Source organism: Musca domestica, unplaced genomic scaffold (assembly GCF_030504385.1).
Source record: "Musca domestica strain aabys unplaced genomic scaffold, Musca_domestica.polishedcontigs.V.1.1 130, whole genome shotgun sequence".
NCBI classification, from domain to species: Eukaryota; Metazoa; Arthropoda; class Insecta; order Diptera; family Muscidae; genus Musca; species Musca domestica.
This window is the reverse complement of record NW_026712173.1, coordinates 301,799-355,688: the sequence shown is the minus strand read 5'-3', so window position 1 is coordinate 355,688 and position 53,890 is coordinate 301,799. Positions and strand designations below refer to the sequence as shown.

General features: G+C 33.7%; 2 protein-coding genes across 8 annotated transcripts; one reads left to right on the top strand and one right to left on the bottom strand.

Moving 5' to 3' along the window:
* Positions 1 to 21,762: 21,762 nt before the first annotated feature.
* On the top strand, positions 21,763 to 50,876 carry LOC101896993 (phosphoribosyl pyrophosphate synthase-associated protein 2). 5 transcript variants are annotated; one of them, XM_011293993.3, is made up of 8 exons: positions 21,763 to 21,930; positions 41,600 to 41,836; positions 41,905 to 42,193; positions 42,263 to 42,429; positions 46,900 to 46,950; positions 47,239 to 47,347; positions 50,196 to 50,342; positions 50,409 to 50,876. In XM_011293993.3, the coding sequence occupies exons 2-8, from the start codon at positions 41,640 to 41,642 to the stop codon at positions 50,565 to 50,567; spliced, it is 1,119 nt and encodes a 372-aa protein (XP_011292295.1). In that variant the 5' UTR covers positions 21,763 to 21,930; positions 41,600 to 41,639; the 3' UTR covers positions 50,568 to 50,876. The 5 variants fall into 5 exon arrangements, with proteins under 5 accessions (XP_011292295.1, XP_011292296.1, XP_005182975.1 ...); XM_011293994.3 differs by having other exon boundaries at positions 21,763 to 21,946; XM_005182918.4 differs by lacking the exon at positions 21,763 to 21,930 and adding an exon at positions 22,335 to 22,565.
* On the bottom strand, positions 29,263 to 39,516 carry LOC131800431 (cytosolic carboxypeptidase 6-like). 3 transcript variants are annotated; one of them, XM_059118762.1, is made up of 6 exons: positions 39,123 to 39,516; positions 38,986 to 39,055; positions 31,317 to 31,885; positions 30,888 to 31,259; positions 30,041 to 30,356; positions 29,263 to 29,986 (listed from the first exon to the last, which is right to left on the bottom strand). In XM_059118762.1, the coding sequence occupies exons 2-6, from the start codon at positions 38,996 to 38,998 to the stop codon at positions 29,391 to 29,393; spliced, it is 1,866 nt and encodes a 621-aa protein (XP_058974745.1). In that variant the 5' UTR covers positions 38,999 to 39,055; positions 39,123 to 39,516; the 3' UTR covers positions 29,263 to 29,390. The 3 variants fall into 3 exon arrangements, with proteins under 3 accessions (XP_058974745.1, XP_058974746.1, XP_019892101.1); XM_059118763.1 differs by lacking the exons at positions 38,986 to 39,055; positions 39,123 to 39,516 and adding an exon at positions 33,502 to 33,761; XM_020036542.2 differs by lacking the exons at positions 38,986 to 39,055; positions 39,123 to 39,516 and adding an exon at positions 32,930 to 33,440.
* Positions 50,877 to 53,890: the final 3,014 nt, after the last annotated feature.

Sequence of the window (53,890 nt, the reverse complement as noted above, 5' to 3'; positions counted from 1 at the left end):
ATAAAAGAGCTTCTAACATAATGTAGTGTTGTAGGCTATCACATGGTCGGCCCCGCACGACTATTTGTGTTAAATAAAAGTCGAATTTCCCATTAAACCGCGAATATTTTTAATCCCGGAGAAATCACAAATAGACGAACAGGCCATTTCTGACCGTTACGTAAATGCTGATAGAAAATCTTCCAAAATGGATTTGGACATAAAAGAGCTTCTAACATATTGAGTGTTGTAGGGTATCACATGGTCGGCCCCGCACGACTATCGCTTTTGCTTACTTGTTTTTTAATTTTTTAATAAAAACAATATTGGCTCCAGAACTGACAACAACGAGATACCTAGGGCAGATTTTTTCCTAAGAACAATTCGTAATCCTTGAAGGCTGAATTTTAATCGAATTATTGAAAAATTCCCGGCGACAACAACGACTAGAAAAAATCACCCATCATTGGAATACTTCCCTCTAAAATCAAATGATATCCTTATAGTATAAATTTGCGTAGACAAACAAAAATGCGTCGAGTGATGCTCCAACTCATACATATACCAATAACTAGCGTGAGACTTACCTCCTTGACTTAGTTAGGCCTGTAATACAACTGTAACAGATTGTCAAGCAAGACCTTGGTATTGTTTTCGTAGTGTCTACGGACATTCTACGGTGGCGCAGATCACTGTGAATAATTTTGACAAAAATTCTAAAGGAAATGCTCTAACGACATGAGTTTTGAAAAAAAAAAAAAAATATTGCTACTTACTTATATCATTGCATACAATGCGAAAAAGACAAAAAAAAAATACATCGCATGGGGAGCCAGTTATTAACCTTTTTCAATGCCAACCAAAGTAGCAAATGTCACTCATTGTGGTTGCTACACAGACAAATGCATTTGAACTTAAGAATATATGTATATTACTTATACACATGTGTATGTATACATTCTTTAGATTTAAATCCACAAGAATGATGCCATGTTTAGCCAAAAGTCATTTTAGGAAAATCCCTCAAGTCATGCTGGAAATTCTCTTTTACCCCTTCTTTTCTTAATCACATTCTCAAACGGTGTATGTGGATAACAGCACATAGGAAAGAAGAAAAAACATAGAAAATTGATAAATGTTAGTAAAACAAAGTTTTCATTCTTAGGATGGGAAAATATTTATGAAATTCTATAAAAAGTGGTAATTTTTAAAACCGTCCTCACCAAAATTGATCATTTTCTCCACTGCAAGATACCAATTCACTTCAATCTTGTGGATCTATAACCAATATCTATCCATATTTTTTTTCGATTATGAGCATAACCTTTTGAAGCGTTTCTTTGCCATTTTAGCTACTCAAATTTCATGAAAAACAACATCTTTTAGAAAGTTTCTATTCACTTGCCACGGTTGCATATGCAATCCAGTGAACATTAAAACAAAATTGTAGTTAGTACAAGTCTAAATTGCATTTGGGAATATGATTATTCCAATAAAAACAAAACCAGTAAGGAAAGTCTTAAAGTCGGGCGGGGCCAACTTTATGATACCCTACACCACTTTGCTAATTTAGTAGAGCTCCGCATAACAATTAAAAGTTTTTATACACGCAATGATTATAAATATAATTTAAAGTTCAAAGGACTAAATATGCCGAAGCATTTGTATCTTTTAAATTCAGACTTGTATTACCCATTTGGTGCACAATTAATTTGAAATCGGATAAAAATATATATGGGAGCTATATCCAAATCGGAACCGATCTTGATAAAATTTTGCAAAGATATTTCTGAGCTGTATTTCATATATTTCCCTGAATATCGTTGTTACGGAGTGCATATTACGGCTGTGGGTAACAAATATGACAAATCGGATGAACAGTATATATGGGAGATATAGCTATATCTGGACCGATCTTCACCAAATTTGACATACTAGCTTCTAGACTCAATTCGGTCGTAAGTGCCAAATTCCATCCCATTTGGACAAATATTAGACGTTTGGTGCAAAATAAAAGGGAAATCGGACGAAGTTATATATGGGAGCTATATCCAAATCTGAACCGATCTCGATAAAATTTAGCAAAGGTATTTCTGAGCTGCATTTGATATATTTCCCCAAATATTGTTGTTACAGAGTGCATATTACGGCTGCACAGGACAAAAATAACAAATCGGATGAACAATATATGTGGGAGCTATAGCTATATCGGAACCGATTTCGATCAAATTTGGCATACTTATTTTCAGGTCCAATCTAATCATACGTGCAAAATTCCATACTATTCGGGCTGATATTACACGTTTGGTGCACAATAAAAGGCAAATCGGACGAAGATTTATATGTGAGCTATATCTAAATTTTGACCGATTATCTCCAATTTAGGGTTCGTCCTTGGGCCAAATAAATGATAAGTGTAAAATTTCATCTGGATAGGGCAATAAATGCGAACTGTACTTTGTTTACAAAAATACATGGACAGACGGTCGGACGGACAGACGGACGGACGGACATGCATAAATCGACTCAGAATGTGATTTTATGCAGATCATCAAAAGGAACTATGGGTCTATCTCGTTTCCTTTTGCCTGTTACAAACAAATGCACAAAGACATAATACCCTGACCACCTTGTGGTGTAGGGTATAAACAGTAAGGAAAAGTCAAAAGTCGGGCGGGGCCGACTATATGACATCCTACACCACTATGCATTTTTAGTAGAGCTCCAGTAACAAAACAATTTATTTCAAGTAGATCATACCACCTATCAACATTTGGCTTTAGAGCAGTTATACTTGCATGATATCACTTGGAGAAGGATTATATTAAAAACATATATATCGGAGCCGAGTTGTACAAAATGGAAACGTACGTCCCGAAATTCATTCCATTCGGGCTGATATTAGCCATTATTTCCGCAATAAATCTGAAATCGGATAAAGAATATATATAGGAGCTATATCCAAATATTAGCCGTTCTCGATAAAATTTGGGAAAGGTATTTCCGAGCTGTATAAGAGATCCGGTAACAAATATCACTGTTGTCGAATGCATATTACGAACGTGAGGCACTTAAACCCCAAATCGGATGAAACATTTATATGGGAGCTATAGTTATATCTGAACCGATATTCTCCAAATTTGATGTACTTGCTTTTAGACTGATTTCGGTCGAATGTACCAAATTTCATTACTTTTTGACAGGAATTAGCCATTTGGTGTACAATTAACCCGAAATCGGTTGATGATATATATGGGACCTAAATGCACTAATTTCCGATATCTGATACCAAAGATCATTGTTGTGGAATGCATATTACGCTTGTAAGGGACTTTAAACCCCAAATCGGATAAAACATATATATGGGAGCTATAGCTATATCTGAACCGATTTACACCAAATTTCAAGTACTAGTTCATATGATTAATTCAGTCGTAATTGCCGAAATTCAGTTCAAATGGGCTGATATTAGCCATTTGGTGCACAATAAACCTGATATCGGATAAAGATATATATGGGAGCTATATCCTAATCTGAACCGATCTCGATCAAATTTGACAGAGGTATTTTCGAACAGTATCTGATGTCCGGTGCCAGATATCATTCTAGTTGAATGCATATTACGCATGTGAGGGACCTTAAACCCCAAATCGGATGAAACATATGTATATATGGGATCTATAGCTATATCTAAACCATTTTGGCCGCAAACATTGGACATTCCAACAACAGACCTTGGACATTCAAACGCGCCACCTAAGAATGGTTACAAAATGAGGTTCCTCGCTTCATTTCCAGCGCACAATGGCCACCAAAATCTCCGAATACCAATCCGTTGGACTATTGTGTGTGGAGTATTTTGGAAAGCAAGGTTGGCACTAAAAAATACCAAAGTGTTGAACAGCTCAAGCAAGCGCTTCGCCGGGAATGGGCCGCAGAGCAACATTCGGGTAGCGTGTGACGGTTTCATTGGCCGTTTGAAGGCCATAATTCGTGCCAATGGTGACAAATTCGAACAAATCTAAACTTATTCTACAATATAATGCTATTTCCGACATTTTTATGCCCTCCACCATACATAGTATGGAGCGTATATTAAGTTCGTCATTCTGTTTGTAACTCATCGAAATAATCATTTTAGACCCAACAAAGTATATATATTCTTGATCAGTGTAAAATTCTAAGACGATTTAGCCCTGTCCGTCCGTATGTCCGTCTGTTGTAATCACGCTACAGTCTAAACGAATTAAGATAGGAAGCTAAAATTTTGCACAGATCTCTCTTTTGTCTGCAGGCAGGTCAAGTTCGAAGATGGGCTATATCGGTCCACGATATCGTATAGCCCCCATATAACGGTACCCCCGGTATGCGGTATTTTGATGATTTTAGCCACATTTTTCAATGGAATTGTCTTAAAATCCACACAAGTAATTCCTTGTGTGTACTTTACCCCCTGAGAGAGAATTGTCTATATAGGTCCACGATATCGTATACCCCCCATATAACGGTACTCCCCGATATTCGGTATTTTGATGATTTTACCTACATTTTTCAACGTAATTGTCTGAAAATCCACACAAGGAGTTCCTTGTGGAACTTTATGCCTCGACAGAGAAATATCTATATAGGATCGCGATATCGTATAGCCCCCATATAACGGTACCCCCGATATTCGGTATTTTGATGATTTTAGCCACATTTTTCAATCGAATTATCTCAAATTCCACACAAGGAGTCCCTTATGAGTATTTCACCCCCTGAAAGAGAATTATCTATATACGTCCGCGATATCATATATCCCCCATATAACGGTACCCCTGATTTTCGGTATTTTGATGATTTTAGCCACATTTTTCAATCGAATTGTCTGAAATTCCACACAAGGAGTCCCTTATGAGTATTCAAAGTAGTATCAAAGTTCGGCCCGGCCGAACTTACTGCTTTTTTACTTGTTTAATTTCATTCAAAAAATTAAAAAAAAAATGTAAAAATGAATTCTATATAAGTTACATAATAATAAGAAGCCCTTATTTCTGTATAATGAGAACTTTCGAGGGTCGAAACAAACCTATACACCCTACCCATCTGATAGTATAGCTAATACTTAAATTCTACTTATGCGGGTTGTTATCCAGTGTTTTACTGCAACAAAACTTGTAAGTACACATTAAATTTTCCTTTCAACTGAACATTAGTTTGCAACTGACATGTGTAATGGTAGAACAGAAAAATGCGAGATTGGGCAAACAGGAAAATATGCAACACATTTTTGCATTACAAACATTTAAAAATATCTCGGCGAAGGGGAATGAGTTCAGATGTAAGAAAGCATATGAGGTTGTAACAATTCATAAAGGTACAATTTTCATGCAAAAAAAATCTCTTCTTCGTTGGTAGATTATCTTGTGGCAAGCAAGGGTCATTAATTTCATTTGCAAGAAAGTGAGGAGACTTCTTTCTTGACATCTTGACATAGTCATAGTCGCTGGCTTCAGCGTAGTGGAATCATTTCTCAGACAGATATGCTGGAGACAATGCCACCCGGTATTTTACTTGTCATGATGACAGTTATTGAATACATTGTGCATGCAGTTGCATGCATATTCATTTTAGTATACAAAATAATGTAAATGACAGCTACATATGGCCATGAGTCCTTGAATTATGTGAATATGTAAGTCAGATTTAAACGTTATTTAAAAGAAAGTTAGAATATTAAGAGTATATATGAAAAAAAGGGAAAGCAGGAAAAGGTCTTCCCCACATTTTCAAATTGAAAATCAATATGTTTAATTTAATTGCTTCGAAATCCGCCGTAAATACAAACAATCAATTTGCAAAAAGAATCCATGCAATACCTTCCAGATTTATTTATTCTGCAAAATCAGAAAAATAAACAATTTAAAATTACAAAAGCGAAACAAACAAGCGAATCGGCTTCGCTTAATAACCCTGACATAAGTACATTTGCAAAATCAACTTTAAATCCATCATCTATCATCAGACCAACGTCGCCTGTCTTATGGAGTAACAATTTGCAAACTTCCAACCACCATTGATAATGACAATCTTATGAGTTTTACCTTCTTATTTTGCGCCCAAGGTCCCCTTTTGAGGCGCACGTCACAAACAGAGCATATCTCACGGATGCTTAACCGCAAACATTTATTATTTGTATTTTTACTTTAATTCTTTTCCAGCGTTCCTAAGGAACTCGATAAATTAATTTCAAGTTGTGTCAGTGACTGATAGCGAGTAATTTAATATCGTTAGATAGGGTGAGGAATGAAGGATGAGAATGAAATAATGAAAAAATAGAAACTATGATTAACCTTCATAATGGCTCGATGGTTAATTCCAAAAGCTATTGATGGCTTTTTCGGTATTCAGATTCTGAGGATTTTTTCTATAGAAAAGGGATTTCTCTCGGGCACTAAGGGGTCTTTTTGTAGACAAAATCATACTTAGAAACCTCCAAACTACGGAACTTTTTGAATAAAAAATTGTAATGCGTTTTTTATCAAACTATTTATGTTTAGGATGTATAAAGAGGGTTTTTGGTCCAAAAGTTTGTTAAACTTTGGAAGAGTATGGATCAGACTCAACGGTATAATAATGCCGATCATGACGATGCGAGTCGATTTTTTAATATGTGTCCAGGCCTCCGTCAATTTTAAAGAAGCACCTAAATCTTGAATTTGAAAATTATTGATGCTAATAACAACGAGTTTAAAAGCAGTAAGTTCGGCCGGGCCGAACTTTTAATACCCTCCACCATTTGCAACGAATTTGGAAATTTTCAAAAAAAAAAATCCTTAAAAAATTTTGTTAAAATTCTAAAAATACCGAATATAGCCGTGGACATACATAGGCATTGTTTGTCATAAGCCATTACCATATTCAAATTCGAAACTTGAAATAAACGGCGAATAATGTAGCTAAAATCATCAAAATATCGTTTATAAGGAGGTGCCGTTATATTGGATCTGTGCGAAGACCTGGACCAGCATAGACAATTTTCTGTCACAGGCTGTAGCATCTATTAAGAACTTCAAATACCACATCTCAAACAATTTCGGAGGGAATTGTACCTAAAATCGTCAAAATACCGAATATAGGGAGGTACTGATTATGGGGCCTATACGAAGACGTGGACCTGCACAGACAATTTTCTTTATTAGGCTGTAGTATCTATTACGAACTTCAAATGCCAAATTTGCAACAACTCCGATTAATAATGTCGCTAAAATCATCAAAATACCGAATATCGGGAGGTACCGTATGTGGGGGCTATACGAAGACGTGGATCTGCACAAACAATTTTCTGTCTTAGGCTGTAGTATCTTTTTCGAACTTCAAATACCAAATTTGAAACAATTCCGATGAATAATGTCGCTAAAATCATCAAAATACCGCATATCGGGAGGTACCGTTTTATGGGGGCTATACCAAAACGTAGACCTACATGGCCCATTTTCAATACCAAAAGTCCTACAGACATAATATACATTTGAGTAATATTTTATCAAATTACTTCATTTCGTTCGGAAGCTAGAGTATAGGAAGCTTTGTATATTTCGAGTTGTTACAAACGGAATGACAAACTTAATATACCCTCCATGCTATGATGGAGGGTATAAAAATGATTATGAATTGTAAAAAATTCGATTTCTTCGTAAATACTTTCTATAGAAAATTTCTTACAAAATATTATCTTCCCTCAAGAAGAATTTCCGTGCATTTCTTAAATATTTATTCTTTCTAAAACATATTGGTATGATATTCGTAAAACATCCACCCCTGCAAAATAGCTTACAAGTAAATCGCCCCCACTCCACCACACACAACCAACCCTGTTTATTTGCATATTACGAAAAAAAAGTAAGTCAGCCATAGAAAATATTACAAATTTGTAAATTGCTACATTTTTACAAATTTGCTTCAAATACCTTTTGATTGTTTGTATAAATTGGAGTATTATGTTTACTCGAGCTACCCCTCGATTTTCGCGAAAATATATGAATAGAAGAAAATCTGTTTAAACGGTTTCACAAACAATGGAAACCAGATTATTTGCAACAAGGTAATGGAAATATAATAGCGAAAGCAAGAAAACTTGAAATGAAAGAATGTAAATATTGGTTTAAAGAATTTAAGGAAAAAACAATTTAGAGGAGAGACGTTTCAACGTTAATAAATTCGTATGTAAGAACCAAAATCAATTGACTTTGACTTAAAAAGTACGCGGTCGAAAATTTGCCAATGGAAGAGGAAGTTATTAGGAAGATAGTTTTTGCCTCAAGAGATTATGCAATTGTTCACCAAATTTCAAATTACTACCGACACCAATATTGCGTATACCGATCGCTCTATGCCAAATAAGTATACTCCTTCGATTGACATTGCATATAATATCAGGTGCTGGTTATTAATGTAACCTTCCCATATTGTTCCCCAAAGCGTTGTGGGTGTTACGTAAATACATATGTATATACTAATGCATAACTGTAAACCATTTGCAGTCACTTTCTTCTTGGCAAGGCGCCACCGTTCAAACGTGCCTTGCACAACAAAAACAGCCCAACAAATTTCACTAAATACTACCGCCGTCTTTCTCACAGTTGTTAATGTGGAAAGTTTTGCCATTGATGCAGCTATTAAACGCCAATGAAAACAGAATTGCAAAAATTTCAACATTCCATTTTTTTTGTTGGTAGTTGTATTTTAGCAGCTGTACTCCAAAAGTGTAATTCGATATGACACCTAGACGCTTAGGCAAGAAGGAGAATGTCACGGCTTCAACTAGAGATGGTTTGCCGTTTTTAAGCATCCCACATGACTAACGATGTGTGGAAATTTATTTCCTTTCCATAAGAACTAAACCGAAGTGGTAAAACTTTTCTCTTCAAATGAAAGCCAATGAAAATTGTTTGTCAAGAAAAGAAAGAAAAAACTTGGAGCAGAGATATATATTAGCAAAAGTATAAAACAATTGGCGTTAAATTGAGGAAAAAGGTAATGGAAATTTATTTTGACAGGATATGTGATTTTTTTTTTGTGAGACATTTATATACCTTTTTTATAGGGAATAATATGATGGAAATATGATGAATACATACATCATCAAACGGGTAACACAGCTATATTCGATGGCATCACATTGCATTGCCAGTATATAACAAGTAAAACAAGTAACGAAAGTCCTAAAGTCGGGCGGGCCGATTTTATGATACCCTACACCACTTTGCTAATTTCGTTGAGCTCCACATAACAATTAAAAGTTTTTATGGGAGAACTCAATCATACACCCTATGATTAAAATTATAATTTAAAATTCAAAGGACTAATTATGCCGAAGCATTTGTATCTTTTAAATTCGGACTTGTATTGCCCATTTGGTGCAAAATTAATTTGAAATGAGATAAAGATATATGGGAGCTATATCCAAATCTGAACCGATTTCGATAAAATTTGGCAAAGATATTTCTGAGCTGTATTTGATATATTACAAATACAACAAATCGGATGATAAAAAATACAACAAATCGGATGAACAATATATATGGGAGCTATATCCAAATCTGTACCGATCTTCACCAAATTTGGCATACTACCTTCTAAAGTTAATTCGTATGTGCCAAATTCCATCCCATTTGGGCAAATATTAGACGTTTGGTGCACAATAAAAGGTAAATCGGACGAAGTTATATATGGGAGCTATATCCAAATCTGCACCGATCTGGATAAAATTTAGCAAAGGTATTTCTGAGCTGCATTTGATATATTTCCCCAAATATTGTTGTTACAAAGTGCATATTACGGCTGCGGAGTACAAAAATAACAAATCGGATGAACAATATATGGGAGCTATAGCTATATCTTAACCGATTTCGATCAAATTTGTCATAGTTATTGTCAGGCCTAATTTGGTTGTATGTGCAAAATTCCATACTATTCGGGCTGATATTACACGTTTAGTGCACAATGAAAGGCAAATCGGACGAAGATATATATGGAAGCTATATCTAAATTTTTACCGATTATCTCCAATTTCAATAGGGTTCGTCCTTGGGCCAAACAAATGTTGTTTGGAAAATTTCATCTCAATCGGATAATAAATGCGACCTGCATTTTGTTCACAAGAATACCTGGACAGACGGATTGACATGCATAAATCAACTCAGAAAGTGATTCTATGCAGATCATAAAAAGGAACTGTGGGTCTATCTCGTTTCCTTTTGCCTATTACAAACAAATGCACAAAGACATAATACACTGACCACCTTGTGGTGTAGGGTATAAAAAGCTGTAAGTTCGGCTGGGCCGATCTTTGAATACCCTCCATCATTTGGAAAGAATTTGGCAATTTTCAAACAAATATAATCTGTTAAAATCTTAAAAATTTGTTAGGGTCTATACGTTATGTTGGGGTCTATACGACGACATGGACCTGCATAAGCAACTTTTGTCATAAGCCAATACAATATTGAAATGCGAAACTTGACTAAAAAAAATTTGGTGAATAATGTAGATAAAATCATCGAAATACTGAATATAGGGAGGTACTGTTATATTGGGGCCATACGAAAACGTGAGCCTGTACAGACTATTTTCTGTCATAGGCTGTGGTATCCAAATCAAAATCAATCAATCAAACACCAAATTTGAAACAATTCCGGTGAATAATGTCGCAAAAATCATCATAATGCCGAATATCGGGGGTACCGTTATATGAGGGCTATACGAAGACGTGGACCTGCACAGACAATTTTCGGTCATATGCTGTAGTATCTATTACGAACTTCAAATACCAAATTTGAAACAATTCAATTCAAAGTACCGAAAAAGGGAGGTACCATTATATGGGGCTATACCCCCGTGGACTTTCATAATTAATTTTCAATGTCAAAAGTCCTGCAGACATAATACAAATTTGAGTAAAATTTTATCAACCCGCTTCATTCCATTCTTAAGCTAGAGAGATTTCCACAGACGGACATATCTAAATCGATAACGAATTTTATGCTGATCAAGAATATATATATACTTTGTGGGATCTAAAATGTATATTAAGAGGTGTTACAAACGGAATGAAAAACTTAATATACCCTCCATACTATGGTGGAGGGTATAACAAACGAAAAATTCTTGGAAACGGAATAGCATTTACTTATATCCTTTAGTAAAATTAAAAACCAGCCTACTTCAATGTGATATGGCTGCAGGAAAGTCGAAAAAAAATTCCCAACAGTTCTATGTAGAGCATTATTGGCTATAAATTTCATATCCTTAATCATTAATACAATATTTCCCCACCTTTAGAAAACAAAACCCAGCCGTACTGGAGCACCTTCACAGCTAATGACAACGGCATCGATTGTGAGAAACAGAAATTGTTTTATTGTTGCTCTTTGACTTTTTCTCCATGTTGAATGAATATAGCAATACCTTTCATCATCATCATCTTCGTCAGACACAACAGGCAGACAATTGCTATTCATTGAATTTTCTCATTTTCGTTTATTAATATAATTTTCCATTTTATTGATTAGAGATGGCAATGAACGATGAACCAGGACACGTCTCTCATAGAGGACAATAACGGCGACACAGATAATAAAAACATTATTGGAATATTTATTATTTCCTAAAAGAAATGAGAAACTCATATGAAAAAGGTAGTCTGTATATAGCAGGGCAAGGCAGAGAGCCTCAAAAAAATTTTGTGATTGTATGTTTTTTGAAATAACAAAATATTGCAAGTGCTTTTTTTCCTCTCTTTACAGAGTGAGAAATAATTTGATATCTTTAAATTTTCAATTTAAAATTTTCTGTTTTCAAAACAACTTTGTTGGTAAAAAATTTATATTTTGACAGACAATTCGGAGATATATTTGTAGAATTATTTCAATCCTGATTCATTTTAAAATTAAAAAATATATAAGTTGACATTTTCAGAAATTTTATATAATTTTGATGTTATTTTTGTTTAATAATTTCGGACATAACATGCTAACCATCTATGTTGACCCTTTAAAAATCCGATTCCGATTTCCACAGGCTGGCATACGCAAATAGTCGTAGAATTTTATGCTGATCAGAAACTCATATCCTGCGTTGGGTTCTAAAAGATTATTTCTATGAATTACAAATAGAATGATAAACATCGCATCTTGCTATTTTTCCTAAAATTTACTAAGAACGTACATATAATTTTAGAGAAATCAAGTGATATGAAAATGTCCACTAATTTGAAAGGACAATAAATGTATCTGACAATATGAAATGAATTTGTAACATGTGAATTCGTATGCAAATTTTGTCAAATAGAATTCAATCAGAAAAGATAAATGTCAAAAGTTGTAATTTTTACAATTTCGGAAATATTTGTTTGAAATATGTAGTAAGATATATTTATGTGCTCCAATATTTCTTACGGTGTATTCATAAAAATATCCGACAGCACCTTCCTCATCGACTGCTCGAACAATACTAAATATTCTCCCAAAACCATTTTGACAGAAAACTCAAAACAAGTTATTTTTTACAATTGTGTTGGTGAACACACAGACATCCCAAGGGATACTCTTTGCCTAGCCCTGGTATATAGGTAGGAAAATAAAGTTCGTCTATAACAATAACAAAGGTTATAATAGAATTGATATTTGTCAGTCATTGAATAATTGAAAATAAATATGGAACTTTATACTAATTTTTATACCAAAGCCTAATGGGTTCAGATGGTAATATCATGTGATACAATTAAAATGTATATGGGTGGAGTGGATATAGCCATGTCCGTCTGGGTTTCTGGGGGTCTTAGTATATGGTAATTTTTTCAACAACCTAGATCGGGTAATATCAGCCCACTATTCCTGATATTTTCAAAACTTAAAAAAAACTCTAAATGGAATAATGAATCTGATCTGATTTAGCTATGTTTTATATGATGTCTCGTGACAAATGTTTAAGCGTTCAAGTAGCTTAAAAATCAATTCAACTGTAAAATATGTATACATACAAGTTAAAGCTATACCTGAATAAAACTTAAACAAAATACGAAAAGATTACTTCCATGTAAAATTCGCTTTTATATATTAAAATTCATTTCATTTCCGTATTACACATTTGGTGCACATTGAAGTGCAAATTATGGGAGCTATCTCATTTCTTTCCTGCATGTTACAAATAAATGCACAATAACATAATACCAGGTAGCGCAATGTGGTGTAGGACAACCTGTATATATATTAAAATTCTGTGTATATATTAAAATTCATTTCATTTCCGTATTACACATTTGGTGCACATTGAAGTGCAAATTATGGGAGCTATCTCGTTTCTTTCCTGCATGTTACAAATAAATGCACAATAACATAATACCAGGTAGCGCAATGTGGTGTAGGACAACCTGTATACATATACATACGCCACTCGTCCGACATTTGTTAAAATTATTCCAGTGACAGCTCATTATATTGTTTACAAGCATACAAAAGCATTTTGGTAAGAATTTTCCAGAAAAAAAAAAACGTTATTTGTGATGGAATTCAAGTGTGATAGTGTGATTTCTTTATATTTGGCTGGAAAACCACAAGTGGCTATCGCTAGAGCATTTACTTACATTTATTTACATTTACCGTTACCGTGATACTGGTAGCGTAGTCCGACGTCAAGGAAATGGACGAAAGAAAACAGCAACATCAGAAGAAATGGTTCGAAAAGTAAAGAGCTGAGCATATCGCAATATTCCATTCGACAAATATTTAAAAATGAACTCGGGGTAAAGCCATTGAAATTTCAAAAAGTGCAAGAACTTACACCGCAACAGAAAGAAAATAGACTCAAAAGAACTATTGCTTCGCTTGGCCGAAAGTGGTAAACCGATGACATAACATTCCCGTTTACTTGCCAAAGAGGTCAGTTGAAAATGCGCAACTCAAGCGCCGGCCATGGTGATGGTGTGGGCCGCCATAACAGCCGATTATCGCTCTCCGCTCGTATTAATCGCCCGTGGCATCAGAATAAATGCCGAATATTATCGCGAAAATATTCTGGAGGGTGTATTAAAACCTTGGGTACGCAAACATTTTGGCCGCAGACCTTGGACATTCCAACAGGACTCAGCACCATCTGCAGTTTCATTGGTCGTTTGAAGGCCATAATTCGTGCCAAAGGCGACCAATTCGAATCTAAACTTATTGTAAAATTTGATTTTATATCGGACATTTTTTGCTTTCATTCAATAATAATTAAAAAAAAAAAATAAAAATAATGGCGTTTTACTTTGTTCCAGTTTTTATCACACCCTGTAACTCGTAAAAACCGATGTAGTCAAAAAATGGCATTTGGCGAAATTTGCAACATTTACTTAAGTCGGGAGCAGCTTTGGTCTTCTCCTCTTATAAACAAAAAAAATCCGTGTATCATTTTCTACAAACTTAACACATTCCAGAAACGTTATCAATGCTACAGTGGAATAAATAGTTCTTAATATAGTTCTTAATAGTTCTTAAATAGTTCTTAATATTCCATAAATTGGAATGAAACATAGGTATATAAAACATATATAAAAATGGGAATATCCATATAAAATAATATAACCTCTCATAAATTGTGAACACATTGTCCAAATAAATTTGTCATTTCTATCAAATCGTTTAACAATATATATATATATATATATATATATATATATATATATATATACAAATTCAGAATTGTCTCCTATCCGAAAAGGATAATAACCAAAAAATCGGGTAAAAATGTGATATATAATAACATTTTCATTTTGAAATGTACAATAGTAATGTTTTATTTTGCATGATTTTTTTGCATTTTGACTTACTTTTCTTCTAATGTACATATATATATATATCCCGAATACAGTTCAGTAATTTTTTAAAAAAGGAATAGGAAATATTTTTATTCTATATGCTTGTGCGAAGTACGTTGAGGAAGCATTCATATACTGAACAGAGAAAAAATATCTTCCCTACAATGCATTAATACCCTCAAAATTTCATTTAACTGTAAAGTTGAGAATACATAGAACAAGGTTTTTACTGGCTCAAGTCATCGGCTGGCTGCTTTATAGTTTCCTTTTCATTATCTTAATAGAATCACATTCTGAATCGATTAATGTATGCCCGTCCGTCGCACCGTTTATCCATGTATTTTTGTAATTCGATTGTAATGAAATTTTGCCCATATCATTTATTTGGCCCAAGGACGAAAACTATAGAAAGAAATTGGTGATAGTCGGTTCAGATTTAGATTAAGCTCCCATATATATTCTCCATATTTCAGGTTTATTGTGCACCAAATGAGTAATATATAACAAAATTCGATAAATTTTATCACTTACAATCGAATTAGCTTAAACCTCAAACTTAATGTTTTCCCCAAATTTGTTAGACAGGCAAACGAAAATATGATGTAGCACCACCTAGTGTCCAATAGATATAAACAAACTAAATTTATTTATGCGGATTGCAACTATGCTAAATTCGCGTTGCCAACCATGAGTCCGCTTTGCCAAAATTAAATATTACTTGTTATTACAAACTCCTTACATCCGGTTTAAATATTTTAAGTATATACCCAACAAACAGTAATTTGAAATTGTTTTGAAATGACAAATAAATAAAATTATTAGAAAACTCCCCCATGAAATATTATAAAAAAGAATTTCTAAATATTATTAGGAAATTTTATTATTATTTATACTACTTACTGGCTGTGTGCAAGCACGGAAACTAATATTTTGTTTTTCTTTGTATTCTACGATTTCATGGAAGACACACACACTCTCAATCATTTTTCTTTGAATTCTTGCCCAAGATTTAGATTAAGTTAAATTTGAAACTAGTGCTAGAGTTGGAAAATTTTTTAAAGACAGGAAAAAAATTAACCCCTATATAATATCTCCGACGTATTAGTATATATTTCTTCACAAAATTTACATAAACTGTCTTTTTAAATAACAAGACATATTCGTATCGTCAAAAGTGCATCACGTTCACACCATCAAATATTTTCAAATCATCTTATCATCATCTTATATGCAAAATTTATCACAAAATAACTTATTCATTCACACATTATAAAGCAGAGCATTGCCTTAGGTTACGTCCCACAAAAATGTGCATAATTAGATATAAGATATCCCTCCTATTGTTATTTTGTTATCAACTTACAGGGGATCGATTCCACTTAATATCTGTAAAAATGTCAAAAGCATAATTAAAATAAGCCCACAAATTATATAATTTTGCAGCATTTATGAAATATTAGAAAAGTTAGTAAATCTGCCTAAAATTTTCTAAATCAATAAAATATAGGAACACGAAACACCAAAATTAAAGACAATTTAATTAAAAAATGGCATTAGAACAAATATTTGGTGGGACGATAATATGAGACCGAAACCATCATCGATATAAAAAAATCAAGGTGTATTATCATAAATGTCAAATTATAGCTAATTTGGTTATTCAAATCAAATGATTATTTTTATAGCGTACATCAATAATTTTTTAAAAATTGAGATTTGTGTTATAAAAGCTATAATACACCTAAAATATGACATCATTAGGGAGTCATGCAACACGTTAATATTTTCTAGTAGAGAGATATACCAATATCACGAATGTGCCAAATATCAATATTGACAATGAATGAATTTAAGTCTTAAATTCGTCTTTGCGACATATAGATAGATTCCACATTAATAAAAAAATAGTTAATAGATTCCAAATTTTTAATATCCCATACTCTCAGAATTATCGCGAAACTCTGTAGATTTTTTATTGAATTTAAATTTAAAACAAAAAAGGTAACATACCAAGCATCTTGAGCATTTTTATTTGAAAATTATTGGTCACTTATTGACCAATACCATTTTACGTCACATAGCCTCTTTCTCACAACGTTTTAAACATTATAATGAATTATAAAAGATTATAATTATTTTTAAAATTCACTTTTATTGAAAAAATGATAACGATAAAATATATGTCAATAAGGGTTGAAAATACCAATACTCAGTTAACGTTTCGAAATGGTTAATTGTCCCATTTCCTCCTAACTCCCATACAAACGACGTATTTTGTTTTATCGGCGTTATTACAGAACTATTATTTGAATTTATATGCATGCATAATATGCATAATATATTAAGGGTATAATCTCGGAAGTACTTACTTTACTATTATTATCCACGGGTGAAATACGTAGTTTTAAAATATTATGTAGCGACGGATATGACTGATTATCTCGTACTGCCGTAACTGATCGAAACATTGAATACAAATTACGAACAAAATAGATATCGATTAGTTCTGAACACACAAACCAAATACATTAAGGTCCTGGTAACGTTTTCACTAAAAACCTTAATTTCCTCCCAATCTATATAGATAAAAATCTATATAGAATAATGCATTCCCGAATTAAACATATCACATTCGAAAATTACAAATGTACCGAACAATATTCACAAAAACCAAAAACTTATTGCAATTGAAAAAAAAAGAAACATTCTTATAATTTGTTTTTCAAATTAAGTACCGGCGTAACACACATTTCCATTACACGACGACACGTAAATGCACACACAACCGCCCGCACGCACAATGACATGAGATTTTACTACTGCAATTAACAAATGAGCACAATATATGAATAATCTCCGAGAGTATTCCTATTACTCTTCTCAATTTCAATCAAATAGGACACAACTACAACAACTCCACAAAAGAGAAGAGAACAACGGTAACTCCGCCAAATCACACCGCATTTGTTGTAAGCCGACTTGCAAATAATTTGACGCAAATAAAACACATTTTCCAACACGAATCGTTAACTTAATGTTATAATGTTTTAAGAAAAACACTAAAGAAACACTACAGATTATTTTAATGCACTTTTTCAGTGAAAAAAATTAACAATATCCCGACCAAATTAGTATAAACAACGAACACCACCACAATCGATCTTAACTCACGCACGATTAATTTCAGACTAAATGTCAAAAAGCTCAATGAAGATGGAACATGATTAAAGTGATTATTGCATACATGTGTGTATGCGTGTGGTTTTTTGGAGAAGGGGAAGGAGACCTTCACTCATTTTCAAGGTTTGTTAAACATAATAAGAGAAATGTATGCTAATAGAAAAGGAGAGGATGTTGAAATGAAATCTAAAATAATTAGGTGAAGAAAAGCCAAACAGGCCAAAAAAGGTTCATAAAAATGCTGCGGTCAAAATGCATGACATGCAGTTTTGTGGTGTTAGTGAAACGCATACATACGGTGCATAAAGCAAATCAGACGTTTTTTTTTAAAGCGAATGGGTGCATAAATATGTTGGATACTGAGAAAACAAAAATGTTTTGAGTTGTTGGAAGTTTACGGGTCGTTGGCAGCGCTTTGGGCAGTTAAATGTGAAAAATATAACAGTCGGGTTATTAAAGAAAATTAATAAGTAGAATTATCCATTCTTAAAAAAAAGTTTAATATCGTTTGCCGATGACAGTCTTAATTCAAGTAATAAATTCTCATGAGTGAATTAATTTCTTTTTTTGTATCACTCTGTCATACAGATTATTTTATTTATTATTGTGATTTTAATCACAAGTCCAAAATCGCCAAAAATGCATTGTCTATTATTCACATTGTCTGCACAGCACAACATCGAAAGCAAAATGAATACATGAAGTGTCTGCGCTGAAAGCTTTATGCACACCTACACGATTTTGATGACATGCATTTTGACCATCAACGGGGTCACTTAAGAGTTCATTGTCAAAAAGAGTTTTTTTGATTAGAACAAATGTGTGTCTGTAGTACAGCAGTATATAACATTTGCATTTCTGCAAATTAGACCATTTTATAGCAAGGGAGAAGAACAACAAAAGACCATCACTGAACATAATCTGAGTATGATAGAACAACTTATAATGATGACTAAAGTGTTAATCAATTCAAATAAATCCTTCAAATTCAATGAGATTTATGAGTATTTAAAATGTTGATCATTACGATTTGCACGTTTTCTGGCTTTCGAATTGTGCGTATAGTCGGGGACTGATTACATATTATATGCTTGTTATAATTCTTTTATATATTCTCCCTTTGTGGGCGAGGTAACAAAAAAGAATATCCTCTTTTTCCCCTCTAAAGTTTAATAATAATATTACAATGTGTAATTTTTCGCTAAAATATGCGAAGCTTCAACCAGTTGGGAATTCTCAGTAATTTTTGATAGATATTTTATTTTTTGTTTTTATATTTTGATCTTTTCAAATTTTAATTCTAAAAGACTAATGCCCTGTACATCAGGGCATTAAAAAATTGCAATTGCATAGCCCTAATGCTCAATACATTCTATTTCAATTCAGCAAGTTGAATTTTGAGTTTTCGAAAAAATTTTGGAATTCAGTTAGCTGAATACTACAAGATGTCAAAATTTAAACATTTTAATTGTAAAACCTTATTCCACAGTACATTCCATTTCAATTCAGCAAGTTGAATTTTGAGTTTTCGAAAAAATTTTGAAATTCAGCTAGCTGAATACAACATGATGTCAAAATTTAAAAATTTTTAATTGTAAAGCCCTAGTGCCCAGTACATTCTATTTCAATTCAGCATGTTGAATTTTGAGTTTTCGAAAAAATTTTGGAATTCACCTAGCTGAATACGACAATATGTCAAAATTTAAAAATTTTAATTTTTAAACCCTAATGCCCAGTACATTCTACTTCAATTCAGCAAGTTGAATTTTGAGTTTTTGAAAAAATTTTGGAATTCAGCTAGCTGAATACAACAAGATGTGAAATTTTAAAAATTTTAATTGTAAAACCCTAGCAGCAAGTTGAATTTTGAGTTTTCGAAAAAATTTTGGAATTCAGCTAGCTGAATACTACAAGATGTCAAAATGTAAAAATTTTAATTGTAAACCCCTAATGCCCAGTACATTTTATTTCAATTCAGCAAGTTGAATTTAGAGTTTTCGAAAATAAATTGGAGTTCAGCTAGCTGAATACGATAAGATGTCAAAATTTAAAAAGGTTAATTGTAAAACCCTAATGCCCAGTACATTCCATTTCAATTCAGCAAGTTGAATTTTGAGTTTTCGAAAAAAATTTGGAATTCAGCTAGCTGAATACCATGTACGTTCTTTTTCAGTTCGGCAAGTTAAATTTCGAGTTTTCGAAAAAAAATCTGAATGTTAAACCCTAATACCCAGTACCCATGTTAGAATAATACAGGTAACAGGAAGTTTTGTTGTACAACAATCGTAACAACAACCACATACAAATTTGTTTTTGTACGTAATACAAGAGTCAGAGTTATGTGTCCAAAAATGTAAACAAAAAGGAAAAATCGGTTATTGTAGTAAGAAGTTTTACATTCGTGCATTTCTGGAACAAAAAAAGTTTCAATATAAATACAAATATTACCTAAATACATAAGGCGTACAAAATTCCAATGTTAATAAAATCCAACTTTGATAGGACGAATATTTCTTTGCCTTTTGATCTGTAGATCATAAAATCAAATCATAGAGATAGATTTTACGCTTGGATTGGAATACAATGCAACTTCTTCAATAAGTTTCGGCCGTGTAAGCTATTTTACCAAGAAGTCTGTTTTTGTGCTGACCGTCGAAATTTAAGGGTGCTGTAATTCCAAGAATTTTAATTTATAATTTTAAAATGACATTAAAAAAATTTCCGACTGTGCAGCCGTTATTAAATTTTCGTTACGTAAAATTCGTACTCAGTCGACGTTTTTCACCACACAATTTAAACACATGTATTCATATGAGAGTTACAAAAAAAAACGTCGGGCGTTCAAAATTTAAAAATTTAACATTTTCAATATAGACAATTGAAAAAAAATTAATTTGTGTTTTTTATTTGGTAAACCTGTAATGTTCTGACGCCAGCGCTATGATTGTGTCGTGCAGAAATTATACGCCGTTCTTTAACAGTAGCTCGACGTTGAAGTCTAAGCTCAGCGCCAAGAAATGTCAGTACGTGAATAAAATAAACGATTTAAGTTATTCATTTTTTCTTTGAATACATTTTATTATATTCTGTAAAATTTATGTTAAAAGATATAAAAAGGTGGTATTATCTTTGCTTATCGGATTGTTCATATTTCAACGATCGGCTGGCTTTTTTGGAAAAGAACAAAGGAGTGTAGGCCTTTGTTTATTTCCGAAGAAGCCAGCCGATGGCTTAAGCCAGCCAGAAAAGAGCTTTATGTATTTCACCCTTAAGTCAGTTAGAGAGGCATATTTACTTTAGGTCATGGTACAATAAGGAGGTAGAACAGCTTCGTAAAACTGCAGAAATACAGCCCTGAGGCTATGCCCGCTTCCTGTCAGAATTATTATTTGATACTTTTGTTCATTTCTAAATTTAGTCAAATAACGCGAAAGATGAATAAAATGCCTTGATGTTCTCTCAAAAATATGATCCTAAGTGTTCAATCTTTCAATTCACTGGTTAATCTCGTTAATATTATTAATGCGCGCCTCGCAATTTAAGTTTCTTCCAATCATATGGGAGGTTTATCCATATTTTAACCGATCTCGAAAAAATACAAAGTTATTTTTAGGATATTTGTATGTTTAATTATCCACCATTGAGTCGCACAATCGATTACAAATAATCGATTAATCGGTTTTCACCACAGTCCATAGTCGACTACGACTTTCAGAACTTTGAGTACCAAAAGTCGATTAATCGAAAGTCGAGTTACATATCCCTAACGTGGAGTATAACGAACGAAACAGAAAAAACTCGTGAACGCGGCGGATTAGTAGCATAGCAATAAAAAAATTACAACAAAGTTTTTTTTTGCACGAATTTAAAGAAGATCTATTAAGAGTTATATAAAAACCAATTGGCACACTTTCTCTCTACGGAAATTGTAAAAAGTAATTCAAATTTCTGGTAATTTTTACAAAAAAAAAAAAAAAACGTTGCATCTGGTGTGGTGGTGACAATGTCAAAATAATAAAAACAAACAATGCACAGCGGATAAACAAGAAACGAAGAAGAAGGATAATAATTGGCAAACCATGAAAGAGCAACAATTACACATTTTTGACATTTTGTTGGTTTTCGCTGTTTTTGAGCATATTTTGCCCATTCTATGATGTGTGTGTTTTGTTTGATAGCCGCTGTGGGGGACGACATCGCCGTCTTTACTGTGCAATAAGATAAAAACCGTACTCTTCTTTTTGGTGTTGTTTTATTATCTGCGTGTATGTTCTTGTTGTGTATACACCTTTGTTGCAAAAAAAATATTTGCATTAAAAAAGGTGATAATAAATTAACGGAGAATTGAGAAGAGTGTTTTTCATAAAGGCAAAATTGAAAATAATCTGGCAGTTGGTCTAAAGCATTCAGTGCATGTGAATCGGAGCGAAAATTTGGTGCTACAAGAACAAAGACAAGCGGAATATTCCAGCATTTGTGTGTGACCTGTGAAGATTAAAAATACAAAAAAATTGATTTATTTGGAAATTGTAAAAAGAGCGTTCAGAGAAATGTTGCTGCAACGTAACAAGTAAATGTTGTGTTGTACTTTTATCCTGTTTCTTTGTAGGTCTTGTCTATCCTTTGTACAGCGTAAAAATTCCATTAGAACGTAACCAACCCAATTTCCCATTTGATGACCCCCCGCCTTGCAACATGCTTAAAACATTGACAAAAATGCGTACATGTAGTGTGTATTATAAGGCCTCCTTTCAAATGAGAAAATATAAAATTCCCGAAATAAGTACGAATATTCTAATTTATTTCTCATTTGTATGTACAGAAGGTGTTATAGTATACATGTTTTTTGTTTTACATATAAGTGTTAATTGAATTATTATTGATTATATCCCCCACCACATGTTTTTATATTTGTCTCGTCTCTTTTTGTCTATCCCCTTTTTTGGTCTTTCTTTCCCCATTTAGTGCCCTCCTTATACTCCAAATACTGTTCCAGAGAAGTGTAAATTATTTTCAAAATTTTTTACTTTCTTTTCGTTTTTTTGATTTATTCGGTTTGCTTTTGTTTTCGCGGCTTGTGTTTTTGTGCGTGTTTTGTTATTGCATTTAGTATGTTTGTTTTCTAATCGGAGCCAAATTCAAGTTAGAAAATAACTAACATATGTTTTAGATAAACAAGTTCTTAGTCGTTTTGTTGCGTTACCTTATGTGTTTGCCGAAGCCGGCGATTGATGCTGGCTTGGATTTACGTTTTTTGGCTTATGGCGATTATAGAGGCTGAGTTCGTTCTAAATTTTTTTTTCAAAATTATTCAAGGACCTCTCGCGAATCAAATAAAAAATTAGGCTGATAGAGGCTTATGTTGAATTTGAACTCGCCGTGAAATTTCTAACAGGTAAATATATCAACCTGATTATGGTTAAACTCAAGAACACAAAAACAGGGTAACACCTATCCGGTCGTATTAGGTCTAAAATTACAATATGAGTACCATTTGAAAGCTTATGATACAACTATCCAACAAAAGTTATGTGACTATTGTCACAAACCATAGTTTATCATCTAAACCTTGACTTTTGGTCAAGAATTTTTGAAAAGCATTAAAAATGAACCTATTTTGCGGAACATAAAGTACGTATGCTCCTTGTATTTCCAAATTGCTGCTATTTTTGTTGACATACTTTTTGAAGCTACAGAAATTAAGGTTTGGGCACATAAGCTGCAAATTATGTGTTCGTATATATTGTTTAAAAGAAAAACAAGAAAAAAGCTGTGAATTTGGTCGAACCACCACCATTTAGCAATTCTCAAAAAAATAAAATCCGTTAAAAATTCTGTTAAAATCTTAAAAATACCAAATGTACCTCACATTTGCACAGGCAAATTTTGTCATAAAAATTTTGTCAAAATGTGCATCCACACAGACATTTTTCTGTCATATGTTGTAGTGTCCATTACGAACTTCAAATACCAATTTAAAGCAATTCCGGTGAATAATGACGCTAAAATCATCAAAGTACACGATATCGGGATGTTCTGTTGTATGGAGGGTGTACAAAGACGTAGACCATTTTCAATACCAAAAGTCCTGCAGACATAATACACTTTTGAGTAAAATTTTATCAATCTGCTTCATTTCGTTCGGAAGCTTATTGACTATTTTACGCCTTATTGTACTATGAGGACGCGGCCGAGGTCTACTTTAGAAAAACTTGGTATAGCGTAAAGCATGTTGGACATGGATTTGATACCATTTTGTAAGAACCAGATAATTTGGTTAAAAAATCGGGTACATAGCTGTTTAACTCCATTTTGTACTGTATTAACCCGTTGGATAGATATTTTCATAAACTTTCATATTGTTTATTTTGATTTAGTAGAACCAGGTATAAACCCTTTTTTGTATACGGACGTTGGCTTCAAATAACCTTCTCCATGTAAAAGTATTTATAATTTCAATTTGATATGATTAACGACCCACAAAAGAAAATTTCTTATATGGACCACGTTAATGACAAAATCTGTTTACTGGGTTTTTAATATTTTTTAGTACCTGAAATAAAGTAATATTTATTTCATGTATAGCTTAAAATTTGTATTCAATATGACCCCATTCTGAACTCAAAAGAAAATGAAATCCCATTTGCATCGCTGTTGTCTGTATGTGGGCACTGTAGTCTACTTTCGATTTCATAAATTTAACGCTTCATTGAATTAAATTAAAGAATATTCTTGGGTGAATGTTGTGTAGTATTGTCGTTCTTATCAACATCATTTTATACGCATTATATATGTACGTATTTATTTATAAACATAATATTTTTATTGTTGTTGGGAAGTAATCCCGATATGTATTGGATTCGTTTATATGTTCGAAAAAAACCGTATTATACAAAGAGAAAATTGCTTTGTTCCTTAATTTATGAATTGAAAAAGTTTGCGAAAATAATAAATTGAAAACACGGCTCTTTTATTTGTGCTGCTGCAAAGTTCAAGACTCTTGTTCGTAATATACAGATTTTCTTACTGTAATTTCACAGACAAAATGAAGTCTAATATATATTCCATTATCTTCCTCGCTCTAATGAACCCAGGCAGATAGAAAATGTTTAATGAATCTATGACATCGAAATAATTGATGTATTTCCTTCGTGACCTTTTTTATTCCACATTCTTTTAGCAACAAAATACATTCTGTTAATGGTCCCTAACTGTTTTAAAATTTGATACAATCCTATAATTGTTGCAAATTATCTATCAACTATCTACTCAATATTCATTTTTAAATATATATAATTAATTGAATTTATCTTGAGTAATTAGCAAACCTATAAGATAAGATAGCACAAATAACTTCGTTAAATATAACACATTTTGATAAATTTTGTAAATAAATACGGTGTAAAATGTAGGTTTAACGAGAAGAGGAAGGCAACAAGACATATCAAAATATATTTGATTTTTATGAGAAGTCAAACAGACAGTAGCCGCAAACTAGAAAATATAACAACAACAAATCCATTGTAGTATCACATGCCCACCAAATTAAAAAGAAACAAAACTACACATGCGGTAAACTTTTTATGAAATTTATTGTTAAAAAGTTCATTGATACGTTTTTTTCTTAAGCTTCCCTTTTTCGTCGACTGGTTGATAGGCAGACACATAATACCATCGCAGACATACGACTGGCATATAGCCAATTTGTGTTTACTTGAATGATGGGAAAATAGAATTTCTCGGCCTTTTTTATATTAAGCAATATTTCTTGTTAGTATTTTTTACCCTTTGGACGGCCAGCGGGTGACACACAAATGGAAATATAAGAAAAACTTCGAAGAATTCGAATACTATGAGTTTGTTGTTAAGGTTATTTAATTTCTTTGATGATCTTTGAAAATATCTAAAGAATTTCTAAAAACTAATTGCTACAAATATTAATTGTCTACATTTAGCTATACTTGCTTCTTGTATCTGTCTAGCATTATTAATTGTTTCAAATTATGCACACTCAAATAGTTCACATTCGCAAATGTTTATTTTCGCTAAAATAATTTCGTGACAGCATTAAAGCTCCGGCGATTCATAATTAGGGGATAACTGATTCTAATTAGAAATATATTCCTGTTGCTTTTTGTAAGAGAAACCATAAATTAAACATTTGATAGAAATTATGAATAAACTACTCATATGTTGGTGTACGTACGCTAGATGAAAGGAAATGTAATGTCCCGAAATTTGGTATACACTCTCCGGGAAGAAAACAAGGTCGCTCAGCTGCGTAGAGAAACCTGAACAAAGACTTGAGGTAGGAATCATCGGAGGTGACTGTAATATAAGGGCTATGGCTTCTTAATAGAGTGGCTACTCTATTTATTCTCTAACACAAAACCATCAGTTATTCTTAGCCAGATTCTATTCTGCCTCTCTTATTTAAAAGGAACACAATAGTTAATATGAATATAAAAGCCACTCCGTCTTCATTGTTGTGTTTTGTAATACTAACTAATCTCTAAATAGTGTCTGTAAAAAAATGATATTACTTGTTGTTGTGGTGGTAACAGTAATATAATTAGGCTTCCTAATCGATAGACTCTCTTTTGTATCGTTGAAGATCTCTCTCTAGATGATGCAGGTCCTTCCTGACACGTCTAGGAGGGGGAGTTCCGTCGGCCCAAACAGGTACTGCAACGAAAGCATATGATTATGTTGACGTAAGGCAAGAACCTTCGTCCCCATATGTAAATGGTCCACTGGGCGGCATTCTGGCGGCTCTGAATATTTTCCATTGCGTTGCAATCGTATTCAAAGACCACAGTGGAGCCGCATTGTTGACCACAGACAACAAGACCTATCGCGGTAAAAGAGGTCGATAATGTTCCTTATTTGCGCCCCAAATGCTGCCGTCAGGACACGAGGACCTGGTTCCTACTTTTCAATTCGTTGTAGATAGCTGTGGCTTGCGCAGTCGACTTCAACGTGCTATCGATTGTAACCCCAAGGATTTTGGGGTAGTTAGTGGTCGGAATTATGTGCCCCTCGTCTTGCATATTCAGATGTGTTCTCATCTCCGCAGTCCATGTGGTAAATAGTGTGGCCGTTGATTGGTCAGATATTTTCGTATCCCCTGCAGTTAAAAAGGCAACAAGCTTCGCGAGTTATCATCCCACATTTGGAAACTTACTGTTTCATGCTACGAGGCTTAAACTTATTGTTCCGGAATTCTATGTCCGACTGGCGTACAACGTTTCTGCGGGAGGCCTTTGATAAGTCAGAAGTCACTATTACTGTTCTGTGGCACGGTTTGTTCCGGTTGAGTCATTGAATCAACGGCGTGCAATACTAGAGGAGTAACACCTAAAGAATCCTTGCTACTGGCAGCAAGAGCGAAATTGGCCTGTAACATTCCCCTTTGCTGGCTTCTTTGTCAGACTTCAGTAGCGCGGGTCCACACGATCCATTTTAAAACCTTGCGTATCAAGGCCAAATTCAGATTCAGGTGGTATTTATATTACTGTTAAAAAAACACACGAGAAGGACATATACAGACACCGGATTTCTATTGAGGATTTTTTTGTACTAGAAAATCATTCTACTGTCAGAAGACTTTTTAGAGCTACTCTGTTCACGTAGCGGATCTTGTTTTAAAATAGAGATTAAAGCAAATGATCGCCAATTTTCATTTATACCGAGCGAAACGGCGTTTAAAATTACAGATACTTTTTGTTACTACTATTCATATGTATGGTTGAATGCATACATTCTCTGATTTTTAAAGTTAATGTGGCTGAAAGCTTTTATTTCACATTATATTATATATATTTGTACATTGTAAAGCATTAATTAGCATTAAAGTAAATTTAGAATAGAAATACAATCGCTTTAAAATCATCCTTCAAACGTTTAATCCTCAAAACTTGCTGATTTCATTTTCAAACTTCCCCTGGTTAATTGGTTCAAATCGATTATCGACAAATATGGTTTTGGTGGCACATTAACTGGCACCTCAAATCGTGTCTGTTTCTCTGGCGATTGACTCTTAGTTTTGCCACAATAGTCATGCAACAGTGGATCATGAGCCAAATCGAAGCGTCCCGATTTAATACGCAGCAGAGCAAATTGATCGTGCGTTTGTTGATGTTGTTGACTGGATGTGGAGGGTATTGTTGTTGAACTGGCAACCCGACGATAATTTCGGTAACCGCTAAAATGACTACTGCCAGGGGCCACAGTTCTTGTTGGGGAAAATCCGCCTTCATCTGATGAACCACCCGAATCATAACAAATCGAAAGATTTGTATAAGATATTGGTGCGTAGCAACGTGTTGTTTTCGGTCGTGGTTTAACTTCGTAACGTGTTTTTGAACGTGATCTCGATTGATGAGTTCTGGGGCGACGTTTCTTTTGACGAACCTCTGTGGGTAGCGGAACTGGCAGTACATTTATGAAACGATAGTATTGTAAAAATGTTCTAGCTAAATTGCGGCCGCACCGATAGTCTGAAAACAAAAACACACATTAGGTGTATATTATTGACTTCCCTCTTTACTTACATCCTTCTTCAGTGTAGGCCGCCACAGTTTTACCATCCTTTAGATAATGACCCCCCATTGATATTTCCAATGTATAGGCATTAACCGTATCACTTAAACGTTCGCAACAGAAACGTCGAGCACAACCAGATTTCTTTTCATCAGCATTGAATATCATATTGTTCGCAGCATAATCGGGTGCATTTCCTGCAAACAGGCGAGGAAACACCAAATGCCTTTCATAGCGATAGACATCCTCGTAGGTATTGCCGTAAATAAAACAACCATGAAGACTTGTGTGAGCATGTAAATCAACGACGAAATCTATTTGATACGACTATAATGAGAAAAACAGAAGAAAGGGAGAGGGCGTGAGAAAAATGAAAATGTATTGTTTATATCTTTATCAGAGAAGATCCATTTTAAAACCTTGCGTATCAAGGCCAAATTCAGATTCAGGTGGTATTTATATTACTGTTAAAAAAACACACGAGAAGGACATATACAGACACCGGATTTCTATTGAGGATTTTTTTGTACTAGAAAATCATTCTACTGTCAGAAGACTTTTTAGAGCTACTCTGTTCACGTAGCGGATCTTGTTTTAAAATAGAGATTAAAGCAAATGATCGCCAATTTTCATTTATACCGAGCGAAACGGCGTTTAAAATTACAGATACTTTTTGTTACTACTATTCATATGTATGGTTGAATGCATACATTCTCTGATTTTTAAAGTTAATGTGGCTGAAAGCTTTTATTTCACATTATATTATATATATTTGTACATTGTAAAGCATTAATTAGCATTAAAGTAAATTTAGAATAGAAATACAATCGCTTTAAAATCATCCTTCAAACGTTTAATCCTCAAAACTTGCTGATTTCATTTTCAAACTTCCCCTGGTTAATTGGTTCAAATCGATTATCGACAAATATGGTTTTGGTGGCACATTAACTGGCACCTCAAATCGTGTCTGTTTCTCTGGCGATTGACTCTTAGTTTTGCCACAATAGTCATGCAACAGTGGATCATGAGCCAAATCGAAGCGTCCCGATTTAATACGCAGCAGAGCAAATTGATCGTGCGTTTGTTGATGTTGTTGACTGGATGTGGAGGGTATTGTTGTTGAACTGGCAACCCGACGATAATTTCGGTAACCGCTAAAATGACTACTGCCAGGGGCCACAGTTCTTGTTGGGGAAAATCCGCCTTCATCTGATGAACCACCCGAATCATAACAAATCGAAAGATTTGTATAAGATATTGGTGCGTAGCAACGTGTTGTTTTCGGTCGTGGTTTAACTTCGTAACGTGTTTTTGAACGTGATCTCGATTGATGAGTTCTGGGGCGACGTTTCTTTTGACGAACCTCTGTGGGTAGCGGAACTGGCAGTACATTTATGAAACGATAGTATTGTAAAAATGTTCTAGCTAAATTGCGGCCGCACCGATAGTCTGAAAACAAAAACACACATTAGGTGTATATTATTGACTTCCCTCTTTACTTACATCCTTCTTCAGTGTAGGCCGCCACAGTTTTACCATCCTTTAGATAATGACCCCCCATTGATATTTCCAATGTATAGGCATTAACCGTATCACTTAAACGTTCGCAACAGAAACGTCGAGCACAACCAGATTTCTTTTCATCAGCATTGAATATCATATTGTTCGCAGCATAATCGGGTGCATTTCCTGCAAACAGGCGAGGAAACACCAAATGCCTTTCATAGCGATAGACATCCTCGTAGGTATTGCCGTAAATAAAACAACCATGAAGACTTGTGTGAGCATGTAAATCAACGACGAAATCTATTTGATACGACTATAATGAGAAAAACAGAAGAAAGGGAGAGGGCGTGAGAAAAATGAAAATGTATTGTTTATATCTTTATCAGAGAAGAATATCATAATTATTTTAATGTCGGAGAGAATCAAAAAAAGTTTCTAACAAAAATCTTGGTATAACCTGCGATCTTGATGATCGCGGTGTATGACAGCATTTTGCCATTGTTGACCTTAATCCTTAGGATTACACCAGCTTGTCTTCTTCTAGTAATTGTCAATTGTTATTTACATCTGGTCGATTGGCATGACATTCATGACATCGATATCATTGACCAAAGGATATAGATCAGAGATCAATGACCTATTTAATAATATATTATTCGCATGGTAAAAGGTCATTGTTCCTGGTTAAATACCATTGATTGGTTCCCATTGGAACCATCCAATCCCATCCAATCCCACTCAAAATCCTTTTCCAAAGATCTTTAGTATCACCGAAGTGATTCTCATTTAAATGTCCAATATTTTATTTATTTTAAATAAAGAAATAAAGTAATTTTATACTTACATCCGAATTATCAATTTCTCTTAGCATATTTTTGATGGCATATATTTCCGGATGTGAAAATTCAGTAGCAACCTGCCACACACGATTCATATCCTGGCCAATGAGATTGCAACGATTATTGCCCAAAAACACACCATCCGGATTGACCATTGGCACAATTTTAAATACGAAATTTTCACGTAATATTTTCGCTATATTATGGCTACTTAACAAGAATTCCAAAAAACCTTGGCACATAAAGGATGCTGGACTGGCATTAGCATGGGAACGGCACAAAATAACAATGACACGGATAAAGCTGCGATCAATGCGATTCGTTTTCAGTTTGCCAGTAACGTGGTCAATTGTTATTAGATCGACATTGCGGTTTTGCTGAAATTTGCAAAAAATATTCACATTTTTTTTATTTCATTTCAAATCTCAACCTACCAGTGACTTAGTTAGCACACTCTTGGTGAATTTCTTTTCAGCCTGATTTTGACGATTCTCAATAACGTTCAGGTACGATTGTAAACGTGAATAGCTGTATGGCGGAGCCAAGGCAAACTGATAGACATCATCTTCTTTGTCAAAACAAAACACAAAACTCAGCACGTAGTGATTCTGATGATGCGGTGAACGATAATAGAAGACATGTTTCTTTGGCAAACGTTGCCATTTAGGACGCGAAGATGATTTCACTAGCGGTGTTAGACCCGAGTTGAACAAGTTTCGTGATTTACTTATATTCACCAAATTGAAGATCACTTTTTGATCTTGTTTCACATTGTCCACAGTGAAATTAAACCAAAATCGATAGCGGGGATTACATGTATCAGGTCGTAAGAATAAATCATATTCGAAATCTCCTATCAAGTTCGCTTTACCCAAATTACCCGTCTCGAATGCAGCATCGAAGCAAATTTGTCCACGTTTCGCTTTGCCACTTACACCGGGTGGCCGGATAATGACGCGAGAAACATTACCCATGCCACCCTCTCCATCACTACCTTCGCTATCTGTAAATAATAAACGTTAGATTGAAATTCAAATTAAAAATACCAATTAGTTATTGTCTTCGGGTATAGATCAGAATACAAAACACATCTTCTCAAGTAAAAATTGCTGAGATTGATTGCTTAAGTATAGAGTATTCCCCATTGACTTAACTTCATATTACTTTCAATTAAAGAGAGCCAGGTTTTTCAAAAGGAAACTGACAATATCATGATTTCATCCCGGCGAAGGGAATGTTCACTTGTTTTTTTTTCAGCTCTAAAAGTATCGAGCATTCTCAAGTGAATGAGAATCACACAGATTTCTTGCCTTTGCCAAAAAACATCAAAAGACGAAGAAACATCTACACAGTAATCTGTGTGTGAGTTTGTTGAAATTATGGGTAGAAACCTTTCAATAGGAAGTCCATAGAGATGTTTAAAACTAATACAAAGTTTGAAAATATCAGTCGGTTTGTCCAAAAGTTTTAATATATTTAGTTATATGACAGTAAACCTAAAAAAAGCACCGCTTTTAGACATATTTTCAGTCTCCATCCAGTCTCCATGGAATTATCTGTAACTATTTTAGTACTAAAATTTTCCAATTTGTATAACCTTTACCATATGGAGGTTATATTACTTTTATCATGCATGTAACTCATCGAACCAACCACATAATATAAAGTATCATAATGAACGTAAAATTCTAGGTCGATTTCTAGTTCGTCTATCACAATAAATCTGTGCCTACTGATTATCTGAATTTCTTGCCCCAAACGAACGACATTCCGGGAAACTCTTGCATAACATTTCCGCTTAAGTTTCGGATTCTTGATGAATTCGATCTTAATTTTTTACCAAATCATCTATTAATTGACATTTGGGTTTGATTTTTAGAATAGACCTCATGTAACAAATCCTCACAACTTTCAATCCCTTTTAAGGTTTCGTCCCCAATTTCCACTCAAATCAGCAATAATTTAGTATTTCGTGTTATTTGTGGATTTAATCTATCCAATTTCTGCAATTGACAACACTTGATTCGAAAATTCACCAAATATTTACCCTCTTCCATTCGTTCATACATGCTAGTATGCTCCAACGGATCCTTTGCAACACCCAACATTATTATTTTTCTTCAAACAGTAATTTTTATTTTTGGTTTACTTTCCACCACAACACTTGTGGTCTATTCCAAAGGTACTGCGAATCTAAATTCACTTAGCATTGCCGCAAAGGTATTCAGGCTCTAAATCCAATTCATTTTTCTTTTTACTTTATTGAATTGTAATTAAATTGTTGCGAGGATATGGGAAATCATTTTTTTTTCGTTTTCAAATTTCCGGCCCGACCATAAAATGAAGAACACTTATGGGCTATGTGATATCTCTTAACAAAAATATACACACATTCACAAATGGTATTCTCAATATTATGACCTACATACACGTGTACACATATTCTGTGAACTCCTATTATCCTTAGAGAATAAAAGACGAAGAAGAAGAATAAACCCCTCGCTATAACCTTTCTATGTAAGCTACTTTCTATATAACCTAAGACACTTACCTCACCCACCACAGTACCGATTTTATTTCTTGAGCTTAGCACCTATCAGGATTTGATAATGTACTTACCATGGGTGTCATGGTTCTCCCATTCACTCCCTGTTTGCCATTGGCAAAACTATTACTTTTTCTTTTGACACGTACGGTTTTCTATGAATGCGTGCCGCCATTTATCTCACGGCTCTAATAGCTGGTGGCGTTGTTAGTTTTGAATACCGCCAGGATTTGCATTTTAATTGCTGTGCATTTCGTTTCAAGTGTCGTGTCATGACACCACCGCACACTTTTTTGTTGTAATACGTGTTGAGCTTTAAGGTTAAATGGTGTTGTTCATTAACCTAATGAAAAGCTATGTGGGTAGTGATATGGAATGAATGGAATTGTGAATTATATATAATTTTGGAAAAATTGTGTCAGAAGGTTTATTGCGTCTCTCCTCCGAGGCAGTCTATAATGGAATTTAGAAAAAAATTACAAGTCCATGATTATGTCCGCCATTATGTGACATATTTGACCCCTATCGTAAACTTTTCGGCCCTCCCTCCTAAAACACACCTTAATTCGATAAATATTTCTCATGTGAAATTGGATTTTTTTGGAAGTGATTCATCATGGCCTATGAACAGATCACAAAGAAAGTCCATCTGATTTGTTTTCAATTAAGTGACTGACATTGTAAGGACTAGATAGCTTGATAGATACTTTTTTAAAAAAGGTTTAGAGTTCTTTTTTACTCTAGATTAGGGCCTTGTTTATACGAAATGGCGTATCTTTGCTAAATGCGTAATTTAGATATTTGAAAGACTTTTCATTTAGATTCGTTTACAGTCTTTAATTTACTACCCAATCTATCTATTATGAAGTGTCCGATGCCATCTGGACAGGATTCCCCGAAATTTTTAAATAACTACAAAGGTATCCAACATTTCCTAGTTTGTCAGGGTTTCAATCTATATATATACAGGGTGAGATAAAAAAAATGCAACAAAGCCAAACGCCATAATTTTTACATTTTCTTTTAAATTTTATAATTTTTAAAATTTTTTAGTACCATACACAATAGTCCAATGGATTTGTATCCGAAGATTTGGCCATTGTGCGCTGAAAATGAAGCGAGGAACATAATTTTGTAACCATTTTTGGGTGACGCGTGCTGAGTCCTTTTGGAATGTCTAAGGTCTGTGGCCAAAATGTTTTCGTGTCCAAGGCTTTAATACACCCTCCAGAATATTTTCGCGATTATCGGCTGTTATGGCCATGGTCGGCGCTTGAGTTTTGGTCGCCAACCGAAGGTGCACATTTTCAGCTGACCTCTTTCTCAAGTAAACACAATCGTTTTGTTTGTTTACAAACTGCTGGACAACGAATATTATCTCATCGGAGAAAACCAAATTCGGCAGTTCACCAATTTCGGCCAAGCGAAGCAACTTTTTAGCTCTTTTGAGTCTACTTTCTTCCTGATGTGGTGTAAGTTCTTTTTTTGGAATTTCAATAGCTTAAACCCGAGCTAATTTTTCAACACTTGCCGAATGGAATATTGCAATATGTTAAGCTCACGAGCCATTTTTCGGCCCCTGTGACGCTGGTTTCGATCAAGTTGCTTCTTTACTTTTCGAACCATTTCTGGTGATGTTGCTGTTTTCTTCCGTCCACTTCCTTGACGTCGGGCTACGCTACCAGTATCACGGTAACGAGCGATGGTACGAGACACAAAAGATTTATTCACATTTAAATGCTGGAGTGCTCTAACGATAGTCACTTGTGATTTTCCAGCCAAATATAAATAAAATCACACAATCACTCTTAAATTCTTTCACGAATAATTTTTCTCTTGAAAATTCTCATGAAAAAATGAATAGGATAGGATGTCAACCTGCGACTCATTCAGAAATTGTGGCAGAAACATGAAAAAAATTACGAATATTAGAAAGAAACACGGCAGCGAACGATGGAAATACAAATTCCAAATTACAGTTCATTTGAATGGAAAATATTGCTAAGATCGTTACAACACCGAAAATTGAGCTGAGTTTTCACATGGGGCTATTATAGATGTTCTATATCATACATGTTTTTAACACTCAAACTAAGACATATGGCTTAAAAATAAGATCAAAATATCTAAAACCGACGGTAGATGAACACCTATTAATCAGTTTTGACATGAATATTTATTTCTATTTAGAAATTACTATGGAGTCAATACTTATTATATAAATTGTGACTAATAGCCAGATCTGTGATATATTTTTTTGCTTCAAAAAATATGCATTAAAGACTAAGAGTACGGGCCGGGAACGCGGACCGGGGCCAGCTAGTATCTTATAAACGAGGTTCTCGCTTGAATAACTTCAGGATTGATTGATGAACTTTTATTTCTATAAAGTTCGCAGTCGCTATGCTGCTGGTAGTGTTTTGTTTCAAGAGCACAAGCTGTATCACGGTCATAATATGCAAAAACCAATGTTGTTGCTTATCTTTGCTATGACCGACTCTACACCACGTAATTTTAACTCGGCCGTGAATCTATTCTTCCTTGGATGAATACAATGGACCAAAGGTCTCTGAGTGAAGCAACTGCCGATAACCATGTAGCTGCGCGCAAGGGAAATATACCAAAAGTGCTGTGAAATTTGTAGAGCACAATATTCACATCAAAAACGAAAAATTTTGCTGTGCAATGCTGCGATCATTTCAACATCACGTGACTTTTACTGTGATGTAGCTGTAAAAACGTGTTGTGAATGATAAGATATAATGAATATATTAGATGATTAAACTACAGAGGGAATCAATTTGAAAAATTGGGATATGAAGTAGATTATTACAACTCCAAATTAATAACTAGCAAAAACAAATTGTATTTGGCCGGTACGTTATATAATTTATTACCTTATTGACCATCCTCAAAATCCCTAAAGCTAGTTCTATTTTGTGGGTGAGGGGTTGTACTTATATTGAATTTTTATGGAAAGTAATCTATCTTCCTCGAAAGAACCCATAATATCAATGTATAACTGATTTAGTAGCAATATATCGAATATCAAAAATCCGAAAGTATGGTTATGTAGGGAAAATACCTTGACTATATTTTGCGAAGAGTGAACTTAACAATAACTTCCTATTAACAAATAATGGGTTTCGTATTCATTTTTTGCAGCTATAAACTTACAAATCGACCAACAAAGTCATTATTTTTCCAAGGGCATGTCATACGAAATAAGAGCATGCCAACTTAAAACCGCTTAAAGTGAACAAATAAGGAGAAAACAAGTAAAAAAGCTATAAGTTTGACCGGGCCGAACTTTAACAAGTAAGCAAAGGCTACAGTCGAGCGGGGCCGACCGTTGAATACCCTACAACACTATAATAAACGATACAGTTTATATAGGCGAGATACTCGAAAGAATTCCACAAGATATTGTGACAAATAATAAAAGAAAACCATCAGGTTTCGTTCTCTAATTTTCGAATAATAGCAACTTTAACTAATTTGTTCATTTGCAATTTATTGGTAGATGTTGCACTTAAATGGTCTTCCTAGATCTGGAACCAATATTTCCCAAAGACCTATAATCTCTCAGAAGTGGCAAAAGATTAACATTTATTATTGGTTTTTGACTGAAACGCATCTATATGAGATACAGACATTTGACTATATTCTTCAACGAAATCAGCGTTAACGAAATAGTCAGAAGTGCGTCTTTCCTGTATTTGTGAATTCTCCAAAAAGTCACTGGAATGGACATTTTCGTATTTTGTCTATAAAAGTTGGCAATCTCCTTCACACATTGAATATTTTTGGATGGCCATCCAAAACTGCTTGGCTTTTGCAATGTCCGGTAACCCCCATAATTACGACCTGCTGACAATTTTGCAGTTTTTTGGTCCATTTCAACCCCTTAATATATGGCGATCATCTCCAAAAAGAATAGGCTTTTATTCTGACCCTCATCTTATCTCCATGCAAAATTTCGTAAGGATTGGGTCATAAATGCGATCTGTATATGATATCCTGATATTCTAACTACTTAGTTTTGTTAGCTGTAGAAATATTACCAAATGTTTAATTCAAAATGAAAATATGCCAAAAATATCACAAAATTGAAAAAATATGAGAAAATTTTACAAAATCAATATTTTCATCTTTAGAGAGATATTTTTATGCGATTTTTTTAGACGTTTTTTCTTTCCTGCCAAGAGGCCTTTCTAAATTAATGAGAACTGCCGAAATCAGTTCAGCCGTTCTCGACATATATGAGATCTTTCAAGCATATCTTCTTTGATAGACATATATATCGCACATATTTTGCTATATATCCGTTTTGTTGGATGTTAACATCAATGTAAAGATCAGGAGTAACCTTGTCATGGCTTTGTGATTTTGCCGGGATTTAAAATATTCGCGGTTTAATGAAAAATTTTGAATTTTTTCAACAAAAAAGATATGGTCTATTTTACCCGCTAAATATTATCCGATGACCACCCAAATAGGTAGACTTCTTGCCAGCCCTAAACTCTAGCTACATGCGAAATTCCGCGTCGATTGGTCTATAATTGCGGCCTGTAGAGCAAGTGCAAAATCAGGAATTTTTTCAGTTTTTGGTCCATTTCAACCCCTAAATATTATGCGATCATCACCAAAAAAATAGGGTTCTATTCTGACCCTAGCCCCACCTCCATTTTAAATTTCGTGAAGATCGGACCATAATTGCGACCTGTAGCGTGATTACAAATTAACATGGACAGACGGACAGACGGACGGACGGACATACATAGCTAGATCGACTCAGCTCGGCGAGATAGGAAGATCCATATCTACTTTCCTATGTGGGAAATCAATATTTCGTGGTGTTACATAATTTTTGGCCCAATCAAACTTATAATACCCCCAACACATAGTGTTGTAGGGTATAAAAACCCTCAAATACCAAATTTGAAAAAAAAAATCTGATGAATAATGTCGCTAAGCTCATCAAAATACCGAAAATCGGGAGGTACCGTTATGTGGGGGCTATACGAATACGTGGACCTACATTGCCCAATACCAAAAGTCCTGCAAACATAATATACATTTGAGTAAAATTTTATCAACCTACTTCATTTCGTTCGGAAGCTAAAGTGATTTCCACAGACGGACGGACATCGCTAAATCGACATAATATTTTATGCTGATCTAGAAAATATATACTTTTTGGGATCTAAAATGTATATTTCGATGTGTTACAAACGAAATGACAAACTTAATATACCCTTCATACTATGGTGGCGGGTATCAAAAACAAACCTACAAACAAGTTAAAAGAACTGTATTCTTGGGTCTAGGTAGGGGTTAGTCTGTGGTCACTGATATATGACTGTAAATCTGGAACTAGTATAGTACCCTCTGTGCAAATGTTTTCCAATTGAAACATGTGTCCATACGTATAAATTAGTCGATTTAGATGAGGTTAATACATGGAAGTACTTTTTTACATTGCCTGCGTACTAATAATAATGGCGATGAAATTGATGCGTTGTAAGGGTTAATACTTTATATAATATGTCTCTTACCTGAATCGCCCATTTTCTTTCTGGCTGTTCCCACTTATTACTTTTGCTATAAAAACGTCACATATTTTTCCTAATGGAAATAAAAAAACCTTTTGTTAAATCCTATATTAGAAATGCAGTAAGTAATAAATGTATACATTATGGTTTAAGGTGTTCCATGCTCCTCCTCATCGTACAATGACCCTTTAAGAAATCCACTTGAACTTTTTACTTGCGTGCAAAAATATTTCACTTTCGTTGATATCCTCTGGGGTTTTGTTTTCAATTTACCACGTTTTTGTGATATGTGTGAAATATTTCCAAAGAAGGCGTCAGCAATAGAAACACTATTGCATATTTTTAGGCGTGTACTTAAAAAACGTCTTGCAATAATCTCCAAGGTAAAATCTTTTGTTATTTGTTGTATTTGCTTTGATGTTGGAAATAAATTTTCTATTTTGTTTGATGATGATGATGATGATGATAAGTTTCACTTTTAACAACACTTTCTTGACGACTGCTGGTCGTTTTGACGTTTCCTTTCACCTTTGTTGCAGTAGTGGTATCTTGGAATTTCCTTTAACATTTCTTTTTCTCTCTCGATTCTATCCACATTTTGTAAATTTGTTTACATTGTTTCATCAATAAATTCCAATACAATACGTTATTTTTTCTTTCTGTTTTTCTCGGTGTAGAATAAATTACAACTGCAGGTTCAATGCTTGCGAGTTGGACTAAAGTGAACAATGGTCGCGAAGTTTAGTTACTGTTTGCTTGAGCTGCTCTATTGAAGTTTCTGCACGGCTTGTATCTATCGTAACGCGGTTGTTACTTTTAGTTTGTTTTGTGTATCATAAGTTTTATGACGATTATTATTCAAAAATTTCGCATGTGCGATAAAGTTTTCCATCTTTTACGTCAGTAGTTTGTTTAACTTCCATATCATTCCTGTTAAACAGACAATACTACCTGCTTGCACATTGCCTGAGTATAAATATCGTGTTAATTTTTTTAATTGCCATCCATATTCAGGAATAGAGTTGTATTGGTATACCTTCCCCACTACGAATAACGTTAAACATTGTTCATTGTCAGAAATTTGTGGCAAGGAATCGTATTTTCTGGAATAAAAGTTCGGGGGCTCACATGTATTAAAATATAGTTCATTGGGTTAGATATTGTGTGTTTGCTCCTGCTTCATACCAGCACATAAATTGTTGTTTAATATTTGTGAATGAAGTGAGTTGTTGTTGAGGGATTCAAAAAAATGCAATGTTGTTTCCTTTTTCTGGTTCACGAAGGCTATATGTCATTAGTTTTCATATATTTTTTTTTGTAATTAAGAATTTGTTTTATAAATGTTTGGAAGGAAGTGTGTGCATATTGTTTGTGTTACTTAGATGTTATCCATTGTGTGTGCACATTGTTTATGATTACTTAAATGTTATCCATTAAATACAAATTCGTCATTATTAAATGTATTGAAACTTAGCCTTAGAATCTAAAATGGTACAACAATGGATGAAAAATCTATATTGCAAGATTGAAATAACAACATACATTTTGTTGTATATCATCATAAGGTATTGCTACATGAGGGCTATATCACATAGTGCACCTATGTTGATGAATATCTGCGGGAAAATAACGCTGATTTGTTTGAAATTTGTGGCATAGCATTTCTTCGATTTTTTTTCTTCAGAATTTGTTTGTTCTAGATATATAACTTCCAATCACGTGGTTTGGCCTATATTTGTTGACAATCGAAATTCAATTGTAAACCCTGTTTTTGGACCTTAAGGTTCAATATATGCCTCCTCTGGCGTTTGCATCCAGTGAAAGTGGTGTTGTGAGCATTAATTGAATGAAGTGACCTTGATGGTTATTTCGTGTACCACGTAGAAGAATGTCGTAAGTTTTCCTTTAATTTTTTTTTCTACTGTAGATTCGATTTATTTAATTATTCTACCTTGAATGAAGCGTGTTCAAAATATTTTTTTGGTTCAATGGAATCAAATTTCGAAACCGTATATGAGGAAGTTTTCTTCGCCTGGAGTAGTATCTTTTGTAGAGCTTGTGGCCTTGTTAGTTAGGCGGCGACCCCATCTGGCAAAGTGTTCTACTGTCAAGAGGAATGCTTGTTGAGTTGTGTCTTACAGATAGACAGGTCTTTATCTTGAGACCGTTCGCTATAAGGGAACTATTATTTTCGAAGTTACAGACCTGTGTAGGATATTCAGTCAACGATTTTTGGAACATGTTTTAATGCTTCTGCACATAAAACAATCAACTTTCATTTTCGGTTTGTTGACGTTAGTCGTAGCATGACATCAGAATTACGTATTGCGTGGTTTAACCGTCCAATTTCATAAAGACATTTTCGCTATAGACCACTTGAAAATAAACTGATATTTCTGACAATTATTACTAGTGTATATCATTTGAAATCTCTGCTTTGAAATGGCATAGCATTTTGTGACCGCACAATTGTGTTTCGCTTATTTTTTAGGTTTTTTTTTTTTTTGTTAATTTACCCAAAACTTAACGCTGTTTTATATGTATTTTCTTGTTCCTTACCCAATTTTCTCTAAGATGGAAATATCGTAATTTCTAAATGTTTTTTTTTATTCCTTAGATTGGGAAGTGTTCGACCACCGAAACGTTGTCGCAGCGATATGGATTCCACATCAGCTTCAGATATTGTCATAATACATGGCAATTCTCATCCAGACTTGGCCAATTTGGTGGCTGAACGTATGGGTGTGAAGAGTGGTGGCTGTTCTGTGTTTCACAAAACAAATCGTGAAACAATGGTAGAAATTGGTGATTCTGTGAGAGGCAAGGATATTTATATTATACAAACGGGAACCAAGTAAGTTGTAAAATTAAATAAAATTATTCATAAAAATTAAATTAATATTGAAATTTTCTTTTATATAGAGACGCCAATAACAATATTATGGAATTGTTAATTATGGCCTATGCCTGTAAGACATCATCAGCCAGATCAATTGTGGGTGTCATTCCATATTTGCCCTATTCCAAACAGTGCAAAATGAGGAAACGTGGCTGCATTGTGTCCAAGCTCCTGGCCAAAATGATGTGTACTTCTGGGCTGACACACATTATTACAATGGACTTGCATCAGAAAGAGATACAAGGATTCTTTGATATACCAGTTGATAATTTAAGAGCTTCACCATTTCTGTTACAATACATTCAAGAGAGCGTAAGCTAAAATTATTTTTTAATTGATATGTAATCCATAATTAATTTTCAAATATCCTTTATTCATCAGATACCAGACTATCGCAATTCGGTCATAGTTGCCCGTAATCCCAATTCAGCTAAGAAAGCCACCTCCTATGCCGAACGTTTACGTTTGGGAATTGGTGTTATTCATGGTGAACACAAAGAAGCTGAAAGTGATCAAGTTGATGGTCGTTATTCACCACCACCCAACAGGTAAGTCCATTACTTTCCATGTCTCTTGTATAACTAGATGTTCGTTGGCGTCCATACTGCTAATAGCAATGATTTAGATTTCATGTAGTTGTATGTGACAAAAGTAACACACACATGGCTCTTCTTTTAGTATATATGAGTGTGTGTTTTCTTTCTTGTCTAAACTGCACAATGTCATTGGTTTTATGTCGTACCATATGCTACGCTTACTTTTTATATTAAATTATTTTTTGTTATTAAATTGGCTTTAATTTTATAATTTGCTTTTCAATATTACTCTTATTCATTTCTTCACTGTTCTTCGCATACATATATTTCTATTTTTTTACTTTTAATCTATTGTGTCTTCCGAAACTATTCATACTAAACATCTTGTCCTTTGGATTTACCATGATTTTTCACATTAAATATAAAAGTACATTTCAACTTTCGAAGTTCTTCTATACAACGTTCTCAAAACTGGGAGTTTTTTATTTTCATTTTCATTGTGTTTGATTTTGTTTTTTGGACAATTTTTTTTTTTTGTGAAAAGCACGTTTAGTTATTTATGAATTCATATAAACGTTTTTAGCATGTTCTGCGTTTTGTGTTTCCTTTAAATATTTAATTGGTCGGATTATATTGGACAAAAAAGTTTCATTTTTAGTAAATTTCGAAAGATTTTTTTCGAAAAACCTTTTTTTTTTTAGTTTTGTACATCTTGTTAAGACTTTGTATAACGATTACATTCAAGTTGAAAATGTAAGTGCTTCAACATTGGTTGAACAAAATATTAACAAACAAATTTTTGGAAATCTGTATTTGGCTTGTTTTGTATTCGGTTAACATATGATATAGGTGTTAGGTATGACAGCAAAAAAACGGTATGGTTATACCCCATTCCTAATACTTCACCTTTACGCCGATGTAAGTTACAATAAAGTAGATCGCTGAATCGTTGTGATGTTAAATTTAGATTATCGTTTTCTGCAGTTTACACCTTCTGATGTAGTCGATACAACTTCTTTGAAAAAGTGGATATTTATCTTCATAATTACATGCAAGATTTTATATTTCGTACAAAAACTTCTACAGTAAGATAAAAACAATGCTATGAGTCAAGATTAGTTTGAATAATATTGAAAACATGATTTATTTTGATCTAAACATTGTTAATGTTGCAAATTTTAGACTGATTTTGAAAACCAGCTTTGAATTCATTTGAAGACTTTTAATAAAATAAATATCATTTTCTTCTCTCTGAGTTATTCTGAGACTTTTTTTTTTGTATTTTCAAAGTCGTATGAGTAAAGAAAAGATTTGTAATAAGAGAGATAATGAAAGAAAATAATGAGATTTGTAACGTAGATGAAGTTCAAGCATTATTACGATATCGCAGACGGTTAAAGGTTGAACAGGTACAGAATGTGTAACGTAAACACTTGGTTTCAGGTGGATGACCGAGTTGGATAGCAGAAAATACGTTGGTGAAGAGGAATTACTTTTAAAAAATTAATTTAATATTAAAAACCAATAAACCGGGGCCGACTTTATGATACCCTACACCACATTGCTAATTTAGTAGAGCTCCGCATAACAATTAAAAGTTTTTATGGGAGAATTCAATCATACACCCTATTATAATTATAATTTTAAAATCGGACTTGTATTGCCCATTTGGTGCCCAATTTGGATAGAGATATGTATGGGAGCTATATCCAAATCTGAACCGATCTCGATAAAATTTGGCAAAGATATTTCTGAGCTGTATTTGATATATTTCCCTGAATATCGTTGTTACGGAGTGCATATTACGGCTGTGGGTAACAAATACAACAAATCGGATAAACAATATATATGGGAGTTATAGCTATATCAGAACCGATTTTCACCAAATTTGACATACTAGCTTCTAGACTCAATTCGGTCGTATGTGCCAAATTACAGTCCATTTTGGCGAATATTAGACGTTTGGTACACAATAAAAGGTAAATCGGACGAAGTTATATAGGGGAGCTATATCCAAATCTGAAACGATCTCGATAAAAATCTAGCAAATGTATTTCTGAGCTGCATTTGATATATTTCCCCAAATATTGTTGTTACAGAGTGCATATTACGGCTGCGGAGGACAAAAATAAGAAATCGGATGAACAATATATATGGGACCGATTTCGATCAAATTTGGCATACTTATTTTCAGACCTAATTTGGTTGTATGGGCAAAATTTCATACTATTCGGGCTGATATTACACGTTTGGTGCACAATAAAAGGTAAATCGGACGAAGATATATATGGGAGATATATCTAAATTTTGGCCGATTATCTCCAATTTCAATAGGGTTCGTCCTTGGGCCAAAGAAATGATTTGTGCAAAATTTCATCTGGATTTCATCAGCTCAGAATGTGATTCTATGCAGACCATCAAAAGGAACTATGGGTCTATTTCATTTCCTTTTGCCTGTTTACAAACAAATGCACAAAGACCCTCTCAACCTTGTGGTGTAGGGTATAATAATCTTAACATTCTAGACGAATGTTATTTCATTTTCGTCAAAAGGGCTAAAAAGTTTCTTCGCTTTGCCGAAATTGGTGAACTGCCGAATTCTCCGATGGGAAAACATTCGTTGTCTAACAGTTTGTAAAGAAACAAAAGGATCGTGTTTACTTGCCAAAGAGGTCAGCTGAAAATGTGCACCTTCGATTGGCTACTAGAACTCAAGCGCCGGCCATGGTGATGGTGTGGGCCGCCATAACAGCAGATGGTTGCTCTCCGCTCGTATTAATCGACCGTGGCATCAGAATAAATGCCGAATATTATCGCGAAGTCTTGGGCATGCAAACATTTTGGCTGCAGACCCTGGACATTCACTCATCACGCGCCACCCAAGAATGGTTACAAAATGAGGTTCCTCGCTTCATTTCCAGCGCACAATCGCCACCAAAGTCTCCGGATACCAATCCCTTGGACTATTGTGTCTGGAGTATTTTGGAAAGCAAGGTTGGCACCAAAAATACCAAAGTGTCAATAGTGGAGCAAGCGCTTCGCCGGGAATGGGCCAAATTCCACGGTTTCATTGGTCGTTTGAAGGCCGTAATTCGTACCAAAGATGACCAATTCGAACAAATCTAAACTTATTCTAAAATTTGATGCTATTTCCGACATTTTCTGCTTTCATTAAATAAAATTAAATAAAGAAAATGTAAGAATTATGGCGTTTGACTGTTTTGCAGTTTTTTATCTCACCATGTATGTGTTGGATGTTGATGAAAATGTGATCTCTGTTAGCATAAAATGCAAGAATGACCAGTAAAATTAGTTTGAAGTTGTCCCACATAAAGTAGTTATTCCACTTTATTTTTAGAAACAGTGATATAAATGATGCAAAATATGCCATACTAATTTGAATAATGGTATTGATGTTGTAAAAATGCTATATTGAAGAAAGTATTGGTTTGTAGCACCCATACACAAAGTCAGAAACATTCCGGCGAGTGAATTTTATTAACTAAAATGTAGCGCGAAATCACAAGCACTCATGATTCAACTACTTTTTGGCATTCGTCTTTTTGCTGGACAATTAAAATACTCTGCATATGTTAATAACTAATTAATAATTTTTCAAAATTTAAATTGTCTAATGTTGTTTGGTTAAAATTCCCATTTTTTATTAGAATTATTTCAATTGCAATTATAATTTATGCTAGCAAAAAAATGAGAAAATGATTTTTTTCGGTAAAACTGTTAATAGTCATTTTAAGGCTACACATTATAAGATTGTTTTGTCTAAACTATACCATTTAAGATATTTACTAAAACTACATAAATAGGGTATTTAATAAAACTACTTGAAAAATATTATTGCAATGAACTGAACATGTTGTTCTAGTTTGTCATGCACCTTTATTCCTTTAATTCAATTACGTAGACAAATCTACAATCATGATTCAAATTTACATTTCACACATTTGTGTCACCTCATGATATTTGAAATAAAATGCAGTTTTTGAATGACAGCATTGCACTTGTAAAAAATATGGTGTTAAATTAAGAGAGATGTTTTCCTCTAAACACCTGCAGTGTGTACAAATGGTAAACAGGATGTGAACAAAATATGAAATATGTATACAAATCAAAAACAATTTTGTGCCGTTCATTTGAATGTTTCAAAAGTCATAAATCATTGTTACAGTTGTTGTTTAATCAAAATTTTATTAAATACGTTGCTGTATTGTTACATGTTTGTACAAGCTTTTGTATATCATTTTTGATTTTGTAATGTAGAATATTTAAAAAAATGTTGTCGCTTTTTGATTTTTTTCTTTATAAAAGATAAATGTTGTATTCTTATTGGTGCTAGAATTGGTAAAAAATTGAGAATTTAAAAAAAAAAATTAAGGTTAAAAAAACGAATTGCAATATTTTGTTTTCTATTTCATTGCGGTGATTTGTTTTAATTTATTTTTGCAAAATTCTAAATCACTCCAGTTCGTATGATGTAGCAGATACAGTTGAAATGTGCTTACCAGCAACACCTAGGTTGGTATACAAAAAACATATTTTGCAAAATTGTGTTAACTCCTTCTTCTTCTTCTTTCACGTATTGGAATACTATAATAACAAATATATTATTTCATTATTTCTTTATATGCATTTTGTTTATTATTCCATTAATCTCTCATTTGAAAACCCCAACTAACATTCAATTTTTATCAAATGTGTTAAGGATATTCATTTGGTTTTATTTTCTTAATTATTTGAAATCATTAAATTGGAAATATATTGAAAACTAATGGGTTCTGTTTTATACAAATAAATTCACTTCAGTCGTGCTCGTACCATTTCTGTGTCGGTTGGTGTACCCGAACATCCACAAAAAGTAAAACCTCCATTGAATCTAGTTGGTGATGTTAATGGTCGCATAGCTATTATGGTGGTAAGTACAATGAGTTTGGGAAATACTCATATTATTCATAATATAATTAAGTTTAAAACTAATCCTGTAATTGTTTTAACAATTTAAGTGAATATGACTTGTTTACATCAGATGCCATGAAAAATCTTTTAGATAAAACGATTTAATGACTGATCTGGTCATACAATGTGTGTAAACCATGCATTCAATTTGACAATACGTTAAGGATTTCCGGTATACCTAAAGACGCCTATCTTTATAGTCTGAAAAATATATGCAATTTTTTAGAGTGATTATAAAATGTTCGTCAATGTAGTAAATTTCCTCGTAAAAATCAAAATATAACAATGTGGTTTAAGCTACTATGATGAGCTTGATTCCAACCTATTCCATTTCCATTTAAAATGGAAAAGAATTTTGCTTTGAACTACAAGTTCAAAAAAATGCAGAGGATAATTCTATAATAATGTTAGGGTTGTAGTTTTGGCTGAGTCTGCATCATCCTGATCTTAATTACGACACTGGTTTGTCGATGAATTCGTTGCTCCTCTGCTTCAGTGGATATCAATAAACTACGAGAGTGGTAGTCACTCGGTCACTTGCTTCTGCGCGAACGTGTCATTGTCAATATTATTCAGGCCTTTTCATTAGAATCTCTCTTTCTACTCCTACCGGAGATATTTTTTAATGGGCGACGTCTATGGATTAATTTATTCTCCGTGTACATATTTCACTGAGAATAGGGTACGAGGGCATTGTAGAACAATCATCTCCGGGTATATTATGATCTCAGCGCCATGAAAAGTTCCGAAGATTACACCCAACTTAGCAAACTCTTTTTATACCCTCCACCATAGTATAGAGGGTATATTAATATATCATTCCGTCTGTAACACCTAGAAATATACATTTTAGACCTCACAAAGTATATATATTCTTGATCAGCATAACTATCCATCTGTCCGTCTGTGGAAATCACTCTAGCTTCCGAACGAATTAAAGTAGGTTGATAAAATTTTACTCAAATGTGTATTATGTCTGCAGGACTTTTGGTATTGAAAATGATGTGGACCCACGTTTTGGTATGCCCCCATATAACGGTACCTCCCGATATTTGGTATTTTAATGATTTTAGCGACATTATTCACCGTAATTGTTTCAAATTTGGTATTGAATTTCGAAATGGATACTACACCCTAATACCGAAAATTGTCTGTGCAGGTCCACGTCTTCGTGTAGCCCCCATATAACGGTACCTACCGATATATCATATTTTGATGATTTTAGCAACATTATTCACTGGAATTGGTATTTGATGATCGTAATGGATGCTACAGCCTTTGACAGAAAATTGTCTGTGCAGGTCCACGTCTTCGTGTAGCCCCCATATAACGGTACCTACCGATATATCATATTTTGATGATTTTAGCAACATTATTCACTGGAATTGGTATTTGATGATCGTAATGGATGCTACAGCCTTTGACAGAAAATTGTCTGTGCAGGTCCACGTCTTCGCATAGCACCATATAACGTTACCTCCCGATATTCGGTATTTTAATGATCTTAGCGACATTATTTACCGGAATTGTTTCAAATCTGGTATTTGAAGTTCGTAATGAGTACTGCAGCCTATGACAGAAAATTGTCTGTGCAGGTCTACGTCTTCGTATAGCCCCAATATAACGGTACCTCCTGATATTTGGTATTTTTATGATTTTAGAGACATCATGTAACGCAATTGTTTCAAATTGTGGTATTTGAAGTTCGTAATGGATACTACATTCTATGACAGAAAATTGTCTGTGCAGGTCCACGTGTTCGTATAGCCCCAATATAACGGTACCTCCCGATATTTTGTGTTTTGATTATTTTAGCTACATTATTTACCGATTTTTTTAAGTTTTGCATTTGAATATTGTCATGGCTTATGACAAAAGTTACCTATGCTGGTCCATGTCGTCGTATAGACCCTAATATAGCAGCTACATTCGGAATTTTTAAGATTTTAACAGAATTTTTGAGGGATTGTATTATTTTTGAGAATTGCCAAATTCGTTCCAAATGGTGAAGGGTATTCAAAGTTCGACCCGGCCGAACTTACAGCTTTATTATTTGTTCATTCTACGAATCTTTCAAACAAGCTGAGTGGAAGTAATAGCTTTCCTGCATGATTCATTTTAGATTGAATAGAAGAATAATCACGTCTATTCCAAAATATTCGAGAATGTCAAATTATCATCTTCTATCTCACGATTCTGCTGATTATCTTTCCTACTATAAGAAAATACGACGATTTAAGCGTATCTGCCCTGATTAATGAATATGTTGAACCTAAAAAAATTATGGGTTCCCAGTTCCCGTCATTCACCATGCTTGGGACAGTGACACTTTCATAAAATTATTTTTTTCCGTTAAACTTTCTTCGGATGCAATTGCAGCTGAATGCCAAAAACGAGGCTTTTTCGAACCCAATAAATGCAGTTGTGAAGATTGCTGAAGGGTTGCGCACTCCGACGACTACTCGCTGGATCAACATCGGCACAGAATGAAGCTGAAAATGTACCTGCATGCCAAAATTTCATAACAAATCTAATTTTTTTAACAATTTCAATTAGAAGCAACATTTTATAACGATTATCCACTTGCCTAAAAATAATAATAATCAATTTTCAATAGAGGTGGTTCAACGACTCAAATATCAGATCGAATATGCTTGTTCATACTTAATATATTTAGATATAAACTAAAGCTTTTATTGGGTTGCAAGTCATATTCACCTATGTCTACATAAATAACACTCACAACAAATCATAGAAAAATCGAAGAACTATTAATAAAAAATATATTGCAATTATAATTTTTCAAGGACGACTTGATCGATGACGTCCAATCGTTTGTGGCAGCTGCCGATGTGCTAAAAGAGAATGGTGCCTGCAAAATTTATGTATTGGCTACACACGGTCTGCTTAGTTCAGATGCGCCACGTCTAATCGAGGAATCCGCTATTGATGAGGTGAGCTATTAAAATTAATAAGAAATCAATACAAAATTTTCTAATATTTTGCTGTTTTATTTTCAGGTCGTTGTTACCAATACCATTCCACATGAGGTACAAAAACTACAATGTCATAAAATCAAGACAATTGACATTTCCATTTTAATTGCTGAGGCAATTCGTCGTATACATAACAAGGAATCTATGTCCTATCTCTTCCGCAATGTTACATTGGAAGATTAAAAATGTAAACGCAAACAAAAAGAGGCATTCGTTTTTTTCATTATTTTTTTTTATTAAATGTCGTGCGTTTACTGTAAAGATTTTTTCTAAAATGTTGGCAAAAGTTTGCCATAAAAATAGAAAAACGATTGAGAAAATGGAAGACAGGCTAACGTTTCATTTTCCGTTATATGTACACACATATAATTTCATTTTATTATATATTTACACACGTAACAATGTTTATAGTAAAATAAAAAAAGAGTTATTGCCGCTTCCCCCACAATGTGAATTAATTTCTTATTAAAACATTACGTTTTTTGCATTTTTTTTATTGAAGAAAAAATCATAATTTTTGATTTGTTAAGTTTTTTTTTTATTTTAAATTGTTTTCAATTTTTTGCATATTCTGAAATATTCATAACTTCTTTCAAGTTTTTTTATACCCTACAACACTATGTGTTGGGGGTATTATAAGTTTGATTGGGCCAAAAATTATGTAACACCACGAAATATTGGTTTCCCATATAGGAAAGTATATATGGATCATCCTAGCTCGCCGAGCTGAGTCGATCTAGCTATGTATGTCCGTCCGTCCGTCTGTCCGTCTGTCCGTCTGTCCATGTTAATTTGTAATCACTCTACAGGTCGCAATTATGGCCCGATCTTCACGAAATTTGGAATGGAGGTCGGGGTTGGGCCAGAATAGAACCCTATTTCTTTTTGAGATGATCGCCAAATATTTAGGGGTTGAAATGGACCAAATATTGAAAAAATGTCGGATTTTGCAGTAGCTATACAGGTCGCAATTATAGACCAATCGACGCGGAATTTCGCATATAGCTAGAGTTTAGGACGGGGAAGAAGCCTACCAATTTGGGTGGTCATCGTATAATATTTAGCGGGTAAAATAGACCATATCTTTATTGTTGAAAAAATTCAAAATTTTTCATTAAACCGCGAATATTTTAAATCCCGGCGAGATCCCAAAGCCATGACAAGGTTACTTCTGACCTTTACATTGATGTTAACATCCAACAAATCGGATATATAGCAAAATATGTGCGATATATATGTCTATCAAAGAAGATATGCTTGGAAAATCTCTCATATGTCGAGAACGGCTGAACTGATTTCGACAGTTCTCATTAATTCAGAATGGCCTCTTGGCTGGAAAGAAAAAACGTCTAAAAAAATCGCATAAAAATATCTCTCTAAAGATGAAAATATTGATTTTCTAAAATTTTCTCATATTTTTTCAATTTTGTCATATTTTTGGCATATTTTCATTTTGAATTAAACATTTGGTAATATTTCAACAGCTAACAAAACTAAGTAGTTATGACATCAGAATATCATATACAGATCGCATTTATGGCCCGATCCTTACGAAATTTTGCATGGGGATAAGATGAGGGTCAGAATAGAAGCCTACTCTTTTTGGAGATGATCGCAATATATTTAGGGGTTGAAATGGACCGAAAAACTGCAAAATTGTCAGCAGGTCGTAATTATCGCCCGATCCTCACGCACATTTGAATGGGGGTTACCGGACATTGCAAAAGCCAAGCAGTTTTGGATGGCCATCCAAAAATATTCAATGTGGGAAATAGTTTGCCAACTTTTGTAGACAAAATACGAAAATGTCCATTCCAGTGACTTTTTGGAGAATTCACAAATACAGGATAGACGCACTTCTGACTATTTAGTTAACGCTGATTTCGTTGAAGAATATAGTCAAATGGCTGTATCTCATATAGATGTGTTTCAGTCAAAAACCAATAATAAATGTTAATCTTTTGCCACTTCTGAGAGATTATAGGTCTTTGGGAAATATTGGTTCCAGATCTAGGAAGACCATTTAAGTGCAACATCTACCAATAAATAGGAAATGAGCAAATTAGTTAAAGTTGCTATTATTCGAAAGTTAGAGAACGAAACCTGATGGTTTTCTTTATTATTTGGCACAATATCTTGTGGAATTCTTTCGAGTATCTCGCCTATATAAACTGTATCATTTATTATAGTGTTGTAGGGTATTCAACGGTCGGCCCCGCTCGAGTGTAGCCTTTGCTTACTTGTTTTTCTTTATCTTTTTAAAATTTTATTATTTTGTAAAAAAACAAACAGTTAAATAAAATTAATAGTTATACAAAAGGATTGTTTTTGCTTATTATTGAATCCTGATTTGAAGACTGGTGTAGCAACAAAAACGCAATTAATTTTGATCTTAATAAATTTGTTAAATATAAAGATTTAAATCAGCAATTCTATAGTAATTCGTAGTGAGTGAATACAAAGATGAAAGCTTTGTTATGCTCGCTGTATGTATTCGGTTCGTTCGCAATATAAGCAGCGTTCTCAAGCAGATCAGGCTATGTAGCACTTAGTTTGTCAATGGCATTTAATAATGTAAACCCCCCATATTTAAATGTCAAACGTATCCAGTGGCTATGTTTGGAACGTTAGACGTGAGCCATGCCACGCATTTCATATAGCAAACTAATTGATTGATTTTTGACATTTTAAAGTCTAAAAGTCGAAGTCGAGTTTTGCCATTTTTAAAAGTCCCAAACCCGAGTTTTATATTTTATTTTCGGTAAGAAATCATGGAATTTTGGTTGATTAATAATATGCAACAATCAAGGTATTTTGTTTTTTAAATCTTTTTATAGTACCCACAATCTAATCAAAACTGCGTATAAAAAGGTCTAAAATCGATTTTTAAATGCTCCACCATACATAATATAGATAGTATTTTAAGTTTGCCATTCCTTTGATCGAAATATTCATTCCAGAAATATAAAATTTGGACTCTCATTTTATATGAGATATCTGATAATTTTTGGGAAATGTTAAAGATATGCGCGAGTTTCCAGATATAGTGAACCTAAGTGTTTCACTTCATCTACTACTGATAAAACAAGTTAATAAGTATCAATCGGCTCTCTAGACAGACTAATACGCTCAGCCATTGTTCGATTATTTAAATATATTTTGACTTCTGTTATGATTATTCAAACTGTTGACCCTATGGAGAGGGTTCTTAAATAAATACTATATAAATATGGGGTAACTTGGTAACAAGTTGGTAACTTCCCTAACTTTACATGACACATGTGATAATTTTTAGAAAATGTTAATATGTGAGTCAGATGCCAGGTATAGTCGACCGAAGTATTCCATTTTCTTGTTTCATCTAATGCATATAAAAATATAAGTATTTTCAAAATTACAAGAAAATCTATGCAATTTATGGAAAATCATAAATTCCATATTCATCTCAAGTTTCTGGTTGAGAGAAATATTTAGATATAACAAGTTGAAAAGAAGCGCTGAATTCT

Coding starts and splice junctions, on each gene's coding strand:
- LOC101896993 (XM_005182918.4), top strand. CDS start 22,546: ATGTTGCTGCAACGTAACAA. Junction 42,194..42,262: donor TACAATACATTCAAGAGAGC/GTAAGCTAAAAT, acceptor TTTATTCATCAG/ATACCAGACTATCGCAATTC. Junction 47,348..50,195: donor GTCGCATAGCTATTATGGTG/GTAAGTACAATG, acceptor TAATTTTTCAAG/GACGACTTGATCGATGACGT.
- LOC131800431 (XM_020036542.2), bottom strand. CDS start 32,990: ATGTTGGGTGTTGCAAAGGATCCGTTGGAGCATACTAGCATGTATGAA. Junction 30,357..30,887: donor GAGAAATTGATAATTCGGAT/GTAAGTATAAAA, acceptor TTCTCATTATAG/TCGTATCAAATAGATTTCGT. Junction 29,987..30,040: donor GGCCTACACTGAAGAAGGAT/GTAAGTAAAGAG, acceptor TTTTGTTTTCAG/ACTATCGGTGCGGCCGCAAT.